The sequence below is a fragment of the Nuphar pumila genome, chromosome 17, assembly GCF_984573655.1.
Source record: "Nuphar pumila chromosome 17, dmNupPumi1.hap1.1, whole genome shotgun sequence".
NCBI classification, from domain to species: Eukaryota; Viridiplantae; Streptophyta; class Magnoliopsida; order Nymphaeales; family Nymphaeaceae; genus Nuphar; species Nuphar pumila.
The window spans coordinates 29,883,863-29,955,951 of NC_143265.1; the positions used below are offsets into that span (position 1 = coordinate 29,883,863).

General features: G+C 38.7%; 1 protein-coding gene across 1 annotated transcript; it reads left to right on the forward strand.

The window, feature by feature from the left end:
- Nucleotides 1–23,565: 23,565 nt before the first annotated feature.
- On the forward strand, nucleotides 23,566–57,059 carry LOC149811850 (Signal recognition particle, SRP9/SRP14 subunit). The gene is made up of 4 exons (XM_089992780.1): nucleotides 23,566–23,729; nucleotides 23,979–24,072; nucleotides 27,797–27,897; nucleotides 56,711–57,059. The coding sequence occupies exons 1-4, from the start codon at nucleotides 23,727–23,729 to the stop codon at nucleotides 56,855–56,857; spliced, it is 345 nt and encodes a 114-aa protein (XP_089848906.1). The 5' UTR covers nucleotides 23,566–23,726; the 3' UTR covers nucleotides 56,858–57,059.
- Nucleotides 57,060–72,089: the final 15,030 nt, after the last annotated feature.

The window sequence follows — 72,089 nt, forward strand, 5'->3', positions numbered from 1 at the left end:
CTTTTATTTTCTGATATCATGTGAACCTAGGAGCCTAGACTTGAACCCAGCTGACATGGATTGCATGTAGACTAGGCATGGTTTGGTAGGACCATATTGAGGAGAATTATTCATGCTCACTTAGAATTAGGTCTGAAATACAACACTCCTCAATCTAGGAATTGTATGAAAACAATGTTTGCTTCTTCAAAAGATTTTGAAATCTCTATCTCTTTAGGTTTTAGAGCCATTTGTTTGTCTGCATGTGCTCATATTTCAAAAACCACCCCACTTATGTCTACCTGGTCTTCATGTTGCTAGGCTTTCTTTCAGAACCATAGTTCGGGACAGAGCTTCACAACTGGGTCACTTATTTGGGCTAACGCCCCCCTGCCACGTACCAAAGGCCATAGTCCAACGTATATCGGCAGGTGCTCAAGGATGTTGGGAAAATACAAGCTTAGAACCGAAGATGAATTTTTATGCCACGTACATCGAGCCTCGGCTCGAATATATCGGCATAGCATGATTGGACACAGTTGATCTCAGCCTAGAGTCAGGATTAGGGTCCTAAAGCTCTTTTCGAAATTGATGCATCTAGAGTCAGCTTCTTAGGGAATGCTATATGTGCATAATTGTTTATGATTGAATGTATGATATTCATTTTCATTTTATTTTTCTATATTTTTCCCAATTTTTCCAGAATACTGGACAATTTTCCAAAATATTTCATTTTCTAAATTATGAAATATTTCTTTGTAAACCCTGGACGATTTTTCCAAATTATCCACTTTTCTTTAAAACTCCAAGTGATTTCCCGTCCTTTCGTTCCACTGGACTTCAAATTTCCAGCTTTTTATCTTATCCTGCCTATAATTTTCAAAAATCTTGTATTTTTCCAAAGTCTAATTCCAATCTTCTTGTCTTTCAGTCAAATGGCATCCAGTCAGCTCGATTCTGTTTTTCCTAAGGGTCACATCTCCTACGAGGTGCGACAAAGTCTTCCTGGGCATCGATCTCTCAGCATCGGACCCTTCTTCCCCCGGTGGTACTACATTTGGTTCAAAAACTTCTCACGTATGTTTCTGAACCACTTGAGTGATTGCGGGTTGGAACTGGCATCTGTAGTGGGAAAGTTGACAGTCAACGGCAATCTGATCCATGCACTGGCAGAGTGGTGGAATCTGTGCACTTGCACATTTTGGTTCCCATGGGGCGAGATGACACTACTAATGGATGAATTTTCAGAAATCATGGGACTGTCTGAGCCAGTCGGTCAGCCTGGAGATCTATTGGAGCAGCATTTTTTTATTAATGTCAAGGGTCTGGACCCTAAAGATGTTGTAGCTCGCATGACAGGACGCAAGTCTTGGCCACTGATTGAAGAAAATGGGAATGAGTACGTGAGCCTGATCGAGATCTATCGATAGTACAAGGCATTCACAGAAGTCAGCTCGTTATCCAGAACAGCTCGAGAGAGAATTTAGTATGCGATGGTTTTGTGCACTGTTGGACTTGCTTTCTTTCCAGACGGACAAAATTGTGTGGATGTCAGAATAGTTTAGCTTTTGAGAAGATGGAGAAGTCGACAGACCAGCCGTCTCTCAGTAGCCATGGCCGCACTTGCTTTTCTATACAGAGGATTGACTCGTTTCAAGCTTGGAGAGTCCATCTTAGTTGAGGGATGTACTTATGCACTTCAGTCTTGATTTCTTCAGCATGTACCGACCAGGGCTAGTTCGTTCAGATACAACGGAAAGGAGCTCCTTTCAGTTGTGCGGTACCGATTCCTGATCGATTATTTGCAAAAAGAAGAAGTGGTATAGGACTACTTTAATCGAGAATTATCGCCTCCCAGATACACCTATGCGTATGGCAAGAGATTCAAGTTGCTTGGTCCATTCTTCTGCGCCTACTATCATCCAAAGCGGTGTTCGACAGTTTTCTCAGAGACAGAAGCACATAGAGATGCGGCTGCTATCAGAAGTCGTGCCAGATTTCGACCTTATATCAGCACAGTGGTCCGGAACATACCATTCTGCCAGATATGGTTGTGACTCTTTTGTTACTCTTCCACTTTTTCCCGGTCCTCGTGTCTCTTCTACTTATAAAGAGTGGTGGCAAATTGTCTGTTTGCCCCCTCTTTCCCAAGTTTAATATTGATGAAATCATATTCTCCTTTCAATAAAGAAAAAACTTGCAAATTCTTCAATTCTTGGTTTGACGACCTCGCCTAGGTAACAAGGCATAATTTTCAGTTGTTTATTTTCTTTGCAAAGGAATGACAACACAATTATCGTAATCCCAGCAATGACTCAATCCCTAGTAATGGGATACTCTTTCAATTGTCTACCAAAATTCTCAGCAAATATTTTATTCCAATCAAAATCTCTTTCAAAAGCCTAACCAGCAATTTTGCCCTGCAAAGAGCATTTATGATATTCAATGGTTCAGACAAGGTCAGGGGAAGAAAATTGCACGAGTCGAAGGCATGGCACATTCAACAGCTTCAGAAGAAGAAATCGATTCCCCGCGTTCAGGTAGAAATCAAGGGCAGCAGGTCGAGGATGACATTGATCCTCAAATGTATGCCATGTTCAAAAGGATGATGACCAAAATGTTGGCAAAGCAAGCTGAAGCCAGTGCAGAGCAGACCCAGGTCAAGCAGAAGGCCAAGGGTCATACAGTCAAGAAAGCCTTGAAGATATCCAAGAAGCCTGCTCAGAATGCCGACACAATCGATGAAGAAGAATCAATGAAGGATTCAGATAAAGAATTTGAGACTCATCAGACATTTCAGAAATCAACTCAGGGGCAAGGGTCAGCCCATAAATTCAAAGATCAGTCTATCAGTGATTCTGATCAACCACAATTCAGAGATATTGTCAGAATAGTTCGAGATCTGCAGACCCGCGACAAGGGCAAGAAAGTCTTCACCAGCGAATACTTCTATGATGGTTTGGATGGGGATGACAATCTGGATAATCTCCCTAGGAAATTCATCAAATTTGATGGTTCTGGCAACCCTAAGGCTCATCTCGCCATGTTTTTTGCTGAATGCTCCAAATTCAAGCGAGATAATTGAGCTCTTTTCCTTTGTTTCCCTCGCAGTATGGAGGGAACCGCAGCTAAGTGGTATTTAGAACATGTCAACCTGATCGAACTGAAAGAATTTGACAAGGTGGTAAACATGTTCGTCGAGCGATTCCTCTTTAATGTTGAGACACTTCCCACCCTCAGTCATCTATGTGGCCTCAAACAGAAAGAAAATGAGAAGGCCCGAGATTTCATTCATCGATGGAGGTCAGCTTGCAACAAAATGAGAGACCCGATATCAGAGGGGCATGCATTGTCACTAATCTTGAATAATTTTTCGCAACCCTTGAGAGGTCTCATTTCCACTGCACCGTCAAAAACCTTCATCGAACTGACAGAACGAGCCGAGTGGCTCGAGCTAAGCATGGAAAATGGAGTTTATGAAGGCTTCATCTTTACAAAGGGTAACAATCAGAATGAGCAAAAGAAGAAGGCGCACTTCACTCTTTCTACCAATGATAGCAAAAGCAATAAGAAAAATCATGATAACTATTCAAAGGGATCCAAGGGTCAAAAAGGAAAGTTCTCCAACAATGATAAGTCTCTTCAATCTAGTCCTCAGCATAAAAAGAAAGATCAAGAAAAACCAAAGCGCAAGGATTGGAGTACGGATCGAAAGTTCACCCCTCTGGACCAGACACTAGAGAGTGTTCTGAAATACATGCTTGCAAAAGATATGATCTGTTTACCTAAAGCAGCTGATCCCGCAACAATTATGGGCAGATTCAAAGAAAAATTCTGCAAATTTCATCGGGCAATAGGGCATTACACTGAGAATTGTTTTGTTTTGAAGAATATTATTCAAGATTGCATCGACAAGAATATCCTTATTGAAGATGAGGAAGACACCAGTCAACCATCTTGAGCAAGTTTTCTAAAAATTGACAATGTCGAGACTATGTCACTTTCATCATTTTGTCATTTTGAAGGGACAATGCAGTCCCAGTTCTTCTATCAATCTATTACTTCCTTCTTTAATGCATTAATAAATTTGTCAATTTTCCTTATGGCTTGGCACCATCTTTTATATTTCTCCTTTGCAAATGTTTAATGTCATCTTACAAGGGGTAACCTTTTTCAGAGTGCCTCTCCGATCAACCAAGAAGCTCATTGTCAGTTTTTACATTGTTATCTTCAAAGAATTCTTATCAAATATCAATTACTTATCCTTTCGTCTAACATCTTATTCCCCAGTTACACTGGGGCATTTTTCTTGAAAATTTATTTTTTTTCAAAATATTCTGTATGCAGGCAGGATCAAATAAATCTCTCATTTTGCATGCATGTGCACCCATTTACATCATTTGCATTCATTTGCATTTGCATGCATGCATTCACATTCATGTGCATCCATATGTATCGAATTCACTTCCCCTCCAGGTTAAGGGATAAACCTGAGTTGCCCATTTAGGATAAGGGATAAATCCTGAGGCCCCAACAGTTGTCCAAATCGTCGTGAGGGTGAAGACTGAAAATCTTCTATCAAAATCAATTAGTAATTCTTCAAAATCTAGTGTTTGTGCTGGTAATTTTTCAAAAACCCAGTGTTCGTGCTGGTAATTTTTCAAAAATCCAGTGTTCGTGTTGGTAAATTTCCAAAACCCAGTGTTCGTGCTGGTAATTTTTCAAAAAAATCTAGTGTTCGTGCTGATAATTTTTTAAAAACTCAGTGTTCGTGCTGGTAATTTTTCAAAAAAATCCAGTGTTCGTGCTGGTAAAATTTCAAAAACTCAGTGTTCGTGCTGGTAAATTTTCCAAAACCCAGTATTCGTACTCGTAATTTTTCAAAACATAATGCTTGTACTGGTTCACTTTCAAAATTTGGTATTCACATTGATACACTTTAAAATTCAGTGTCCACATTGGTGTAGTTTTCCTTCGGGATTCGAGTTCCGACTCGAATCTCCTTTACTTCTTTTTGTCTCGTTTTCCTTCGGGATTCGAGTTCCGACTCGAATTTTCTTTCCTTCTAATTAGTCTAGTTTTCCTTTGGGATTCGAGTTCCGACTCGAATTTTTTTTCCTTCTAACCGATCTACTTTTTCTTTGGGATTCGAGTTCCGACTCGAATTTTCTTTCCTTCTAATTAATCTAGTTTTCCTTTGAGATTCGAGTTTCGACTCAAATTTTCTTTTCTTCTAATTAGTCTAGTTTTCTTCAGGATTTGAGTTCCGACTCGAATTCCTTTTCCTTCCACAATGGATCTAGTTTTCCTTCGAAGATTCGAGTTCCGACCCGAGTTTTCTTTTCCTTCTGAATTGGTCTAGAAAATTAGAGTTTCGACTCGAATTTTCTTCCAAATCCAATTCAAATATTTAAAATCGGTCTAAAAAATTAGAGTTCCGACTCGAATTTTCTCCCAAATCCGATTTGTTTAGCTTTCCTTTAAATGTTTGAACTCCTACTCAAACTTTTCTGCAATTTAGTAATTGGTCTAGAAGATCCAAGTTCCGACTCGAATTTTCTTTCCTTCTAATTGGTCTAGTTTTTCTTCAGGATTCGAGTTCTGACTTGAATTTTCTTTCATTCTAATTAATCTAGTTTTCCTTCGGGATTTGAGTTCCGATTCAAATTTCTTTTCCTTCTAATTGATCTAGTTTTCCTTCAAGATTCGAGTTCCGACTCAAATTTCTTTTCCTTCCAAATTGATCTACTTTTCCTTCAGGATTCGAGTTCTGACTCAAATTTCTTTTTCTTTCACAATGGATCTAGTTTTCCTTCAAAGATTCGAGTTCCGACCCGAGTTTTCTTTTCCTTCTGAATTGGTCTAGAAAATTAGAGTTCTGACTCGAATTTATTCCCAAATCTGATTTGCTTAGCTTTTCTTTAAAGGTTTAAACTCCTACTCAAACTTTTCTGCAATTTAGTAATTGGTCTAGAAGATCCAAGTTCCGACTCGAATTTTCTTTCAAAACCCAATTCATTTAGTTTTCCCTTGAAGATTTGAATTCTGATTCGAATCTTCCTTCAAAACCCAGTTTAGCACCTGGTTCATTCAAAGCTCACAAGTTGAATCCTTCCTTCTTAAACTGTGATCCCTAGGTTAAATCCCTATGGAATTGATAGTTCGCAGGTCAAACCACTGTAGAACCGATGTAATCCCTAGGTTAAATCCTTATGGAATTGATAGTTCGTAGGTCAAACTCCTACGGAACTGATGTGATCCTTAGGTTAAATCCCTATGGAATTGATAGTTCGTAGGTCAAACTCCTGCAGAACCGATGTGATCTTTAGGTTAAATCCCTATGGAATTGATAGTTTGTAGGCCGAACCCCTGCAGAACCGATGTAATCCCTAGGTTAAATCCCTATGGAATTGATAGTTCGTAGGTCAAACCCTTGCGGAACCAATGTGGTCCTTAAGTTAAATCCCTATGGAATTGATAGTTCGTAGGTCGAACCTCTGCGGAACCAATGTGATTTGTAAGTTGAACGCTTGTCAAACCAATACGGCTCATAGGTTGAACCCCTTTGTGAACCAAAAGTCTTTCTCAACCCAGTGGTTCTTAGATTGAACCCCTTTCGAACCAATCTCATTCTCAAAAATTCGATCTGTAGGTTGAATTCCTACTAATCCTCGGTTCTTAGGTTGAACCCCTTCGGAACTAATCCCACTGCCAAAAAATTGATTTGTAGGTTGAAGTCCTCCTGATTCAATATTCTTTACAGTCCTTAGGTCAAACTCCTTTTGGATTGGTATTTTTCAGATATGTGATTTGTAGGTTGAACTCCTCCTGATCCACGTTCTTAGGCTGAATCCCTATTGAACTCATGTCGTTCCCATTGAACCAATGTCGTTCTCAATTGAACCAATGTTGTTCTTAGGCTGAATTTTTATTGAACCCATGTTGTTCCCAGTAAACAATTTCGACCTTTGGGTCAATCAATTTCTAATTTCTAATTTTCAATTTTGACCTTTGGTTCAACCAATTTCAATTTCGACTTTTGGGTCAATCAATTTCCAATTTCCAAATTCCAAATTCCAAATTCCAAATTCCAAATTCCAAATTCCAAATTCCAAATTCCAAATTCCAAATTCCAAATTCCAAATTCCAAATTCCAAATTCCAAATTCCAAATTCCAAATTCCAAATTCCAAATTCCAAATTCCAAATTCCAAATTCCAAATTCCAAATTCCAAATTCCAAATTCCAAATTCCAAATTTCAAATTCCAAATTCCAAATTCCAAATTCCAAATTCCAAATTCCAAATTCCAAATTACAAATTACAAATTCCAAATTACAAATTCCAAATTCCAAATTCCAAATTCCAAATTCCAAATTTCCAATTTCCAATTTCCAATTTCCAATTTCCAATTTCCAATTTCCAATTTCCAATTTCCAATTTCCAATTTCCAATTTCCAATTTCCAATTTCCAATTTCCACCTTTTGGTCACTCAATACCAATTTCAATCATTTCCTCTTGCGAGCGACCCTTTTTATAGGGAGAGTTCAAGGGAGCTTGTTCTTTTCGCATGCTATCTTTTGTTCACCTAACCCCTTTTCAGGGAGAGTTTGAAGGGACTCGTGTCTTTGTAAACCATTTGCAAAACAAAATTTCTAATTTCATACAAAGAACCCTTAGTTCAGGGAGAACTTCGACGAAAGTTCGCTTTCCTCGTGACCACAATTCCATACTAGGCCATTTCATCGTGAAGGACCCTCTTTTCAGGGAGAGTGTGATGGACTCGCTCCTTCATGACCAATTCACCAACCTTACCATTACCGGCCCCCTTTCCATAAGAGAAGCCTAATGTTAGGAAGTTTTGACGAAAGCTTAATTTCTCTTCGAAAGTTTGTTTTGCAAACACCTCCTCTTCAGGGAAGAGAGGAGTAATTTCTATTTCTAATTTCTGAATCTTCTTCTTTGGGGAAATGAGAAGAGAATTTTTGCCATGGATGTGTTGAGTTGTGCTTTAAATGCTCACTTTCACAAAGGATTTCAAGAAAATCTTGCCAATTTGTCATTAAATATTTGTTGATTTCAAAATCTTTATTGCAAAAAATTATTACCTCAGAATACCTTCAGTATTATTTTTGAAAGGACAAAGATTTCGCGAAAAAAGATTCAAAATTCAAAATCTTTCTATTGGCCAACCAAAAGGATGAAGAATAAATCCTCGATATGGCCAGCAAAGAAAATTCAATGTTGTTACAAAGCCATAAGTGATCGGTATTGATCGCAGTCAATGACACATTTTTAAAGATCATTCTTGGAAAATAAGGCAGTCAAAATATCCTGGGTGATACAGAAAAATCCATTTAATTTTCATATCTCCTCTATCACCTAAGCTGCAATTAAATATCTGCATAAGGGATCTCTCAATTGTCGTCAAGATGAAGACGAATTATGTGAGTTAGACCCCTGGGGCCAAAGAAGATTTGAATCATCTTCAAGATGAAGGAGTTTGTGACGGATCCTTCCAGGGAAAGTTCAGATCACCATCAAGATGAAGGCGACTGCAATGAACCTCTTGACAAAACCCAAAGGATATTTAATTTCCGCTATCATCAAGAGATTTCCAAGCAAAGAGCCAACAATCGTCAATATAATCCCTGAGAGAAAAAAAGGATCGAAACATCTCTGAGATGAAGGAGTTTGTGACGTACTCTTCCAAAAAAAAAGAGAGAGAAAAGTCAGGACATCTCCAAAATAAAGGATGATGTAATCCCCCCCAAAAAAACCAAGAGAGCTATAATTCTGCCAAAAAGGAAAAAAAGAAAAAAAAAAGTGGGCAGAAAGATCATCATGAGAAAAGAATCTCAGGATATCAGACTACCAAATCTGTCAAGAATCCTCTTTAAAATTTGTGAAATTTTATTATCAATATTCTTTCACCAATTGCTTTCATAATATCAAGAATACTCTCTTTTCTGTTCATATCAAAGAAATTGATAGCTTCCTTGAAAGAAAGTCAATTGCAAGCAATTTGAATTCGAATCTTAATTCTACGGAGTTAAGTCCAATCGAAGGTAATACTTCAGGTAGAAAAGAGGGAATATTTTCAAAACAATGTGCATCACTTTTAATTATTTTGAATCAACAATAATTTTCAACATTTTGACAATATTTTCTAGCTATCCTAGCGTGAAGTGAGAGCTTGAGGTTCATCTTTGGTGCATTCTGACATCAGTTGTTATCCCTTTTAAGACTTGATAACGAGAGTTTTCAAGATTTCTTCCCTTCTTTCGTATAATCTGAGTGCTTGGGTTCTCAGATTCGCACACTTTCCTGTGTCCCCACTGTCTCACCATAGACAGTCTAGTTTCGGCTTGAGGTCAAGCCATAAATCATTTTCTCGCAAAAGGTCACCAATTTCAAAAGTTATTTAGTCTCAGCAATGAGGCGCCCAAAATCAAACCCCTTTTCAAGCTTTAGAGACCCTCAATTTCATCTTTTTCCAAAACCTTATCGAATTCATTGTGCGGAAGTCTGAAAGTTCCATCATGGGTTCTTCTTTCAAGAATCCCAGCATTTTCATTCCCGATCAGGTTAAGGGTTAAATCTGAGCCTCATTTTGATGAGGTATTTCATTTCCCGATCAGGTTAAGGGTTAAACCTGAGCCTCATTTTGATGAGGTATTTTATTTTCCGGTCAGGTTAAGGGTCAAACCTGAGCTTCGTTTCTACATGAGGTATTTTTTGTCCCATTCAGGTAAAGGGCAAAACCTGAATCTCACTTCTTTTGAAGTAAAATTTTTCTTCTTCATTCTTCATTTCATATCTACCATTCTCATCAGGGCTAATTTCTTCATACCCAGTCAGATCCTTCTAATTGAGGCATTTTTATAGCCCAAATTTGGTGTATTTTTTTTGCCACTAAGCTCGTCTTCAAGACGGCTTAGTAGCAAAGAGGGGCATCTGTAAACACCCCAAATTTTTCACACTCATTTCAGACAACCCTCCTCGTGCAGTGCCAACTTTGTTAGGAAGGTGTAAGAGTCAAACCCCAAGTCAGTTTCAGAAAATCACCATTTTACCAACTTTCATTAGGAAAATTATAATTTTACCCCTAAGTCATCCCGGACCCCAATCAGTCGGAGTCAATCAAGCTCATTGGTCAGTTCAGAACAGTTAGAATATCAGTCATTTCAAGCTCTTCTGAGCTCACAATGAACAAATCATTTTTATTTTTGACCATTCCTGCCAAAATGGGATCATTCCTTCAGAAATGAGCTCATTTCTCACTCAAATCTAAGTCAATTGTCTCTGAGTCAGTCATTCACAGTGAGTCATATTCCCCAAAATCTAACTTGAGCTCACTAGAAGTTTAAGTGCTCCAGTGTCAGTTCAAAACCATTTTCAAGTATCCAGGAGCCTATTTCAGCTCTTTCAGTTGAAATTGAGCTGAGTTCAGTCAATTGAGATAGTGTTTGAGCTTCGATTTTAGTTCATGTCAGTATTACTGACCTTTGTTCTAGCTCAAACCCAGCTCAAATTCGTAATTCACTTCACTCCAGTGACCATTTCGTACCATTTCTCTAAAAATGGCAGTATTTCTTGAAAATTTAGTCTCTGAGTCCAGTTGAGTCAATATCTTGTCAGTTCATTTGAGTTCTGAAACTCTAAAACCCAGCTCAATCCAGCTCATTTCAGTTCATTTCAGCCCAAACCCTGATTTTCAGTGTCACTTTAACCCAGTAGAGTCCAAAAACCATTTCTTCAACCATTTTGCAAATTTTATTAGTTTTAATGCTTTTTAAACTGGTACAGCTGCCAATCAGGGTCTAACATCCAAAATTCTTCATCCAGGGTCTATATTTCGCATGTCATTTCTCATCATTTCATATCATTTCTCAGTATTTCATAACATTTCATCACATTTCATTTCATTTTCGAAGTCCAAAACTCCAGTTTTATAAATTTCAATCCAGATCGAGTTTTAAAAGTTTTCAGAAATCAATTTCAAACCCTGGGTTTCCAAAATTGACATTTTTACCCCTGGGGGTCTAAATTTGGAAATATTTTCTCGAGAAAAACAATTTGGATTTCTTTCAAAATCAAATTTTCAAATTTTACACTGGATTTGCTTCGCAACGGGGTATTGAACTTCAAAATCCGAGCTCGTTTCAAAAACTGCCAAAAATAGCTCGTTTTGTTTGGAATTTTTTTGAAAATACTATTTTACCCCCTCTAATCGTCAAAATGATTTTCAAAAGTGGAATCTGGACCCGCTCTGAGATGGTCCATCCATTTGCATTTTTCGTTTTAATTATATATAAAAAAAATTACCTTTTTCTTTATTTTCTTTATTTTTTATTATTTTATTTTATTTTTTATTTTTTTCGTAAGGTGGGACCCACAAGGGGGTCAACCACCGTAGCCCCTCTCTTCCTCTCCTTTCCCTTTTCCTCCTTCTTTTCTTTCCTTCTTTCTTTCTTCTTTTCCTTCTTTCTTTCTTTCCTTCCTTTCTTCTTCCTTTTTCTTTTCTTTCTTTCTTTCTTTTTCTTCTTTCTTTCCTCCTTTCTTTCCTCTCCCTCCACTCACGTACAGCCCTTCCAGTCCCCTCTTTCTTCTTCTTTCCCTCTCCTTTCTTCTCTTTTCTTTCCTTTTCCTTCTTCCCCTCTTCCTTCCTTTTTCTTCCCTTCCTTCTTCCCCTTTCTTCCTTACTCCCTTTCTATTTCCTTCAAAGCCAAATGGCTACAGCCATTCACGTATGTTCATTCATGAAACATTATTAGAAACTTAGGTTTTGATTTTTATCAAAACCTAAGTTGTCATAAGAGAAAAAAAAATGGCTGCTCCCAATCCAATCTCACGCCTCTCTCTCTCTCTCTCCCTTTAGCTCTCTCTTTCTCTCCCCTTTGCTGCTACAGTCCCAGAGCAACTCCTCCCTTTATATCAGCCATTGCTCCACCTTAAAGCACCAGCCGGCTCCTTCAACGCCACCACTGCCAGCCACCAAAGGGAAGCACCAGCCGGCGCCTTCATCTCCTTGCCTTCTCCCTAGTCAATCTTCTATTAGCCGCATCTCTCAATTGCAGCGCCATCATCGCTTCAGCAACACCTCCAGCCACGCCTCCTTGTAGCAAGGCAGCCTTCTTGGCAACACCACCTTCAACTCCTTCCAGCCGACGCCCCTTGAAGCTTCCATCCTTCAACCAACCTTGGCAGCACCTCGAGTCCAACTTGCAGCTATCTCCGGTTGACTCCAGCAACAACCATCTTGAAGCAATCTCATTGGTCGACCAACACATACCCACTCCAGCGCCTCCCGTGCAGCCCTTTCAAGTTCAGCTCCACTGCCCTCCACTGGTGCTGCCTCAACTTCATTCGTAGTAGCCAAACCCTCCAAAGAGACACCCCTCTAGTCGTTGTTCCAACCTCCATTTCCAAGGTAAGATCAATTTTTATCTCATTAAGTGTTTCATTCGATTTCACTAATGTCATGTGACTAAAAGGGGGCACTCAAATGCTATGTTTGTGAGAATAATGTTGGGTGGCCATTTCAAAAAAAATGGAACCATGGTAACACAAGGATTTCTTTTATTGTTTTGAATGGTAGGAAGTAAGAAAACCTACACCCTATATGTGTGGGCTATGAAAATGAGGAGATCCATCCATTCGATGGATTGGATCTCTCATCATGGGAGCCAATATCAAGATGATTCATGCTTCCTTGTTGGTTTTATTTTTTATCATTTTCCATATAGATTACTAACATATTTAGGTTCATTTCACTATTTAGATAATCGTTTTTATTCATGTAGTATAACTTTCATTAACATTTGATTTAAGATTTACAGGCTTGGATTTGTGCATGTAGTTCAGTTATGATTTCATGTAAAGATTTTCATTCAAAAATCTCAAAAATTTTATGATAGATGTTATTATTTGTCTATGATCTTTTGCCAAAAACTTGATTCAATTCGGTTTCGGAACTCTTCTAAACCACTCAAACCCTAAATCGGGTTTTCTGTCTCTCTGAACTTTCAGTTTGTGCTTTAGTAGACAAAAACCTTCGGATTCACCCTTGTGGGGGATTCGAATCATCCTCTAAAAATCACAGTAGATTCACAATGGAATCTACTAATGATCTGAAAATTTTAAGATCTGTAAAAGTAGATTTACTCTCTGTCAAAAATCAATTTTCCCAGACGTCTGGGAAAACCTCGATTTTCCTTTGTCAGGGTATAGACAGATCCTAATGCACCGAGTCCGCTCAACCCGTAGCTCGTCTGCAAAAACTTTCAACACAAAAGTTGTTTCTAACCCCTTTTCCTGTCATTACCCAAAATTTGGGGATTTTTTGGATTATCCCAGTATTTCTCCCGGATTTTCTTTTCTATCTAACAGATTTCAATATCCTGAAATTCCAGAGATTTGGGTTTCTGATAACAGTGTTCCCTTTTCCAAACCGTAACCCGAATCCCAATTATGTGAAAAGATAAAAAAAATTTATGTTTGTCAGGGACATTTCCCCACAGTTTCAGTCTTTTTCCCATCGGTCTGCTATGTTTCCCATATTTTCTCCCGAAACCTATCTGTTTGCCCTAAATCCTAGAGTCGTTGGATTCTGATCCGACTTGCCGGAGCTGTACAGCTCCGACCATAGGTCAAAACCAGAAAGTGTAAAATCCAAAAATCCTTTCCATACTATCCTCTGTCACCCCATAAAATTTGGGAAATTTTTATAGAAGTTTGATATCCAAAATCTCATTTAGAATCAACATTTTAGGCAAAATTTCAATTTTTTTAGATTTTTAGCTATTTTCCATATTAAGAAAATATAAAAAAATAGATTTTCGAGCTCCATTCTGTTTTTAGGGTTAGTTTAGGTGTCCATGCTAAATTTAGCTCAATTCTAAGTTCATTTGCTTTATATGTTAGTTTATCTTTAAATTCAGAAGCGAAAATCAGGCGAAAATCAAGTTAAATTTGATGTTTTATGATATTTTTGCCATTTTAGGGCTTTATTCATGTAAATAAGCATGGAATATCATATTAGGGTTAATTTCAATCTCATTTGCATTTCAATTTTACATTTTTGCAAAATTTATTTCAAAAAACCCTGGTTTCAAGGCCATAGTCTTGTTATCAGGGGCATTTTGGTCATTTTGACCATAATTTCAAAATTTCAATCTTCAATTCCATAAATTTTTATGCATATCATCATATTTCATCATATTATGTTTGATTTATTTCATTTGATTTTCAAAATTCCAAAATTTACAAAAATTCTTTCAGAAAACCTTGATATCAAGGTCATCAGGGGCATTTTGGTTATTTTGACCCCCAATTTCGAATTTCCAAGCTTATTTTCGAAATTTATTCATTATTTATCATGTTTATATCAAAGGGGGGCTGGATTTGGGTTTATATCTGAATAATATCTGTTAATTTCCAATATTTTTGGATAAATTCAGAAAAACCTACATTTTTGTGCTAACACTGTTTTCTAGTTTTGCAGGAATATTCAAGAAGAAGACTTAGTTTTATTCTTTCATTTCAATTCAATGTAATATCAAATGTAATAATTTGGAATAAGAGTTACATTTTCTGCTTAGAATAGAACTGCATTGCATATAGTTTGATTTCAGCAATTTTCAGTATTTGATGTATCATTCATGCACATTTTCCAAATTTCACTATGGTTGACACGAATGGCACGTGCACGAGCTCTTGTGGAGTTTATAAACTCGGTGGGATTCATATTTATGGCTATAGTCAAAATACGAAGAAAACCAAGATTTATGATCTTCATATTAGCCACATTCAGCCTACACTCTTAGGCTAACTTCAAAAATGCACTGCATTTCTCAAAAACTCAAAAGGATTTCTCAATTTCTCAATGAAATTCCTTTTTCAAATTCATATTCATTCATTCATATCATTCAAATTGCATTATTTTCAAACTCATTTTCCAACTTCAATTTTAGAAAAATCAATTTTCTCAAGAATTTCCCAAGTCTTTCTTAGGATTTGATTTTCCCAGAATTCTAAGTTTTCTAATGACATTTCAAAGCATTTTCCAAGTTCAAATCAATATTTTCCAATGTTTTAAAATTCTCAAATTTCAAAATCCCAAGTTTTCAGAAATCGATTTTCTCATATTTTCCAATTTTCTTGAGAATTCATTTTCCATTTCAACAGTCATTTTCCAATGAATTTCCTGATTTTCCCAGAATTCTCAAATCCATTTCCTCAGAAAAGCAATTCAAAGCTCAAAATCAATTTTTCAAAGTTAAAGTTTTCCTAAGAAATCACTTTCCAATGCAAATTTCTGATTTCCAATAAAATTCGATGATATTCCCAGGAATTCCATTTTCCCAAGTATTTTCCAACCATTTTTCTAAGCATAATTCAATTTTCCAAAGCAAACATCATGTTTTTCAAACTTGCATTATTTTCAAAATCTCATAGCACAAGCCTGATTATTTGTGCATTCTAGAAAAATAGAGCATAATTTAGATATTTGAGTCAATGTTAAAGCACATAATTGATCCTTGGTTCAATTACCCCTGGTAAAGGCGCCAGGAACGGTTGAACCTCGTACCGACAGGCGGATCCCATTCCACGAAATTTTCCCGCAAATTTTCAAAACGGAGGCGAGTAATTTCAAAAAACCATTTTCAAAACTTTGGTCGAGTTTGACTCGCAGGATCGTTTCTTTCTCGCAAGAGAGGGGGGAAATTTTGCGATGATAACATTTGGACATATTCGGCGAAGGCCTAATGATGCTCCAGTTAGAAGGATGGAGAAATGGGAAAATATATTAGTTAAAAGAGGTCGGGGTAGGCCTAGGAAGACATGGATGGAGGTGATAGGAAAGGATATGAATGCTTTGAACCTCACCGAGGACATGGCATTGGATAGAAATGATTGGAGGAGAAGGATTCATGTGAAAGACCCAGAATGATTTTCTTTTTTGGTTCATATCGCAGACCCCAATTGTTTTGGGATGAAGGCGTAGTTGTTGTTGTTGTTGTTGTTGTTGTTGTTGTAAAGAGGCATGCCAACTAACTTTATGGTAAGACTTAAACAGAATTCACACGTGATTCATGTGTTCCATAGCTCACTTTCGAATTGATCTGAGCCTGTCAAGAAATAGAACAATATAAGACACTATATTAAGTTTCACAAGAAATGCAAACATCCTCCCAACATTGATTACATATCAAAAGACTTGTAAAACTAAAACTATCATTCCTAAATAACTAGTTGGGAGGTTTGAAGGTTATAACGTTGGAAATTACGTTCGTAGGGTATTGATGCATATTGAAAATTACGTCTGTAGGGTATTACTGCATGTTGAAAATTACACAAGTTAGATATTGCTTCACGTAATGCAATTTACATGGGAAGCAATATAATGTCTTACATACCTGTTCATCCAAAGGGCTTGATTGCTTTTGCTTAGAGGTTCGTTGTTTCTTAAACCTTTTCTTGTGAACCAATTCCAGTCCACCCTTTGTCCTACGACGACTGCAATCAGAGGCAGATTTTCTTTTGATACCCTTCGCTAGATAAATTTTTCTATCATAATCTACAATGTTCACTCCTGACTTGTTGAAGATGATGTTTACGCTTTGGCGCAACTTCTCAGGAGTGTCAAGGGAAGCATGATTTTTACCTCCATTGTTCGCTGCCATTTTCTTCGACTAGTCTTCATGAGCTGCAATGGACTAATTGTGAATTAACTACACTTTTCAAGTAACTCCCTTGATGCTTATCTCATGCATACGTAGGCTTCTTTACTTTTCGATGCCAAATCTGTAACATGCATAAATGACCTACACAGTTATTGGTAATGGGAGGATGTGTGACACTTCTCATCAACACTAGATTGACTGACATTATCTGTATCCAACAGTTTAATCTTTGCTTGTCTCCTCCATCTTTGCATTAAATATGACTTAAGTATTTCTCGTATCTTCTCTTCATTAAGTACCTTTAATGCATGACGACATAAAATACCTTTGAATTTATACTTTTTGCACGTACATTCAACTGTTTTGTTGTCAACATTATACATGACATGTGCTTCTTGTCTTTTCTGATGCTCTTCGTCCTCCCATACAATATGGTATTTGTGCATATTCTCAGTTTGCATGCGTCCTTATATGTTGCAATTCATGACTTGTATAACCTTTTTCTTAATCCATTCAAATACAGTTAGTGTATACAGATTTGCATGTCGCATCAATATTTTCATGCCCAAAGTTACAGGGCGTGTATTGAAGCATTTCACATCTTGTTCAAGCTCATTTTGTATAAGACCGTCTACAAATAATTCATATTGTTCAATGAAGCAAGACATTGTTAAACATGAATACAGGGTTTTCTTTAGTGTGGCATGCATAAATTCCGCTCTTTGTGTGCTTATCATACCTACACAAAAGTATTGTCTTTCATATGCCAATGCCCACTTCTCTTTTCTACATATAAATTTTGTAACCACAGACAGTCTTCAAGGTCGTATATCTGAATCATTTTCTCCCAATCAAACATAAAGGTGATCTCGTCTACGCTCTCAAGTACACACATAGTAAACTTTTTGTCAAACCCTGTCTTCTGATTAAATATGTATCATATATTCTTTGCTGCATTTTGAAAGATATGCCACAAACATAGGCGATGATGTGCATCTGGCCACACATGAGACACTCCAGCCGCAATTGCGTGATCACCATCTGTAAGTACAACTTCAAGTTGCTTCTCATTCATTGCCTGTATAAATACTCTGAACAACCACTCAAAGCTTTCATTGGTCTGGTCGTACAAAAAAGTGTTGCCTAATATACAACTTTGTGAGTGATGGTTCACTCTGACAAACTACGCAAATGACCATTGTTCAGTATTAATCTTCACTGTTGTATAAAAAACAAGCACATCATTGAACCATTCATAATCTACTCTTGACTTTGAATTTGCCCAAAACATATTCACAGCATATCCATCTTCATCCAGTTGCATTGCACTAAAGAAACCAGGGTCAATGCTTGATTTCTTCTATAAGTAATCAACCAAAGAACATATTTCTCCATTCTTCATGTTATATGTCATCTTCCTTCTCAAGTGGTTTCTTAGATCCATAGGTGTGAATGACACATTCTCACGACCACCATCTATGTGCTCGAACAAATTGTATGTCTTTCTTGGTGCAATGCCGGCGATATCAGTTATTTCAACAATTGCAACACGTGCTTTAGTTACTTTACAATGTGACCTTAACATAGGAGTCATAAATGAAGCAGATAAATCATGGTTATGATCATTGATTAAAGTACAAACTACATATTTCCCATTTGGAAGTCTTCTTAACACCATTCTCGTTGGACATCCACATCTTGATTCTAGCATGCTTCTTGTTGGATTTCCACTTGACTTCTTTCAACCTTCCTTAGAACAAACATATGCCTTTCTCACCATGACACCCTATGCATTTTTTGACCAAGAATACCTTCTAACACTGAAGTCAAATTTTAAGGCATAATCATTGTAAAATTTATATGCAACATCCTCATTATTAAATTGTATTTCTTCTACTGGAACAGAGTCAGTTGCACTATCATGTACATTCTCAGTGCTTGCACCTTTATCAAGTGTACTGTCACAATCGTCTACCTTATTATCGAATTGCATTTTTTCCTGGAACATTCAAGTCAAGAGTGAATCCAATGCCTGCACCCTTGTTATCATATGCATCATTAGTGCACATGTTCACTTCTTGAGGTGCGTCATTAGTACAAATGTTCACTTCTCCATATCTTTCAAATGATTGAGATAGATCATCTTCATTACAATCAGATGATAAGCTCACCACTGTTATAAGCAAGATATCAATTTGTGTTAGCAAACACATATGTTTACTACGATTTATTCAAGATGCATATAACAACAGATACTGATAAGGTTAAGCAAGTCAAAGAAACGATTGAATGAATCACAACATAAAAGCAACGACGATTTGTTATTTGCTTATACTATGCTTCAAGTTGTTACTTATCATGCCAACAAAAGAAATGATTTATCGTATATGTGTGTTGACGATAGCGATTTAATTATATTTATGATGTTGTGAAGTGATTTCAATAGAAAACGCTAAATGAGAAGCGATTTGAATACGAAAATCGCCACCGCAAGCACGTAACAATGTATTTCTGTACACACACATTTTAAGTCTTTTTATAAATATCTTATAAATCGATACTAGAAAATACATAATATCTTATAAATTGATATACATATCGCATAATATATTATAAATCAATATGACAATTCAACATAATAGCTTACAAACAGACACTACAAAACACATAATATCTTATAAATCGATATACATATCGCAAAATATATTACAAATCAATACAAAAATTCAGCATAATATCTTATAAATCGATATTAACAAACAAAACAATATCTCACAAATCGGTAGTATGTTACTACAACCGTGATTTGCGATACATTGCATATACTAAGTGAATGAAGGATACCGGATGGGGTAGAGGCCCTTCCTCGCATCTGTAAACAAACATTCTTGTCAACAGGTCCCAGCGTCTTACAAATATTGTTAAGTTTCCAACCATCGAAAGGACAAGATCCACCTGCAATAACAAAATAATGTTTTAATGGCACTCACGACAACATACGTTCTTCAATGATAGCATGATGACATGGAAATGTACTCACGACGCCTTAATGACACTTGTTGGAATGTTTGTGTGTCATTGCTTTCTTCCATAATGCCTAACGACAACGAAAAAGAAGAGAAGACTGTAAAAAGAGATGGCCAACAAATGCCCTATGATGCCCACCAATGATCGAACCAGTCGATCGCGAACCCGAGAATGTTTTGTAACGCAAGACAGGAACGAGAAGGCTACAATGTGTTGTAACACAAGCTAAAAACCAAGGCGGAAACCTCGACTTAAGACAATGACAAAGGCTGCTATTCCGGTCGTAAAGTTTGTATTGTCAAAGGGAGCTACTGTTACAGCAGATGGTGCAAAAGTTTACTGCTTAGGGCGAAAATGGAACGTTTGGACTTTGAAGAGTTAACATCATCCTTGATTTTCTAGATGGAGGACATTTTTGTCATTTTCTTGAACCATCATTTTCTTTTTTTTGAATGGAGGACATGTTTGTCATTTTCTCAAACCATTGTTTCATGGAGAGAATAGCAGGAAAGGGACTTAAGTCTTTGCAACCACATCAGACTCTGATGCTGACACACATGGGAATACGAGCCCCATGTGCTTATATATGTGGCGCTCATTGGGACCCCCGAACACGCACTGTGGCTAACGGTCGTCTTCAGGGGAGAACACACACCACCCTCTCCCCGTTGGTTCATTAAAGTCTTATACCTAATCCAGCACCTCCAAACACATGGCTTTTACCACCACCACCACCACAACGCAACCAAACAAAGGTCCATCCCCACCATGTTCCACCTCCCCATTACTTTCCACCGCCATCACTTTTACCTAAAGGGAAGAGTGAGCACCACCATGCTCCACCATCAGCGATGTTACCACCACTTGAGACCTACCACCTTGCAGCAACACTACCACCATCGTGGCTGGTTTATTCACCATCACCACCAACATTATCAATATCCACCCCGTTGGTTCACTGCCACCTTTTGTTTCAATCCCCTCCACCACTACCACCTCTATCATCGCTAGTGCCCATTGGATGGGCTCCCAAACATCTAGTTAGAATTGGCAATACCATGATTCTAAAATCCATGTTTTTGCAAAGCATGGAAACCATGGTTCCGTTTCAATGCAAGGCTTTCCCCAAACATAGCCTCACATCTCAGCCCACTGTTACATATAATTTTAAATCACATTCTCCACCTTGTGACATTAAGCGAAACAGGTTATATGTTCCCCCCCCGAAGATGCACTATTTGCTATAGTGCGTGTTTGGGGGTCCCAATGAGCGCCATGTATGTAAGCACATGCAACTCGTATCCCCATGTCTGTCAGCATCAGTTAGCATCAGAGTCCGGTGTGGTTGCAAAGACTTAAGTACCCTTTCTGCCATTGGTGCCATAAAATGACAATTCTAGAAAAGGAGCGGTTCCAATGACTTAAGTACCCCAAAGATGGTTATTTAAGACCCAGTCCCTGCACTGCAGGATTATCCGAGAAAGGAATCTCCCCTGAAGGCCATGAACATCAACCCTCTCTCTCTCTCCCTTCTCTTTTTGCCTCTGTGCACATCCAGCAGACGATCCTACACTGCTCCATCAAGCACCGACTGACCTGCACACTGACTGTAGCATGGTTCAACTCGATGAGTTATGGAGCCTGATTCAAAGTTTTTGCTCTTATAAAAGGGGGGTCCGGGGGCTCTCCCCGGCGCAGGTCTTGTTGCGCGTTCAGCGGGCGGGGGTCCAGGGGGGGCCACCTCTGGCAGGGTCTCTGGGGGGGCAGCAACCCCCCCCCCCCCCCTAGAAGATTTTTTTTTTTTTGGGGGGGGGGGGTGGGGGGCTTGTATAAATTCTTTCTTTTCTTTCCCTCTTGTAACTGTCTAAAAAGAGCAATAAAGTTTTTCCTCTGGGTAGCCATGATTTTTTACTCCCTCTCGGATTTGAGGGGAGGTTTTTCCACGTAAATCTATGTGTCGTTGTGTTTTGTTTGATCATTCTTATTTATTGTTTCTTCGGTTGTTTCTTGCTCGCGGTTTTTGTAACACCCTTTCCCGCCATTGGTGTCATGAAATGATGATTCTAGAAAAGGACAAAATTTCTTTTCTTTTTTTTTCGCTATGCGATTTATGGAAATCACGTTGCGATTTGCCTTTTTTTTTGCAATGCGATTTAGCGATTTACAAACATCGCGTAGCGATTTGCAGTTTTTTTTTCCTGCTACGCGATTTTCATAAATCACTACTCGATTTAGCGATTTTCCATTTTTTTTGCTACACGATTTTTGTAAATCGCTACTCGATTTAGCGATTTTCCAATTTTTTTTCGCTACCCAATTTTCGTAAATCGCTACTCGATATAGCGATTTACGAAAATCACGTAGCGATTTGCCATTTTTTTTTGCTACGCAATTTTCATAAATCACTACTGTGTGTAAATCGTAAATTGCAATGCCAAACTCTGCCCCCTTGAGCACGATCTTCGCCGTGATCAGGTTGTAGTTGCCAGCCATCTCGATGGCAGTCTTGAGGTCGGTGACGGGAAAACCGGAGAGGCACATTCCTGATGTTGGCGGGGAGGTGGGTCCTGTCGGAGAACACGGTGCCAGAGGTCGAGATGAGGACCTTGCGGTGCCAAAACCTGACGAATGCCCACCAGGACTTGAGGGTGCGAACACCCATGTTGAGCAGTGTCAGGGTGGCCTAGAAGGCATAACCTTGATCGAAAGTATTGCTGACGCAGGGGTAGACAAATTGTACTTTAAAAGACTCCGTTGTAGGTGTACTGGAGGAAGATTTCATTGTAGGTGTCCCTCGAAAGAGGCGGAGGGGCCGCCACAGTCAGTTGCCTGCTGAACGAGGGCAACATTCTAGACACTGCTAGCAGGAAGAGGACGATGATCGCCATCGGATCGCCGACTCTTTGCCTCCCTTAATTTCTTCTCCAGAGAGAGAGAGAGAGGGTTTTACAATGTTTCACGAATAAGGAAAAAGAAGAAGATGACGACGAAAAGTTCAAACATAAAAGAAAGAGAGAGCACTTCAGGTTCATTTCGCTGTTTGGACTTTGAAGAGTTAACATCATCCTCGACTTTCTGGATGAAGGACATTTTTGTCCTTTTCTCAAACTATCGTTTCCCTTTTTTTGAATAGAGGGCATTTTTATCATTTTCTCGAACCGTCGTTTCATGGTGAGAATAGCAAGAAAGGATGCTTAAGTCTTTGCAACCGCACCAGACTCCAATGCTAAGTGATGCCGACACCACGGGAATACGAGCCCCACGTGCTTATATACATGGCGCTCATTCAGACCCCCGAACATGCACCGTAGCAAACAGTGCATCTTCGGGGGAGAACACACAACACCCTCTCGACATTGAGGGATGGTGTCACATGTGATTTCAAGTCAAGATTTTAGGGGCGCAAACGTCAGGCTGAATCCTGTCAGATCGGAATCCCAAAATCAAACAATAGATCTGAATCCTAATTTGAATAAGATATGGGGAGGTTAGATTGAATCCAAATATGAGTACATGTGGCTGGATCCAGAAAAAAAAGAACAAAACATGCTATTTACATGTAAAATAAAAATGCATTCGGGTTGGATTTTGATTCGAATGAACTTCAGACTTTAAATGAAATCCAACCCGAATCCAAAAATGATCCGATTAAACGGATCCAAATCCGATCCAAATACATATCCGGAATTTACTTCAAGGATCCATATCAAAAAATGTGTCAGACTCGGATCGAATATCTGACAATATCCGATCTATTTGCAGCCCTAGTCAAGACGCAGGTAAACATGACCTAAAAATCTCCCTTGTTAGAGATTTCGCAAAAACGATATTTGTGATATGGGTTCTCACCCGCTTTGGCCCGGTCCGAGTCCGGGTAGTCGACACCCTCGGTGGACTCGTTGTGAGAGAGAGAGAGAGAGAGAGCAGCGGCACCAGCACCATCCCCAGCGCTAAATCCTCGATTGCTTTGATCAGTCGATTTCTCTCGAGCGACGATCTCCTTCATGCTTGTTCAACTCGTGCACTCGTAGCCATGGTAACGTCAACTTCCTTCTCCTCTTTGATCGGTTTTTTCTTGTTTATGATTTCAACAGAAAGGAAGGAAATTTCCATCTTGGGGAGGACGAAATCTGCTTGCTTGGTTCTCTTTTTTATCACCCATTACCGTTTAAGCAGAATTTGCTTCCTTCTTTCTCTTCTGATGCGTACTTCCTGTTTGTTTCTCGATGGACAAACCTTTTGTTGGTGGTTTCCTTTTCTCAATGCTTCTGCTGCGGAATCTCAGGTTCTCCTTCAGCCCGATCCCTTCCTCAACGAGCTCACCAGCATGTACGAGCGTAATAGAGACAACGGTTCCGTGTGGGTTACTCTCAAACGATGTACGAATCTCTCTCTCTCTCTCTCTCTCTCTCTCTCTTTGTGACTATGGTGTTTGATTTTCTTTTGTGAATTTGGTTTTCTCTTACCAAAATTTTAGCATTACATGTATAGATTCGTATGCCTTATGATGGTCGATTCAATGAGATTTCGGCGTTTTTAACAGTTATGTTGGCAATAATAAGATTAGGGAATTGAGTTTTGCTTTTTCTTATGAAATCTTGTTTTTGTTGTTATGGTATTCTATTGACTCCTTTCCCTTTCCTTTTTTCCTTTTTTATGAGTGAATTCTGGTTTTCATCTTGTTGGTGGTCTTTCCTTCTTTGTGAACTTGGGTTCCGAGGCTATGATTTCCTCCCTTCTGGTAATCACAGATCCTGGATTCTGCCTATATCTTTGAGAACTAGCAGATTGGTACAGGCCTTTTGTTTTACGTTTCACATATTTGTTCTCTTTTTTCTCCTCCAAGTCATGATTGCAAGCGGAATTTTTAGTTCCTGTATGTAGATTCTTATAATGTGGAAGAATCGGTGTAGCAAGTCGTGCTTTTTCTTCTTCTCGTTGTTGATGTGTTTGTTTTCTTCCCGCCTTGAGAAGAGATAAATACACTATGAACTCCAGAGAGCTATAAAGAGAAACTGATAAATGTGATAGAAGATTAACAATATTGAATTCTCACAATCAGCTGCACCCCATGCAAGCCAATAGAAACTGCTTGGGGCATTCTAAACTATTCAGACTTTGTGGTGCTCTTAGTGTGATTTTTATAAAGAATGAACTCTTGCTGGATTTTAGGTAATTTTCAATTAATCCTTAATCTCTCTAAATGATGTGGTTGTTGTAGTTTTGTTTTCTGCAATGAATTATGGAAGATGCATGATGCTTTTCAATGTTTTCATGCATACCCTAAATCTCCAATAGTTCTTAAGGTTTAGGTTTATGTTCATATGTATACATGCATATAAGCATTATGGCATTCTAAATGTCATCCATCACTACCTTTTTTTTTTCTTGGTTTCCTTGTGGTGTTGATCTTTGAAGCATTTTGCTGATGCTAAAATGTTGTTTTGAGATCCAAATTTTCTCAAAACAATTTTTTGGGTGCTTGGATAGTTAAGTTCCTAAAATGGCTTAAAAAAAGGGCAATGTGATTTTATCAATTTGTTTGCAAATAGTTGCAAATCAGTGTCCCTCTAACTTTTTTTATTTTGTCACCATCTCTCTTCTCACCATGGCACTCTCCCTACAACTCTCACTACTTTCCTGCCTCCCTCAACCCAACACTCCACCACCAAGCCCATCACCATCAAGAGCATTCACCCATGCGATGTTACCACTGTCAACAACCCCCAATTGTTGTCGGACTGGGAAAAAGAATGAGATGAGGAAATCTGGAAAATTTGGAGGTAGTTTTTCCTTTAAAAAGGGATTTTCCTTCCTACATTTCCCTTTAAGGAGGCCATCTCCAGCAGGCACAAGGTGGAAGTTCACTCCATGCATTGAGCTGCTAAATAGCCAGCTGGTATTACTAAGCCCAGCAGCCCTGGTGTTGGTTGAATTGGATTGTGGAAGAGCCGCCTAGGATACCTGCCAGCCTTTGTGCTTACCTTGTAGGTTTACAGTAGGGATGTCAATGGTTAGGGTTTGGGTTGGATATCCGACCATCCCAAATCCGTTTAGCGAGGTTTGGTACAAAAATGCACATCCAAATATATAATCGGGTTGGGTTTGGTACCACGTAACCTGATTCAGTTTTGCTTATCGATCTGATTGGATGTTTATGGGTAATAGCATGCTTTGGAAATTTCATGCAGCCCATTTAAAAAAGTTTGCTTAAAATGTGTCACACCCACTTTGACCTGCCATAAATGCAGCAAAAAGGCATTAAAAGTTGTTTTTGGCCATGCGTAAAGGTAGAAAGAGTCAGTGTAGCTGTCCTCGGCGATGAATCACACATCACCAAGGAACCACAATCCTCACTCAACACGATTAATTAATACCAATTTTTGAAAAATCGGTACTCGCCAAAGTCACAATGAAAAGAAAATGAGAAATCGCGTAGATCATATATTTTCCTTTTCATCAATTTTATTTTTTTCTTCACATGGATTTTTCATTATGGGTTTATTAAAGGTAGTTTAATGTATCTAGACATTAACTTTGTTTTTAGCAAAAAACTTTGCATTATATATACATTTTTATATAAAACATCATAATTATTTAGTTGATTAATCATGATTTACTGCATAATTGATTAATCATGATTAATCAAAGAATTGATCTATTAAAACAGATTTTTTAGCTATTAATCATGATTTTTATTTTACTGATTAATCACGATTTACCAAGTAATCCAAATGCAGAGGTTGACCAATTTTTTTGCCGATTAATCATGATTTGAAGATGAGGACAGTTCCCAAGGAATTGCCGAGGACGAATTTGGTTACTATGGTAAGAGTGTACTGCAACCTGTCACACTTTTATAAGCTACAATTAATGTCAGCAAAATTCCCTCTTAAATCACTTTTAACCACAAACCCTCTCTACTTTTAGTGTAATAAATGAGCAGACCATTGCATTTTCAAACCCTAACACCAATAAATCTAATGAGATGTGATTTTTTAAATAGAATTTCAGTTAGGATTCTGATTTTATTATAATAATCAAATTCAGATTCGATTGGAGTGATTTTCCATCTGACTCCGAATCCAATTAAGTAAAACCTGATTAGTCGGATTCAGTAATGCTCAGTTCCGACCCGAGTCCGACCCCTTTACATCCCTAGTTTACACTGTTGCCATTGCTTTAGTTTGTATATCAAATTTGAGAACCAAAGGGTCAATGGTGCATGTATGGAAGAGGCCAACTGCTGCAGTGCCTAAATCTGCTCCTCTAACTGCTGCATTGTTATCCCTTGAGCAGAGGTCTGTATAAGATTTTAATTAAATACTATAGAATTAATTGCAGAAAGCAAATGTATCATCAAAATAAACTTTTAAACTGGACATTGTTTTAGAATATAAAATTTTAAATAAATCAATGTTGAAAGAGAATTTTATCAAAACTGTTTTTTCAAAAATGGCATCGAAACTGGGTCTTTATTTGAATTCTTTTGGGTTTCAAGGTGCTGTTATAGATCATGAACTTTGCAATGCTGGAACTTTTAATGCCTTTCTTTTTACTGCAAATTTTGTGGTCTATTTCTGTGTGAGGCTTTCAGCATTCTACCTGTACTCAAATGGGATATTAGGGCTTTTGGATTTCGTTCTACTCTATTGGATTTTAGTTTTTTTTTTCAGCTTATTGAAATCTAGTCGCTTTCTTAATCGTGGCTGTTATACATGGTTTTCTCCATGTTTCCAGATTCTTACTCTTGAAATATCTGTTTTAACTCCTTTCCATTAATAGCTATTTATTTTTATTTCTTTTGAGAGAATAATAATTTCTTTTTGGTAGTGCTTATTTGCATTCTATGATATAGGCATGTTAATTTTTACTTTTTCATCTCATTAATCTGTTGGGGCTTTTTGTCATGCTATATGTAAATCCATTAAAACTGGGAACTTAACAGAAAGAGATTTTTCTTTTTAGTTTTGATCTTTTGCTGTTCTATTTATAATTCATTCTATGTTTTCCAGCATCTTTGTAGATTCCCCATCTAAAAATTTGTCTTGATTCTGTGCTGACATATGGGTTTTCCCGTTGTAAATTATGGTGGCTATGAAGCATCCCTAAGGCCTAAGGCAAAGAGGAAGCTGGATATTGATGCTTCAGAATATAAATGCCTTATACGGGCAACTGATGGTAAAAAGACAATCTCTACAGTGGTATGTTTTGGTCAGCCTAAATGCTTTTACAGTTTTTTTTTCTTTAGGTTATTAAAATTGTTTCTACTGTTAATTGCCTTATCATCTCTTGTAACTTATTGATTGACCAGCAAAGGAATTAAATTTGTTTTAAAATTCTCATGGTAAACTTGAATGTATTTTCAGAAAATCTTCTATATCAGGGTACTGAAGAAATTCTTACTCATTCTCATATGTTGCCTGATGATAGGCATACCTGAACTAGATAATACAACTTGTTACGTGCTACTTTGTTGGGTATGCACTTGGGGTAGCATTATTTGCCATGGATGACTGATATTTGTCTAACCTTATAGAGGTACATACCAAGGTTGCCAGATTGGGAATCAGAATTGGGAAATGACTTAGGAAGCAGAAGGAGAAGCTAAACATTTTAAAATTTGTAAAAAGTGAGAAATGGAGAATCTATTTCGAAGTGAAACAGGGATCGAAGAACAAGAGAAACAAGAATCCAATGGAAAGTGAAACGGGAGTCAAACAACAAAAAAGGAAATTGAATGACAAACAAAATAAAAATTGAACCAGAAAAAGAAAGGAACTGGGAATAAAAATGAAATCAAATTAGAAAGCATGCTTCTTTAACCAATTAAAATATGTGATCTATGTTATTCTTATGATATGAAATTTAAAAAATTGTGATTTTAAAAGTAAAAACTAAATAATACATACAACTATTTTACCATATAACTTTAGCATGTGACTTTTGAATGATTTTTTTGTCTCTTGATGAATGCATTGGCAATCCTAAAATATTTTGTTATCATACTAAGTAGACCACTAGCATTCATGAAGTTGCTAGAGTTTTATGTTAAAGAATGAACTCATGAATCACTGGATGCCCAATGTAAAACCATATATTAATTTTTCTCTCTAATACGTTTAACTTTTAAATCAGGATTAGTGTTTTACCTTTTTTCTGAACATATTATAATACTTGTTTTAATTTTTAAAAACTAAACATGAAAAGGTCTGTTCTTAAATATCATGATGTTTTGGTGTAAGAATTAAAGTTTTTTAAAAATTTAGATATCATAGTTGGCCAATTTGGGGAAAGTGCATGGGAAGCATGTGAGAAATGTGTGAGGTAGTGCAGAAGAAGCATATTAGAAGCACATGAAAAGATTGAGAGGAAGCACAGGAGAAATGCATGTGAAGCATTGGAGAAGTGTAGGTAAAGTGAGATTTTTACCACGTTTCAAAAGTGAGGCATCTCACAATATCAAAATGAGCTTCTAGAGAAGCACACTTCTCACCTATATAAGGCGCTTTTGATGACTCTGGTACATATAGCACATATAATAATATTTGTAACCATAATTTGTAAACATGTCTTAGATGACCTCTTTGATTTTTGACTCATGTTTTAACTAGTTGACTCAGTAACTTGAATGTGGAATGATAACTTTTGCCTAATTAACTAGTGATTGTGATGCCATTTTGCTGATGATGGGATAATCACATGTAAGCTCAGTAGTCCCTGAATGACATAAGAATCATAATCTTTAATCAGCTTCCTTCTTTTGTCTAAAGCAATCTACACAGTTTTCAAGTCCAAGTCCAGACATTTAGCAAGACTGGATTGTGCCAGACAATGTTGTGAGCGACACACACACACATTTGTCTGCTTTACTAGGCCTATCTCACCACATATTAGATGAGTAATCTGTCTTGGTTGACACATTTGTGTTCAACTCCAGATGGGTATGGCAAGTCACAGGTCAATCTCATAGGTTTACTAGACATGGTTGTGTTTGCATTTGGTTAGAAGCCAAGACCAACACAAAGCAACATAAATGATATTCATTTTTTTCATTTAGTTAGAAGCCAATATCAGGCAAAGCCTTTTGTAACTTGCGAGTTAGTACTGTTCAAAGCAGTAATATTTGATATGTGAATACTAAATTCAATTGATGATGCTTGTTATCAAATGGACTCATCACTTCTGCACTAAATTGGTTTATCTCGTACTCTCATGAAACTCTGAATGAGAACTTTAGTGAGGGGTTGATATAATATCATGTTGTAGGAAATCTTCTTAAGTTCATGAAACTTAATGTGAGGGACACTGCACTAGGTGATCACAGGCATTACATGACTTTATCATGATTTGAAACAGCAAGCATATAGGGGCGAGATGATTTATCATGTGTTTGAATTTGTTGTGACCAGTGTTGTGAAAAGCGTTGAGGCGTAGCGAGGCGCTCCACCAAAATCTGAGGCGAGGCGTAAAGCGTAAGCCTCAAAGTTTTTTTTTTTAAACTTAAAAAAACTATAAAAAATATCTAAAATTATAAATAAATAAAAAAATCTTTATTGATGAAGCAACAACCAACAAGAAATAAAAAATCTCAAATAAATACTGAAAAAAATATGAGATTAACATGTAAAAGTAACATTAATGCAACAACTTAATCTATGTAAAACAACAACGACAACAACTACGCCTTCATCCCAAAACAATTGGGGTCGGCGATATGAACCAACAAAGAAAATCATTCTGGGTCTTCCACATGAATCCTTCTCCTCCATTCATTTCTATCCAATGCTATGTCCTCGGTGAGGTTCAAAGCATTCATATCCTTTCCTATCACCTCCATCCATGTCCTCCTAGGCCTACCCCGACCTCTTTTAACTAATATATTTTCCCATTTCTCCATCCTTCTAACTGGAGCATCATTAGGCCTTCGTTGAATATGTCCAAACCACCGTAAACGATTCTCTCTCATCTTATTTTCAATGGGTGCAACGCCTACCTTCTTACGTATCTCCTCGTTCCGAATCTTATCCTTTATTGTATTTCCACACATCCATCTCAGCATACGCATCTCAACTACACTCATTTTTTGAATATGATGTCTCTTGGCAGCCCAACATTCCGTACCATATAGTAAAGCGGGCCTAATAGTCGTCCTATAAAACTTTCCCTTCAACCGCAATGACATTCTACGATCGCACAACACTCCAGTTGCACTCTTCCATTTCATCCACCCAACCTTTATCCTATGATTTACATCTTCATCAATTTCTCCATACTTTTGAATGATAGATCCCAAATATTTGAAAGAATCATCCACCGGTATTTCTTGCTCACCAAGCTTCACTACATTCCCATCTCTATTTCGTTGCTTACTAAATCGACATTCCATGTATTCTGTCTTACTCTTACTCAACTTAAAACCTCTTGCTTCCAATGTCTGTCTCCATAATTCTAACTTAGCATTAACCCCAGCTCTAGACTCATCAATCAAAACAATATCATCAACAAACAACATACACCACGGCACGTTTTCTTGAATTGATCTCGTAAGCTCATCCATCACTACAGCAAATAGGAAAGGGCTTAAAGCAGATCCTTGATGTAACCCAACCGTTATAGGAAAATTGGTTGTCACCCCTCCACAAGTGCGGACATTGGTTACTACTCCTTCATACATATCTTTAATTATACTAATGTACTTAGAGAAACACCTTTCTTCATCATTGTCCACCAGAGAACGTCCCTAGGTACTCTATCGTAAGCCTTCTCCAAATCAATAAAAACCATATGCAAATCTTTGTTCCTCTCTCTATTTCTCTCAATAAGTTGTCTAAGAAGATGTATAGCTTCCATAGTAGATCTTCCAGGCATAAAACCAAATTGATTCTCCGATATCATGACAACCTTCCTCAACCTAGACTCAATCACCCTCTCCCAAAGTTTCATAGTATGACTCATGAGTTTTATACCACGATAGTTTGTGCAATCTTGTATATCACCCTTATTCTTATATAGAGGCACCAAAGTACTCTTCCTCCACTCATTAGGCATCTTATTTGTCCGCCAAATCTTGTTAAAAAGATTTGTCAACCATTCTAAACCTTTCTCTCCCAAGCATTTCCAAGCCTCGATAAGTATACCATCTGGGCCAACTGCCCTTCTTGATTTCATTTTCTTCAAAGCCTCTGCAATTTCTTTCTTTTGAATCTTGCGCATGAAGTCACGATTCATCTCATGAAAAGGAATGGAAAAGTCTCCAAGATCCTGAGCATGACTTTCATTAAATAGCTTATCAAAATAATCTTTCCATCTCTCCTTAATCTCCTCATCTTTGACTAAAACCCTTTGCGTTTCATCTTTGATACATCTAACCATACCCAGATCCCTCGATTTTCTATCTCTCATTTTCGCAATCCTATAAATATCCTTCTCACCCTCTTTGGTATCCAACTTGTCATAAACCTCCTTATATACTTTATCCCTCGCGTTCCGAACTACTTTTTTAGCTTCCTTCTTTGCTATCATATACTTCTCCAAATTCTCATTATCACGACTTTTACTTAGATTTCTATAACACTCTCTTTTAACCTTAATAGCTAATTTGACATCCTCGTTCCACCACGATGTATCCTTACCTAGCGGTGCACCGCCTTTAGACTCACCCAATACCTCCTTAGCCACCTTTCTCATGTCACCCGCTATCTTATTCCACATAGATTCTGAATCCTCCTCGAGACACCAATCAACTTAATCTATGTAAGTATCTAAAAAATAAAACATGGGCATTCATTAAATTAAAAATCGTTTTACTTTCTACCGCTGCATGCTTTCTTGAATTAAAAAAAAATAGAAATAAAAAAAAAAAGATAAACATCGTACATCTGCGCATGAACTGCAGCATAGAATATCAGTAAGCATCCTTGTGGACAAAAAACAAACGAATTATTCTTTTCTAAAAAGAATCAAAACTGCCCTGGAACTTAACACATAGATCACTTTCTATCAATGTGCTTAACACAGAAATTCAAAACTGTCATTAGGCTTAATACATCTATATCCTGTCATGGAACTTAACATAAATAAATTTCTGTCAATATCCTTAATACAAAAATTCATCAAAACCGAAAACATGCAATCAATCAAATTATTCTAAGTTAAAAAATGAAATCCTATGTAATCAACATAGAACACTTTGTTTGCTGGGACCCAAGAATGCCAAAAATAAGAATGCACGAGAACTGTTTGTTAAAGTGTGCTACTCTTGGTTCTTTCTTATACCGGGTCTTTCTGACCTAGTTTAAACAAATTAAAATATTATGACTTGTATTTTGAGCTGCTGTTACTTCAGAAATAAGTCTGACACATTAGAGGAAGTTGAGAGAGCAATGATGGCGACATATTGTGAGAGAGAAGATGTAAAAAATGGGCAGGCAATTCTGGATATTGGGTGTGGCTGGGGATCTCTTTCTATATACATTGCTCAGAAATACAATAATACCCATGTCACTAGAATTTGTAATTCTGAATTGATGCAGGCCTTCATTTGGTATGGTGTTACTGAAACCTGGAAAGGCAGATAGTTGAATGAGCACTGGTCACCTCCCCAATAGACAGAGGTTGACTAGGCATCACCAGGTTAGATGTCTTGAACAGAGCCTTGCTAGCAGACTGGGTGTGGGTGTGATGCACTGAAGACAAGATCTGGCATTGGGTGGTTTCCAAACATGCTTTATTAAGTGCTGAGACTTCCCCTAGAGCTCGCATGTTTTCATGGTTGGTCTCTCTTGACAACCCAGTTTAACCTTAAAAAGAGAGACATTCATGTGGCCAGCAAATGCATTATGTGTGAACACGAGGAAGAAGACTATGCAGACATCCTACCTTAACCGACGTTTGGGGCTATTGTTGTTGCGAGAAGGAGGTCGCCGACGATGGTGGTCCTGCTGTCGTGCACGAAAACGAGAGGGAGATGGGAGGCAGAGGGAGATAGGAGGTGAGAAAAAAATAAAAACACATAAAAGGGGTCGGTAGGGCTTTGTTTAAGCCCTACCAAATAAATTGAGGCGTGTGCGCCTCAGTCCGAGGCTCGCCTCGCCTCAAGGAGTGTGCCTCAAGGCCTATGAGGCGCACGCCTCAAGGGTATTGCGCCTTATGCCTGCGCCAAGGCACAAAGCCCCTTGCCTTGAGGCGAGGCGCGCTTTTTGCGCCTTGAGGCGCATTTTTAATTACACTGGTCGAGACATTTGGAAGTAGATGTCTTATTTTTCACACTTTTGGAGCTTAGAACAAAAATAAACAATCATATAAAGGCACTGGTACACAATAAATCTAGAAAATTGTAGAAGTTTTAATGTTTTTAGATTGCCATAATTTCCCAAAGAGAAAACACAAGATATTTTATGCCTCTTTTGCATGGGGTATTTCAGTAAAATTATAAAATTCCCTTATTGATATCTTTCTTTATGCATAAGAGGCATAAGTTATGATGGTAAAAGGAGGTATCTTATTGTGATGAAACAACCTTCAAAAAAGGTGCAAAAGATCACAATGGGCACTAAGGCCAAATACAAGCCACTAAGGGCACACCCAAATGCACTAAGGCACAATCTCACAATCAAGAGAGAGAGCACACATAAAAATATAATTTTATTAATAAAATGCTATTAAACAAGCATGGCATACAAAGGGGCATAAAGCCCTTATATATACACAAATGAGAAGAGGGCTAGTCGTTAGGAATGCCTAACGTCTAGTATGACAGCTAGTTAGAAAAATAGAAAAAGAAAGAATAATAAAAGAAATATTACATTAAGAAGAGAAAAAGGAAAATATATGTGATATATGTATATATATAATATACTATGTCACAGGGATTCGGCTAGGAGGGTGCCGCACCCGCGTCGACGCGACTCGACGCGGGTGCGGGTGCGGCACCGGGTGCGGTCAACCCGATCCTGGGTGCGTTGACCGCACCCAGGATCATTAAGGTCCATTTTTTTTTTTAAATTTGCCCAAATGGGCTACGAAATTTTTTTTTTTTTTAAATTATGCTTACAGTCTGTCAGCTGCTGACAACAGCTGTCTGTCAGCTGCTGACAGCAGCTGACATCTGCAAAATTTGAAAAAAAAAACCGCCTATTCCCCGACCCCCTTTATATATATATATATATTACATTTTTGCCCCTGCCGCACCCCCGCACCCGGGTTTTTTGGAAGTGCCGAATCCCCGCACCCGCGCCCGCACCCGCACCCGCACCCGCACCCATGTGACATAGATAATATAGTATATACACATATACTTATATATATCTATATATCTATATATATAATATAGTATATACACATATACTTATATATATATATATACATACTTTAACACTCTCCTTCAAACTTACAATGTAGTAACTGACAATTTGTCAATGAGAAAAAGAAAATGAGGTGATGACAACGCTTTAGTGAAAAAGTTCGAAAGTTGATATTTTGATGAAACATAGAGTAACTATATAGTTCCGTTTAAATACTCCTAGTTGACATAGTGACCGTCCATCTTGATATACTTTGTACGCTCATGGAAGGTGTGGTTGTTAGCAATAAATAACACTTTTATTATCTAACACATCTTCGAGGGTTCTGAGATATTGACTCCCATGTCCTTCAAAAGACTTCTCAACTATACATTTTCAATAGTCATTGTGGTCATGGTACAATATTCAACTTCGGTTGATGATAACGACATTTTTTGTTGCTTATTGCATCTCCAAGAAATAAATGTCACTTAAAAACACGTAATAACCAATAGTTGAGATTATACCATTAGGATTTTCTCCCTCATCATAATCAGTATATGTAGTTAAATCTAAGAAAGTCGAAGATGATAAGAAAAGACTTTTTAATAGTGCTCTTTATGTATATGACAATTCTTGATACAATACTCATAAGCATAGTTGTAGGAATATGTTGAAGCTGGCTTGCCGTGTGCTCCATATGAGCTATATCTGGTAGAGTAATTGATAAATATGTGATTGAGTCAATCAACTGATAATAGGGTGTTGGATTTTCTAATGGAGTTTTGTCTTTGGTTCTCATTTTAGCATTGATAATTTCAGGAATGTCAATCCTTTTGTCGTCCACAATTCTTAATTGAGCAACAATAACGGCTACCAATTTCATTTGATAGAAAACATATCCTCTTGGAGAGTAAGCTACCTCAATACCTAGGAAACATATGAAAAAACCAAGTTTAGACATATCAAAACTTTCTTTAAGTATGTTTTAATATATACCACTCCCTTTTTGTCAATGCTAATATTAATCATATCATCCACGTATAAATGCAAAATAACTATATCCATACTTGTAGACTTGACAAAAAGAACAATGTTAATATAACAAGATATGAAACCAAGATCAATCTTAACCTTACTAAATCTATCATACTAAGCCTTTGGAGCCTGTTTAAGACCATATAAAGCCTTACAAAGGCGAAACACTTTTTTTTCTCAATCTCAAGAGTAAGAAGGGGATCCATATACACTTCTTCACTAAGATCTCCATTAAAGAAAGTATTCTTAACATCTAGTTGGTAAACAGGCCATTTTTTATTGGAAACTACAACTATACGAGTCCTAACACTAGTCATTCTAGCTACCGCGGGAAAAGTTTTTTCATAGTCAATCTCGTACTTCTGAGAACTTTTTTTGGCAATCAACTTAGCTTTGTACCTCTCTAGGGTGTCATCACTCTTAGTTTTGACTTTAAAGATCCATCTATAACCTTTAGTCTTTTTGCTTAGTGGTAAAATCATAACTTCTCAAGTTTTGGCTTTGTGAAGATCATCTAGTTCAACTTTCATGGCTTCTACCCATTAAGGGTGGCCTTTGGCATCTTTATAGCTAGATGGTTCATGAAGGGAGTAAATAGCAATGAGACATGCTTTTATAGTTGGGGTAGAAAAAGATTCATAAGATACAAACCTACTGAGTGGTCTAGAAATACGTTCAGTTCTTCTAAGATTAGGTGCTTCTATAGTTTGATTTTGTAAGTATTTGTCTAGTGTACATGAATGATTTTATAATATTTAAGTTCATGAGAAGATTCATTATTGATATCATGATCATCAAAAGAATCATCTCTAGAGGAGGTATTAGGAATTTTACCATTTTCAATATGTTCAACATCATCAATACTTTCATCAAAAATATCCAATCTAGATGTCACATTATTATTTTTAGGCAGTAGATCAATTAGAAAAGAATATTTGGTATCTTCCTTAGACTTAATTTTATCAAGACCATGTTCTTTTCAAGAAAAGTCACATTTCTAGACACAAAGTTTATATCATTTTTAAAAATCTTAACTTTTATATCCTTTTTAATTCTCAACATAGCCAAGAAAAGTACATTCAATTGCTTTTGGTAAAAGTTTGTTATTTCCTTAGAAAAGGACAAAGCATTTGCAACCAAAAACTCTTCATCTTTTAAAATCAAAATTTATGTTAAAAAGTTTTTCTATGAGACATTTTGCAAAGATGATGAAGTCATTCTATTTATCAAATATATGGGGGTAAGCATGGCTTTAGTTCAAAAAAATTTAGAAACATTTTTTTAAGAAAATTCTAGTGGTTTCAATAATGTCTATGTTTTCTTTTGTTAAGGCCATTTTGTTGGGGTATTTTCTGTAATATCGTGTATTTTTTCATGATTTTTAAAATAAAAAAATATAATTTTTAAATTGTATATTTATTTAAATTGATAAAATCGGGAAAATATATTAATTTATAGGTTATGTCAACTGGGTCTGGGCGTGCCCCAGAGTCCACTAACAAGACCTAGTTGAGCTAATTATAATTTGAGAAAATTTTGGTTTTTAATCTTTAAATTCGAGTGAAATTGAGGTTAACAACAACAACAACAACAACTACGCCTTCATCCCAAAACAATTGGGGTCGGCGATATGAACCAACAAAGAAAATCATTCTGGGTCTTCCACATGAATCCTTCTCTTCCATTCATTTCTATCCAATGCCATGTCCTCGGTGAGGTTCAAAGCATTCATATCCTTTCCTATCACCTCCATCCATGTCTTCCTAGGCCTACCCTGACCTCTTTTAACTAATATATTTTCCCATTTCTCCATCCTTCTAACTGGAGCATCATTAGGCCTTCGTCGAATATGTCCAAACCACCGTAAACGATTCTCTCTCATCTTATTTTCAATGGGTGCAACGCCTACCTTCTTACGTATCTCCTCGTTCCGAATCTTATCCTTTATTGTATTTCCACACATCCATCTCAGCATACGCATCTCAACTACACTCATTTTTTGAATATGATGTCTCTTGGCAGCCCAACATTCCGTACCATATAGTAAAGCGGGCCTAATAGTCGTCCTATAAAACTTTCCCTTCAACCGCAATGGCATTCTACGATCGCACAACACTCCAGTTGCACTCTTCCATTTCATCCACCCAACCTTTATCCTATGATTTACATCTTCATCAATTTCTCCATACTTTTGAATGATAGATCCCAAATATTTGAAAGAATCATCCACCGGTATTTCTTGCTCACCAAGCTTCACTACATTCCCATCTCTATTTCGTTGCTTACTAAATCGACATTCCATGTATTCTGTCTTACTCTTACTCAACTTAAAACCTCTTGCTTCCAATGTCTGTCTCCATAATTCTAACTTAGCATTAACCCCAGCTCTAGACTCATCAATCAAAACAATATCATCAACAAACAACATACACCACGGCACATTTTCTTGAATTGATCTCGTAAGCTCATCCATCACTACAGCAAATAGGAAAGGGCTTAAAGCAGATCCTTGATGTAACCCAACCGTTATAGGAAAATTGGTTGTCACCCCTCCACAAGTGCGGACATTGGTTACTACTCCTTCATACATATCTTTAATTATACTAATGTACTTGAGAGAAACACCTTTCTTCATCATTGTCCACCAGAGAACGTCCCTAGGTACTCTATCATAAGCCTTCTCCAAATCAATAAAAACCATATGCAAATCTTTGTTCCTCTCTCTATTTCTCTCAATAAGTTGTCTAAGAAGATGTATAGCTTCCATAGTAGATCTTCCAGGCATAAAACCAAATTAATTCTCCGATATCATGACAACCTTCCTCAACCTAGACTCAATCACCCTCTCCCAAAGTTTCATAGTATGACTCATGAGTTTTATACCACGATAGTTTGTGCAATCTTGTATATCACCCTTATTCTTATATAGAGGCACCAAAGTACTCTTCCTCCACTCATTAGGCATCTTATTTGTCCGCCAAATCTTGTTAAAAAGATTTGTCAACCATTCTAAACCTTTCTCTCCCAAGCATTTCCAAGCCTCGATAAGTATACCATCTGGGCCAACTGCCCTTCTTGATTTCATTTTCTTCAAAGCCTCTGCAATTTCTTTCTTTTGAATCTTGCGCATGAAGTCACGATTCATCTCATGAAAAGGAATGGAAAAGTCTCCAAGATCCTGAGCATGACTTTCATTAAATAGCTTATCAAAATAATCTTTCCATCTCTCCTTAATCTCCTCATCTTTGACTAAAACCCTTTGCGTTTCATCTTTGATACATCTAACCATACCCAGATCCCTCGATTTTCTATCTCTCATTTTCGCAATCCTATAAATATCCTTCTCACCCTCTTTGGTATCCAACTTGTCATAAACCTCCTTATATACTTTATCCCTCGCGTTCCGAACTACTTTTTTAGCTTCCTTCTTTGCTATCATATACTTCTCCAAATTCTCATTATCACGACTTTTACTTAGATTTCTATAACACTCTCTTTTAACCTTAATAGCTAATTTGACATCCTCGTTCCACCACGATGTATCCTTACCTAGCGGTGCACCGCCTTTAGACTCACCCAATACCTCCTTAGCCACCTTTCTCATGTCACCCGCTATCTTATTCCACATAGATTCTGAATCCTCCTCGAGACACCAATCAACTTCCTTAACTACCCGCTCTATAAACATTCCTTGTTTAGCTCATTTCAGTGCCCACCACTTAATTCTAGGATCTATCCTATGTCTATCCCTTTTGCGGCATTGTCTAATTCTAAGATCTAAAATTAAGACTCTATGTTGTGTAGCTACACTTTCTCCCGGTATAACCTTACAATCGATGCAACAACCCCTATCTCTCTTTCTAAGTAGGAAAAAATCTATCTGACTCGTATTAACCCCACTTTTAAATGTTACTAGGTGAGACTCCCTCTTCCTAAACCAAGTGTTTGCTAAGATCATATCATAGGACAAACAAAAATCTAAAATCCTTTCTCCACTATCGTTTCTTTCTCCTATACCATAGCCTCCATGGATACTCTCAAATCCATCTCTACTAATGTCTACATGCCCATTAAGGTCACCGCCGATGAAAAGCCTTTCTCCATAAGATATCCCTTGTACTACTCCATCTAAATCTTCCCAAAATTGACGCTTAGTGGAATCATCTAAACCTACTTGAGGTGCATAAACACTAATAATATTAATAATATCCGTACCTAATACTAATTTAATAAGTAAAATCCTATCACCCTTCCTACGGACCTCAACTACATTATCTATAAACTCACGACTCATAACAATCCCTACTCCATTCCTATTCCTATTTATTCCTGTATATCAAATCTTATATCCCCAAGGTTCTATCACTTTTGCTTTCTCACCTACCCATTTGGTCTCTTGTAGACATAAAATATCAATATTTCTCCTACACATAACATCTACTAACTCTACCAACTTACCAGTTAAAGACCCTATGTTCCAAGTGGCTAACCTAATTTTATGGTCTTGGACTAACTTCTTTACCCCCACCCGTCCAACAAAGTGAGGGAACCCTTGCCTATTTGACACCACACCCGGGCATTGGTGTGACGCGTCGCTTCTGGGCGACAACCTAGCAACCCTTGCCCATTTATCACTGCCTCCGAGCCTATAGAGTACAACGCGTCGCTCAGTAGGGAACGCCCCAACGAAATTCTCATATTGGTTCATATTCATAGGGTATGACTAAGTTTTTATGCGGGCTGTCACAGGCCTACCACAACCCTCCTCCTTTATCCGGGCTTGGGACCGGCAGTGTATAATTAAACAGTTATACACAGGCGGAGTATAACTAAACAGTTATACACATGCGAAATTGAGGTTAAATTCAGGCAAAATTCAGAAGCGAAATTCAGGTATGACCACCGTTAGATCCGCCTTGGAATGTAGATCGCATTGGCGACCTTTTTTTCTGAAATCGGATTACGGTTGGCCCGAAAAATGCATTTTAAAAAAATAACCGGCCTCTATTTTTAACATTTTTTTGGATCAGATCGGATCAGACTGAATCCGTTACATTTAGTCCAGGATCCATATTGACTAGGATCTGGTATAGGTAGGATTTGGATCTTGGATCCAGATCTGAATCCAAAATCCATCCATGGCTATTTTAAAACTTTAAAATCAACTTTTAAATTAAAGATAGGATGAGGTAGAGTTCTACCTGGGGTAAAACTCTAGCCCATAAAGAGTCTTCCAAAGTGGGTGTCACCCTCTGGAATATTCTTTAGAATATTAATTAAAATGAATAATTAATAAAATAATTAAAACAATTTTTTATTAAAATATCTAGAAGGTAGGATAGAGTAGAGTTCTACATATAGTAATGTTAGAATCTCCTTTTGAGCCTGTGTTAAGAAAAGAGAAAGGAATAGAAGAAGAAGGGGCTGCAGCTGTCACGATTTCAATAATGAAATCGTGACCTAAAGACTGTATTAATATGTTTGAGTGTACATTGTGGGTTTGGGTTTGGTATAATATCCAGACCCGGAATGAAAAAGAAGTATACAAAGCTATACATAAATGGAATCGGGTCTGGTATAAGATCCAGACCCGAAACACACACACTTTTTCACCCCCTCTTAAGTTGATCCTGGTTCTGAACCATGAACTTGCCTTTAAGCATCCAAAAGTGATCTTTTGTCAAGCCCTTGGTAAAAATGTCTGCAACTTGTCTTTCGGTGTTAACAAATTCAGGCTCAATCTCTTTTTCTTCAACCTTTTGTCTCACAAAATGTTGCTCGATCTCAATATGCTTAGCGCGACTGTGGTGTACTAGATTGAATGACATATTGAGAGCACTTTGATTGTCACATAGCAAGGTAGGCAGAGAGATCGTTTCTCCCACCTCAGTTAGTAAATGCCTGGCCCATGTGACTTCAGCAGTAGCGGCAACCATGGATCTATACTCAGCTTCAATGCTTGATCTAGCAACAACCTTTTGTTTTCTACTACTCCAAGAGACTAAGTTTCTCCCAATAAAAACACAATATCCCGACGTAGACCTTTACTCATCAGGATTTCCTGTCCAGTCTGAATCACCATATACAGTAAGTTCACACACATTCTTACCAAACGACTGTGGAGAATATATCAAGCCATCTCCAATGGTCCCCTTCAGATATCTGAGTATTCTCTTAACTGCCTCCATATGTCCGGTACGTGGTTCATGCATAAATTGAGACACTTGATTGACTGAATAAACAATATCAGGTCGAGTAAATGTGAGATATTGCAACATTCCTATTAGACTGCGGTACCTGGTAGGATCCTCATACAGGTCTCCGTCATGAATACTTAGTTTTTGGTGGAGCACACTAGGAGTTGCTAAAGGTTTGCAGCCTTTCATACCTGCCTTCCTGAGAACATCTATCATATACTTGTGCTGAGTGAGGGTCAAGCCATGAGCCTGGCTATCGAATCTTACGCCAAGAAAATAGCGCAAGGCTCCGAGATCTTTCATTTTGAACCTCTGTCCTAATAGGTCTTTTACTTCTTTGATATTATCTTCAGAGCTGTGATAACTATATCATCAACATAAATTAACAATAGAGTGATCACATTCTGACTTCTAAAGATAAATAATGAATGATCCAGTAGGGAACGTGAGAATCCATGCTTCTGAATCTCAAGTGAGAAGCTGTCAAACCAAGAGCGAGATGCTTGTTTTATGCCATAGATAGCTCTTTTTAGCCTGCACACGTGTTTTACAGTTTTGCTCTTGATATCCAGGGGGTTGTTCCATGTAGACTTCCTCCTTCAAATCCCCATGCAAAAAGGCATTCTTAACATCAAGCTGACTCAACTTCCATCCATGTTCAACGGCCAGTGAAAGAATAATTCGAATTGTTCCCATTCTCACCACTGGACTGAATGTCTCATCATAGTCTTGTCCTGCTTCTTGAGTGAATCCTTTTGTAACCAGTCTCGCCTTGTATCGTTCAATGGTTTCATCTGGTTTATACTTTATTTTGTAGACCCATTTACATCCAACAACATTTTTGTCAGGTGGTCTGGGGACGATTTCTTAGGTTCCACATTTATGTAAAGCTTGCATTTCATCATTCATGGCTTCTACCCATTTGGTAGAAGTAGCTGCCTGATAGTACATGATAGGTTCATCCTCCTTATTCAGAGCAGTTAAGAAGAGTTGAAAGTCTAAGGAGAAATTGTTATAACTGACTCACCTATCAATAGGATGTCACATGCGATTGAATCTTCTGACCTCAAGAGTATGAGAGGAAGTAGGTGCAGCTGCTGAGATGTGATTTGAAAGATTTGGCGCTATCGTTCTCTGTCTAGTATAGCAAATGCTCTTGTATCTGCCTGGTACTGATGGTATTTCTTTCCCGTTCTGTAATCCCGATATGCCAATAGTCTCAGACATTTCTTCTTCCTGCTGCCCACAATCTGGAGAACAAACTTCATTGGAACTAGCAAAAAGTTCTGAATTCAGCCAAGGATGATAAACTTCGGTGGTGGTAGAGGGCATATCCATTGTGCCAGCTTTGTGATCAAAATTGTGTTCATTAAAGATGACGTTTCTTGAGATTCTGATACGTCTGTTGACGGGATCGTAACACCTATATCCTTTGTAGTCTTCGGTATATCCCACAAATCTACACTTTTGAGCCTTATCCTGAAACTTGTTTCTTAGTGACCGATCAATATGCACATAACAAACACATCCGAAAGCACGCAAATCATGATAACTAGGATGAGCTCCAAAAAGGCAGTAATAGGGAGACTTATTTTCTAGAACAACCATAGGCAGTCTATTTATCACATGTACGGCGGAATGAAAAGCTTATGTCCACAGATTAATGGAAAAATTATTATCATGGAGCATACTCATGGCACTTTCAACGATATGCCTGTGTTTTCGCTCAACAATTCCATTTTGTTGAGGGGTGTGTGGGCATGACACCCTTCTTCCTATCCCATTATTTTGAAGAAAAGAAATAAAGTCACTAGACGAGAACTCCCCATCTCCATCATATTGGAAGAATTGGATGGACTCAGAGAATTGATTTTTTACTAAGGAAAGAAAGTTTTGGAACAAAAGGAAAACTTCCGACTTATTTTTTATGCAATATATTCAGGTGTATCGAGACTAGCTATCAATAAAGATTAGTAGGTAGTATCTGCTCCTAGATCCAGAGGCAGCTGGGGCAGGTCCCCATACATCAGAACATATTACCTCAAAAGGCTTTGAAGTTCTCTTATTAATAGAATGGAAAGGCAATACATGACTTTTGCATAAAAGACAACTGAAACACTTCTGACTTTTCTCATCCACATTGAGACTTTCTTTTGGAATGAGATTATTAAAAACAAGTTTTTCAATAAAATGACTCCCACAATGTCCTAATCGACTATGCCATAAGGAAGGCTTATTACATTCAGAAATACTAAAAACATTTGCTGAAGAGAAGAAACATGATTCTAATGAAGGCTTCGAATCCAGATGAATAGGGCTGATGGGATGACATGGAGCTTCTTCAAAGACATACATATTGCCTCGTCTCTTTCCTTCAACGAATGTTTTCCTCGTGCGAAGGTCCTTGACCTGCACAGAGAAGGGAGTGAATTCGACTGAAGCATGATTATCATCAACAAGCTTAGAAACAGAGACAATATTTTTCTTGATATTTGGAGCATGAAGGACATCAATAAGTTCAAGAGTAGAATGTGACATGGGAATAACAGATTTTCCAACATGAGAAACAGGATGATAGGATCCATCTCCAGTGATAATTTTACTTTTGCCAAAATAAGGGATAGGTTTAGAAAGTTTATCTGCATCACTAGTCACGTGAGTTGCGACCCTTGAATCAACGAACCATGTGCCTTGATCATTCTGCTTTAATTTCAATTCTGACAGGGCAAATATTAACAGATCTCTAATCTCTTCATTGTCTCTGATATTAGTGGGCTTTCTTTTTTGTTCTGTCTGTAGAGTCTTTCCTTTATTTTCAGGGTTGTGCCAACAATTCACCTTGATATGCCCCCTTTTGTTGCAAAGGAAGCAAGTGGGGATTGACCTTTGTCCCTGAGTGTGAGTCAAGATATTTGGAGTGATAAGCAATTCACGTCCTCCGTGTCCATTTCGCCCTTGTCCCCCTCGCCCTCGTCTTCGACCATAAGTCACTCCTGTGGCAAAAACTTCTTAGGAATTTGCATGAGCATGTGTTTCTTCAGAAAATCCCTTCAAAGTCATTTCATACTGAATCAATTTAGCTCGCAACTCATCAAAAGTAGGAAGAGTAGGCAGACACAATAGTGAAGTGACGATCATATTATAGTCGGGTCCCAATCCACTGAAAGTTTGTTGCACCATATCATTGTCACTCACGACACATCCTATAACTGCAAGTTGGTCTATGATAGTCTTCATCTTGTTGAGATATTCCATGATGGTCATGAAATCTTTTTTCAACTGCTGAAATTCCCTCTTGAGAAAAACCATCCTCGCCTGTGAAACTTGTGAATACGTCTGAACCATCCTCTCCCAAAGTTGCAGGGTTGTACAATTGTCGGGGATTGCAACAAGAACCTCAAGGTAGAAGTGATGTATGCAACTACTGTTTGATTTTTCCTTTCCCAGTTGAGATATTCTGCATTTTTGACATACACAATTGAACTCGCCCGTGGTTCCATTCAGGTGACCTAAGAGACCTTGGCTTCTTATAAAAGGTATGATTTGTCTCTTCCAAATCAAGAAGTTTGAGGTGGTTAACTTTTCAGAAACAAGTTGATTGAGGAAACTTGAAGAAAGACTCGATTGAGAAGAATGAGAATCCATGGAGAAAAAGGAATTGAACAAGGATATATCAAAGATATTCGGGTGTTCACGGAGTGCCCAGTCTACTGTAAAAAAGGTTAGCTCGTCGCACCTCTTTTTTTTTTTTTTTTGAGCTGAGCAACCTTCGAGAAACTAGCGATTAGAGATTTTTAGATTCAAAAGGAGATCAGATCTGAATTTTTCCTTCTCTTTTTTTATAAAATTGAGATTGACGCAATAGGAAATTCTCACACGTTGAACAAAAGTTGAAACTAATTGTGTTTTCAGGTCTGGACAAAAACAGATGAAGATAACATTGACAGGAAACTGTTAATTGAGTACCAGTTGTGACAGCGAGAAGAAAATAGGTTGAGAGGAGACACTTGGTAGAAATGAAAGCAAATTAAAAAAAAAAAAATCTGCTGTCAAATATCAGATCTGAACAACAAAAGTTTGATTCCAGTCCAGGTGGCAGAAGGATGCGCAGGGAGAAATGCTCCAGATCTGGTGCAAAAGCAATCAGATCTGAATATGCTAGACGAATAAGAAAATGGGTTGACTTTAGGGTTTCACGCGAAACAATAGATTCACGTGAGACGAGATTTTTTTTTTGAGATTCACGATTCAAGTATTCACGCGAAACAATAGATTCTCGTGAGACGAGTTTTTTTTTTGAGATTCACGATTCACGTGATGACTTAGAGATTCACGTTAGGGATTCACGTGAGATGTGAATCCTTCAGGAAAGAAACGAAAAGAGAGATAAAGAGAGATGAGGAAGATCGAAAGTGAAGAAAACAAGAGAAATGGAGAGATCTCAAACCTTGGTCGCACCTTTTGGAAGCCCCCTTCAAGCCCTAAGTGGATCTTTGCTCTGATACCATGTTAGAATCTCCTTTTGAGCCTGTGTTGAGAAAAGACAAAGGAATAGAAGAAGAATGGGCTGCGGCTGTCACGATTTCAATAATGAAATCGTGACCTAAAGATTGTATTAATATGTTTGAGTGTACATTGTGGGTTCGAGTCTGGTATAATATCCAGATCCGGAATGAAAAAGAAGTATACAAAACTATACATAAATGGACTCGGGTCTGGTATAAGATCCAGACCCAAAACACACACTTTTTCAAGTAGAACTCTACCCACTTAGTGATAGATCTGGAGGGGACGTCACCCCCTTCTAGCCTAAAACATAAAATGTAAAAAGGGACTAGGATTTCCTGCTCTCTAGAATTCGTATTCTAGAGAGAGAGAGTGAAATAGAAAAAAAATTGTATAGTGTGAGAGAAAAAAAGTGAGAAAACAAGAAAACTCGTGTGAGGGTTAGAGAAGAAAAAAGAAAAAAAAAGAAGGAAAAGAAGAAGAAAAAAAATATTTTTTTTCATACATCGATCGATTTTTTCGAGTTTTTCACGCTATGAATCAAGGTACGGGTTTCTCTCTAATTTCTCACGGGAAGGAATACATATAAATCGATTTGGGCATAGGTTGAGGAGAAAAGGGAAATCTGATCTCAAATATATATATATTGGATTGTCGATTTCCCTTGTGTATCAAATTCTGAAAATATGCATGATTTTGATTTCATATATGTCAATTTCTTGATTTAAAACTGAATATGCATGTAATACAGGCTAACAAATTTCCCTGTTTATGCATACTATATATATATATATATATATTCAGTTTGCCGATTTTTCTTTGTTTTTGCATAATGAATATATATGTATATATATACAGACCGATTTTGTTGAGTTTACATGCTCACACAAGTCCCAATATATATATATATATATATATATATATATATATATATATATATATATATATATATATATCAGGTTGTCGGGCTTCGTGATTAATGATTATGTAATCAGATTGTCTATTCATATAAATATTTTCAGATCTGTTTATTTTCCTGTTCCTGCATCTAAATATACATATTTGTTTCAGATCTGTCTATTATTCATGCATCTAAACATATTTTGTCGATTTCGATTTACCGTGTGACATAACCATGTATCGGAAAATATGCGTATCGAGTCTGGTATACATGCATTTGAATGTATTTTATTTGATTCAGATCTGCCGAGTATATGCTCATGCAGATCTGGTTCAGATCTGCCAAGTACATGCTCGTTTTGTCTTGGACCGGATCTGCCGAGCACATGCTCATATTGGCTTGGTTCAAATCTGCCGAGTACCTGTTCATATTGTTGGGTTCAGATCTGCTGAGTTTCATGTGCCTGAAATACTGCTTTCATAAAAATTAAGTCTGCTGGATTACTTGTTGCACATATACACAGATCAGACTGTACAGGTCTGTTGTGCACACGCACAGGCATTCCTATACAGGTCTGCTATGCATAAATGTTTGTAAACCTGAACAGGTCTGCTGTGCACACGCACAGGCACACATGTACAGGTTTGCTGGCACATGTTAACAAGTATGTTGTGCACTGGCACAGGGCATACTTGAGTAGTGCAAGGGGCATACTTGAGTAGGCATGCTTTGCACATACGAATATGCATGCCGAGCACAAACATTAGGCATACCTGGTTGTGCAAGTTGTACATATATACTTGAAGTACCTCTGAGTGTGTTAAGTAAATACACATGTTATATTGGAATTGATTGTTGTGCACACAAACATCATGAACTATATATATTTTCTTTTCTATGCATACACGGATCAGCCAGCAGGGGTTGGTACACGTTTTATTGTAGTCTGGCCGACTCATGTACATGTTTGTGAACATGTACATGGATCAACCAATCGGCTGGTACATGTTTGATTGTAGTCTGGCCGACCCATGTACATGATTATGATCATGTACATTGATCATCCAGCATGCTGAAAATATGTATTTTTCAGCTTAGTCGATCCATGTACATAATTTTGATCATGTACATGGATCAGCCCCAACTGTGGCTTGTTAATCAGACCAACAAAAGTAAAATATCTGCATAGTTGATTTGAATACATGAAACCGGTCATGTACATAACCTCCAGCTGAACTGATTTGGGCGGCATTGATGGCTTTGATACCACCATTGTTGCGGCACTTTTACAATGCACATAACACTCCCAGGATCACAATGCCAGTCACTCCACACGATGCGCACAACCTTGCACACCGTGGAAAGGTAATGCACCTATCTGAACAGGAGATTAATGATGAATGAGAGCTCTAGAGGAGCTCTAGCACATGCTAGAGCTTGATTAGGCAATCCGGCGGTCAGATCTGCCAAATTCACCGATGAAGTGGATCTCCAAAGGTTGCAGATCACGATCAACGATGTAGGATGATGCTCAGCTGCAGATACAACAGATCTGGACCATGCACAACTGCTCCTCCACTTGGTACTATGATCGGACGGCTTGGAAGGGTTGGATGACAACCGAACGGTGGATCTTTAATCAGTTGAACGATCCTCACTCTCAATCGTTAGATCTAGCCATTAGGACCTAAACGAATGGTTTACATCGAGAGGATAAGGGAGATGAAAGGTTGAGAAAGGTGGAAGGGATCTCTAAGATCAACCTAGGCTAATCCTAGAGCCAAATCCTCACTAGGAGATCAATCTCTCAAACGGAGAGACAATGTTATTGAGAAGTTCTCAAAGATTACCAAAGATACAAGAAATGGAGCTTGAGGTCCTATTTATAGGCATTAGCCCTCTACAAGAGGAGTCGACTTCTCAAAGTCAACCTGGCTGAGCTGGCGCTGCTGTGGTCAGTCAACTTTGGCATCCCAAGTAGCGCCCAATCGGTGTGCCCCTACTGGCACCTGTGACGTGATAGGTGCTGAGTCACTTGCCACGCTAGACGTAGCTCCCTCAGCTGCTGTTGTGCTGGACGACAGTGAGTGCCTCTGATCCTCCTGAGCACACACGACACGCGCTGGCCTGTGTGTCATGCGACTGTGGTGTGCAGTCAGTTGTGGCTGTGCGTGTAGGTGCAGCTTTGGACCTAGCTAGCTCGCAACACTAGTGTTGTGCTCCTAGACTCGCGCCTCCCAGATTCACACGCTGCGCTAGGACTTTGATAAGCTCACGACTCTACTCATCACACAGCAGACTGGTGCACGCATGTGCGATTGCTGTGCAGCAGTGTTGTGAAAAGCGTTGAGGCATAGCGAGGCGCTCCACCAAAAACTGAGGCGAGGTGTAAAGCGTAAGCCTCAATTTTTTTTCGAAAACTTTTAAAAAATTATAAAAAAAAATCTAAAAATACAAATAAATAAAGAAATGCTGTATTGCTGAAGTAACAATCAATAAGAAATAGAAAATCTTAAATAAGTACTAAAAAATATAAGATTAAGACAAGGTTACCGGAAGCGCCCTTAGTAGTGGGGAAGCATGCTTCCCCAAAATGCGTTTCGGAACCGCGAAATGTCGCACTTCCGAAATGTGCTGGGAAGCGCACCCAAAAAATGGGAAGCGCACTTCCCCTAAATGGGAAGCTCGCTTCTCCCTTTTTTTGTATTTTTATTTTTTATTTTTTTTCTTTTTTTGCTTCCCCCTCACTTCCGGTTCGCTTCCTAGGTTGGTTCCGAGACAACTTGTGGTTCACTTCTAAGTTGTCCCATGCTTCCCACTTCCTAAAATTTTGAAAGTGCCTCGCTTTCTGCTTTTGCTTCCTGTATCGCTTCCCGCTCCCGCTTCCTTGACTGACAACTCTTGAGTAACATATAAAAGTAACTAAGAAACTGATTACATAACTAGAAAACTAATTATATAATTGAAAAATATAATGTCCTATAAAGCAACAACCATTAAGCAATAGAAAATCTCAAATAAGTACTAAAAAAATATGAGATTAACCTATAAAAGTTAAAACATATGAGATTAACATATAAAAAGTAAAGAAACTAATTAAAAACTTCTTCTTCTTCTTTTCACGCCTCAAGTTGGCGCATTGAGGCCTCGCCTCAAGGTGAGGCGTGCCTTTTGCGCTTCAAGGCGCGTTTTTAATAACACTGTTGTGCAGTGTAACAGTAGGGGGATACAGGCGCACACGCGGTGTGCAGGTGACTGTAGCGCACGCAACACCTCTGCAAGGTGTTGCACACGCAGGCACTAGTTGGCTTCAACGCACGTAAGCACAGGTATGCCTCAACGCACGCAGGTGAAGGTATGCTTTAGCACATGCAGGCGCAGGTATGCCTCAACGCACACAGGCGCAAATCTGCCTTAGCGCACGCAAGCACAAATCTGCCTTAGCGCACGTAGGCACTGTAAAATTGTCTATGAAAAGACAATACGCATACAAGCACAAATAATATAGAAAAGATGTGCACGAAGGCACTCTCACAACACTTGAACAAAGTACGCAAAAGCGTAAAAATAATAAACATGCACAATGGCATGTATTTTATAGAAAGAACCAAATGCTCGAAACTCTCAAGCTTAGGGAAAACAAGGGGGGAACACCCCTATTTATACAAGAAAGAGGAGGTGCAAGGGGGCTCCCAAAGGAGTCGTTGGGGAGCCCCCAACGACTCTATTGGGGGACCCCCAATGCACCTTTTATGAAAATGAAAAAATAAAAAGAATAAAAATACAAAAAATAAAAAGAAAGAAAAGTACAACATATTCCAAATGGAATATGCGCAAGAAGGGAAATTACAATTATACCCTTATTGGGTAAACATAAAAATAAAATAAAAAATATATATAAATATATATATTTATATATATAGAGATACATATACATATATATATATTATATGTATATGTATCTCTATGTATATAAGTATATATATTTATATTTACATCAACGATTTTGGGAGATACATTTTAACAGGCACAAGTCCCTGATGTAGCGCACACAGGCACACCAGGTGAAAATCACACACGTAGGAGCAATGAGATGAATTAGTACATGCAAACGCATTGTTGTACACACAGGCACACCAGATCTGAGCTGCGGGCTTCACTCCAGCATGATCACAACAAAGCGCACGCGGTGCGGTGCTGCACAGGAGTGCTAACAGGCACACAGGTTCAACAAGACGTCGGTGGATGCAAAACACGTCCAATCTGCATAGAAATGCAAGACAAATGCACAAATGATATGTGCTTAGGAAAACCAGAGGTAAGAGTGTGTGATTGCACTCATCTGAACCGTAAATGAGATGATCTAGAGCAATTCGCTCTAAAGACCACCAGAGCTTGGGATCAAATGGAGTGCACAGCCAGAGGACTCCACGATCGGCTTGCGATGATCGTAGACGCACGCTACAGCCATATCTCAGGCTCAAACTAGTATTCCTTGAGTAGATCTAAGCTCGGTGAGCTAGATCGGATCTAACTAAGTCTAACTGGGCTAATCTACTTAGAAACTAATTCTCAAAAAATGGATTCAATTCTTCAATTTCATATATATCAAAATTATAAAGACTCAACCTATTTATATGCTTTACATGAAAGTGTGCCAACTTGCTTTGGGCAACCCATGCTTCAAGTCCCCTTGGCAACACACTTTTGCGCGCAGTTGGAACCGTGTTGGCTATGGTGCACAAGCAAACTGGTGTGCGTGTGGTGCCTAGGCGAGTGGCGGGTGTGTGGTCCTCAACGTGCGGCTGGTTGTGCGCGTGTGCTCCTTGCCGGTTGGGTGCGCGTAGTAGGCTGGATCGCATCATTCCCTACCTCTTGAAAACTTCATACTCCTCTAGGAAGGTAGCCTTGCAACTTCGTGCAAACCTCTTTGTGACCTCTTTCCTTTGTATTTTAGAGGTGCTCTATGATCTCCTAGAGTATGGGTGAGTTCTCATATTGAGCTTGATTTGTTTGTTCCCCTGATTGACATGTAACCCTTGCAATGACCATAAGTGTATCTTCCTCTAACCTTCTAGACAATGCATCATCCACTTTGTTATCCATTCCCCTCTTGTATCTAATTTCAAAATCATATCCCAGTAGCTTGGTCACCCATTTTTGTTGAAGTGGTGTTGATATCCTTTGTTGAAGAATGTATTTTAAACTTTGGTGGTCTGTTTGAATAATGAAATGTCACCCAAGCAAATAGGGTCTCCACTTCTCAAGAGCTAGGATTATGGCTAGTAGTTCTTTCTCATAAGTAGAGAAAGCTCTACTCTTCCTCGAAAGAGCCTTCCTAAGATAGGCTAAGAGATGCCTTTCTTGCAGTAAAATTGCCCCAATTCTAATGTCACTTGCATCTGTCTCAAGTACGAATTCCTTATTGAAATAAGGAAGACTGAGGACGCGGGCTTCTACCATAGCTCTCTTAAGTTTTTGAAAGGCGTGTTCGGCACTCTCATTCCACCCTCATGCATTCTTTTTCAACAATAGAGTGAGTGTGAATCTTCTATAGTAACCCATGAGACCCAAGAAGTCTCTCAAAATCTTTATGGAACGTGGTGTTGGCCAAATTGTCATGGCCTCAATTTTTTCTAGGTCGGCACTAACCCTTTGATTGCTCACGATGTGTCCAAGGTATGATACACTCTCTTGCCTAAAACTATATTTGCTTTGCTTGGCAAACAAAGTGTGATCCCTTAGAACTTCAAGACTTGTTGCAAGTGCTCTAGGTGTTCCTTCCATGTAGGGCTATAGACCAAGATGTCATCGAAAAATACAAGAACAAACTTCCTCAACATCGGTCTAAAAATGTCATTCATGGTGCGTTGGAAGGTGGATGAAGCTTTTGTTAACCTGAATGACATCACTAGAAACTCATAGTGGCCATCATGAGTGGGAAAGGCTGTCTTGGCTATATCATCCTTGGCCATTCTGATTTGATGGTAGATCACCCTTAGATGAAGCTTAGAAAAGTATCTTGCCTCGAATAATTCATTCAATAACTTATCTATCATCAGTATTTGATGTTTGTCTTTGAGAGTCACTTCATTTAGTGCCCTATAATCAATGTAAAACCGCATGTATTATCTTTCTTGTACATAAGAACCGACGAAGAATAGGCACTTGAACTCGGTAGGATGATGCCACTCTCAAGCATCTCTTGCACAAGTTTTTTAATTTCAGCTTTTTGTGTAAAAGCATACCGGTATGGTCTTACACTAACCGGCCCTTGTCTTGGCAATAGTGGAATGTGGTGATCTTGAGTTCGTGTTGGAGGTAACCCCTTTGGTTCCTTGAAAACATCTTCACGTGTGTCTAGTAAAGAGCCCATATCCGGAGGTGGTTCACTCAAGGGATTAGGTTCCTCACTTGGAGTCACCTCATGTGCCACACATATCATGGCCACGTGAGTAGTTCTAAATATTTTGAGAGCTTCTTCCCCATCTACTACTTCTCCACTTGGCGTATTGTTGACTTTTAGAACCATGGATTTCTCGTCTTTGGTGAAAGACATTTTCAACTTAAAGAAATCCCAAGTCACACTCCCTAAAGACCTCAACCAACACATTCCCAACACTGTTTGTCCCATGCATCGGAAGAACAAATAAATCGAGAGTGAATTGTGACCCTTGTAAACTTAGCTCTACATCCCTGCAAAACTGGCCACACTTGAGATGACTTCTCCTACCATAACATCGAATTGTGGATGCGAATGTGGGTTGTACTTGAGTCTTGGCACTAGATCTTCTCGCCCAAAGTTGTGAGTAGATCTCGTATCAATTAGGACCTCTACTCTCTTTCCCGAGATTGTGCCGGACACCCTCATAGAATTAGACACGGCTTTACATCCCAATGCATAACACTGTCCACTCATTTCTTGGATGAATTTGGATTCCTCTAAGTCAAGCTCTTCCTCTTCACCCGAATCTTCACCCAATTCGTCCTCTACGATAATGAGACATTTAAGTGCCTTCATCTTGCACTTATGTCCTACTCTCCACTCTTCTTTGCAAACAAAGCAAAGTCCCTTGCTCTTTAGTTCTTCGATTTGAGCTTGAGAGAGTCGTTCGGTTCTTGTATTTGGACTGTCCCGAAACTTCACCCCTTTGTTAGGCATTGGCTTTGCATGTTGCTTGACCCCAAAATTGCGAATTGAAAAATTCTTGCGAACTCTTCCTATTCTCTTTAGCTTTTCCTCAATAACCCTCACTTGCATGTAGCATTCCTTAAGCGAGTGAGGGTTTTGAGCTAGCAACTCATTGTGAATGTCATCTCTTAGGCCCCCAAGAAATGCACTCAAAAGCGCATCATTCTAAGCTTCGCACAAGAAACAAAGATCCTCAAATTGTGCTTGGTAGTCTTAGACCGACCCCGTTTGGCGTAATTGCTTCATTTCCACTCCATGATTTGTGTAGGGTATAGGTCGAAAGCGCTTGAGCAGTTCACGCTCTAGCACTTCCCAAGTAGGTTGATCATGCCTTCGGTCATACCACCGGAACCATCGTAATGCCTCACCTTCCATGTTCATAACCACACATCTCTCACTTGGTTCTCATGGCCCACATTATGACTGATAAAATAATGTCTAACCTTGTAGACCCAATCCAAAGGTTCCTTACCTGAAAATATAGGGAATTGGACCTTAACTGATCTCGGCAAAGTCGGTGCGCAATCATACATTTCATTCGGCACATACGGATAGTCCACACCATAAAGAGTTTGTCCATGAACCGTACTTGGACCTCTATCATCATAAGCATCAAGGGTTTGAGCATTGGGCTCAATGTCGTAATCATCTGACTGATTGGACCCTGGCCTCATGATCGAGTGTTGGTCATGCTCTTCATAAACCGACTTGGCAGGTGCGGGCACACCCTACCCTGCGGCGTGGTGTGTGTGCTCGTTGTGCTGGTAAACATTTGGAGCAGAGTTATGTTGTGCATATGCTCCCTGCGTCCAACCAAATGGCACATTCGTGCGCTGATACTGCTGTGCATATGAGTGTACTGGTGCGCGTGGAGGAGGACATGCAGTTTGCTAGAAGTGACCCTGAGCATACGCAGTGCGCATGTGCGAGCATGCGTCATAGGCGTTGTGCGCCTGCGCATCATGCGAAAATGCTCTGCGCTCAGTCACTTGTGTGCCAGGCGCATGCGCGACCTGGGCGTAAGTGAGAGGTTGTGGTGCTCTGCGCACTGGCTCGGGTTCAGCCTCCTGAACCGACTGTTTGCCTTTCACCTTCAACTCATTTAGCAGTTGTGCAAGCTGTTGCTGCACGCCTGAAATTTGCGACTCAATGCCGCACATCCGACCATCAAATGTAGCGCACGGCTAGAGGACTCCACGATCGGCTTGTGATGATCATAGACGCATGCTACAGCCGGATCCCGAAAGATCAACACTGCTCAAACTAGTCTTCCTTGAGTAGATCTAAGCTAGGTGAGCTAGATCGGATCTAACTAAGTCTAACTAAGCTAAGCTACTTAGAAACTAATTCTCAAAAAAATGGATTCAATTCTTCAATTTCATGTCAAAATTACAAAGACAGCCTATTTATAGGCTTTACATGAAAGTGCGCCAACTTGCTTTGGGCGGCCAATGCTTCAAGTCCTCTTGGCAGCATACTTTTGCGTGCAGTTGGGACCGTGCTGGCTGTGGTGCGCAAGCAAACTGGTGCACGTGTGGTGCCTAGGCGGGCAGAGGATGTGCTGTCCTCAGCATGTGCGCATATGCTGGATTACATCACTAGTGCTGCCCATCCTCTTTGCAATGCTTGTAAAGTGAATACATTATAATTCTCTTAGATCAGTGGACACTATTAAACTAGTGCACCACAACCTTCTCTAGCTTCTTGAGCAGTTCTCGGTTACAGGAAAAAAGGAAACGTCTGTAGTTCAATAAGAGGATTAAGTTATTGAACAAAAATGTACTGTTGTGTATTTTTTAATGGAATCATTGCTGATGAACAGCTTTGATATGTTAACAATCTTATAGTGATTTTGAGCTAGACTTTCCAAGTTATTTGACACCGAATTATTCTGCACAGGTATCTGCCAAGGATCATCTACGTTTCCAGGCATCTTATTCCACGGTTCTCAAGGCCCACATGGATGCATTGAAGAAGAGGGAGAGGAAAGACAAGAAAAAAGTTGCCGAGGCAGATAAACAGAAGCAGACTTCCAAGACAACTTAAGGCGAATGTCTGATCGTCTCTTGCAGAAACATAGCTAAATTTTGGCATTTGGTTTTCCTTTTTTTTTATTTCGGCACTGGTTTTCCTCTACCAATGTTATCTCGATGAGTGTTAACGAAAACCATATATTGGATCTGGCTCATCATAGTTCAAACAATTGATTTCATTACTCAAAGAATACCATAATTTATTTCTTAGGTTATGCAGCTGGCTCTTCGACATGTTTTGGTATCTTTAATATCATCTGGTTGATAATGCCTTCCCGCAACTGCCTATGAGCAGACATTACGAAAGGAATGCCATTATTGCAGAAAAATTTAGTTTGGCACCTGGTATTTATTATAGAAAGGTTGTGTTCAATGATATATTTCTCATACATGTTTCATGGAAATGCTATTTTCATTGCCATGGATGAGCTCAGAAACAGGAGCTGGATGGTCGTTTACTATTGTGCACCACCCATTTATGGAATCGAAGATTCCCCAAAAAATCGAGGGTGCTTTATGTCGTTTTATCATCAATCTGATTCAAACAGGCACATTAATTTTAGAATTGGTTTCACTATCTTTGAGAATAGACGTGATAGATAGACCATAATGGTAAGGTCGCTCTATCATAACTAAGGGTCTTGGGTTCGAATCTCACAGGGACACCTCCCCATTTTGTGCGGGGGCGGGGTGCGGAACTGCTACCATATCTTTAACCAACACTTAGAAGGTTGGAACGTAATTGAAAGTGGTCTTGTTAAATATAGCTGGCATAGGACAAAAACTGCTCTAATGTTAAAGCCATGGCGCAGAAAGAAGTGGTTTCTGAAGAAAGCGGCATATTAACAAGCGCATAACTTGTTTTTGACATTTTTTTTGCACATGACCGTCCATCAAGCGCGCGATTGGCAGTCCACTTGATTATGTGCTCAAGCACCAACTCATCAAGCAGTTAAGCTCTACTCTCTATATATATAGTCACTAGAATATGAGAACTAAAAATATAGGCATTTTCAACACCTTTTTTGCAAATCCAGCCATGTCGATGTGCTTGGCATGGTGAATTTGCTAGAAATCAACCATTGGATCATGTATTTTCGATGAAAAAATGTGATTTTTGAATGCTTGAATATTTATGAAGATTATGAGTCATTGATTTTAAAGCTTTAAAAAAATATTGTTTATGCATCAAAATCGGATGATTCAAGAGCGGGTTCTTATAAAACCAAGCATGCATATCGCATCTGTATGGCTAGATTCAAGAGAAAAGAACAAAAAATTCATGAAAATGGTGGTTCACACATTAGTTCTCATATTTCTAGTTCTTATATATATATATATATAGTAATGGGTCCATGCTAAATAAAACATGCTAAATGAGTTTTTAAGGGTTTTTTCGTTTTATTTTTAAATTCTGACCGTACAGTGATCTATGTATTTGATTTTATAGGGATCAGCTCTTGAAGTGTGGGTTTTTATAATGTTGAAAAATCACCAGTACAAATCTTTGTAAAATTTTTAGGCTCCAAATATCATTTTTTCATCAAAAACACATGATCCAGGTTTGGATTCCTCGTAAATTGACCATGCCCAATGCATTTATGGGGTCAGAACTGCAAAAAAATAGCAGAAGAGCAGAAAAACCCATTTAACACATTTTATTTAGCATATTTCATTTAGCACGGATCCGTTTTTTTTTCTCTCTATATTTATATATATCTGAAAATATGTGGATGATTTAGGAATCTGGATACCCGATCATTGAATTTTTCCTCTAATGGATATCTACATTTAAAAAGATGTCGCGGCTACTAGCATAAGGGATTTTTGCCATGTCCACTAATTAAGAAAAAGATGTGAGCTTTATCAAGCTCTCAACCATGTATGAGCTCGAGAAAGCTTAAGTAAGCTTATTACACAGCGTGAAGATAGTTTGTTTACTAAATATACGACCCTAAGTAAAACCTTAACCGAACCAAGTGCACATTCGAGCAACTTGCCTCATTGCATTGTATCGCTAGGGGCCCAAGTTGTTCTCGATCAACTGGATTTCCATTGGATTGCAACAAGTCTTTTATCTACTCTGAATCCAAAGGTATAATCATATCAGATTCAAACTTATCAGACATTACCCATATACAAATATGAGTCCAGACCAAGGGGGGCTCCGCTTGTCTGGTAGGAGCAGCTAGTGCACGTCACCTTGTGTTGGGGTATTGCAGATTCAAAACCCAATGTTATAGTTGTATAACTAGTAGGGGTCCGCCTAACCCCAGCATGCCTTTCGAAAAAAAAAAGGAAAAAGTCCAGACTAGCATTTTAAGCTGTTTTGGTAAGAGTCAAATTCGACCTGATTGTGTATTTGCATGTAAAATCCTATTTTTCATTGGATGTGTTATTATCATATAAAACAAGGATCCGAAATGCAACTAAATTAAAATTCTGATTTGTCAAAAGTAGGACTCATATTTGCATTCTGTAACACCGTCCCCAATCGTGGGGCGGTTACGGTAGAAGGGGAAACTATCGCCCCTTCCTCTCCCACGAACTTGATCATGGGAGAGGAAAGGGGGAGGGGACCTTTTCATACAGTTTCTGAAAGGGAGTTATGTCTTTAAGTACTCTAGAAGGCATGCGATTTATCTGATAAATGCTAAGCTGAATTGCATCTACCCAAAGAACTTTGGGTACTTCTCCATCAAAGAGAAGATCTCTTTTTGTTTTCAAGATATGCCTGCTTTTCCTCTCAACTTTACTATTTTGCTCGGGAGTGTAAGGATAAAATTTTTGGTGATGACAATGGGGGTAGTACTCGACTCCCCATGGCTATAAAAGCCACGGGGGGCTCATTCCCTTTTCCGCTCGACTACTCAGAGAGAGGGAGAGAAGAGAGAGAACAGGAGAAAGAGAGGAGGAGCAAACCGCCGGTCGACAGGTAAGTCCCCATCTCTCATTATTTTTTCTTTTTTTTATGTATGGCATTTATAGGAAGTCGTCGACAACTCCATAGTTACTGACGAATTTCGGTGGTACAGGGATACGAAAAACCCTATCCCTGCATTTTTTCACCGGTGGTCTCCCTTTGTTGCCACCACCGGAAGGGGGGAGATGGAGCGGCATCCGCCAGCGATCAGAGATCGCCAGCAGTGCTGCACCTTTTCAAGGGACCTAGCGACAGTTCAGCAACAGGCGTTGCCGAAACTGTCGAAGGATTCTTCTGAGGCACACTTGGTCTGTGGCTTTGTAGACTGAATCGACCTCCGGTCTAGGCGAACCAGACTGAGCCTGGTCAACCTGACCAAGTAGACTCAGTCTGGGTGTGCCCAAACCAAGCCAAATGAAAAAAAAATGTTTGACTGACCGACTCGGTCTACACAGACTGAGTCGAGTCTGTGTAAATAGACAAACCGACTCGGCCTGGACAGACCGACTTAGTCTGAACAGACTGAGTCATATCTATGTTATGAGACAGACCGACTCAGTCTGGACGGACCGAGTCAGGTCTGTGTTATTAGACAGACATACTCAGTCTGGACAAACTGAGTCGGGTCTGTATTTTTCGAAAGACCAACTCGGTTTGGATAGACCGAGTCAGGGTCTATGTATTGTGACAGGCTGTCTCAGTCTGTTCGGGTCGAGTCAAGTTCAAATTAGTTAGCAGACTGACTCGGTCTGGGCAGACCAAGTCGAGTTTGTATTTGTGGATTGATTCTTTCGAGATGAAAGTCAGGCCCAATATGGGTTAGACCGACTCAGTCTAGACCAAGACAAATTGAACTTTTGATGTATATGACGTCCTCCATACAGGCACGTCAGGAGAGGATCATTGGCAAATCGAGGTGGTAGGGAAGTTGCGGCTTGTTGTTCGGGTTGCGGCAGGCCTCACATCGGCCAAAATGGGACAGAGCCAAGTAATGTTATACCTACCAATAGTGGGAGAAGTCAAGAACAACCCGGTACATCCTATCACAAGGGTGTTCAAAGGTCGATGGTGCAACAAAGCATGGGCACTAATGTCATAGAAGATGAACAAATAAGAGAATCTGCACAACTTATTCGAGGGATGGCCCTACTGAGAAGAGGCAGCTGGCATATGAATAGGCACGCATACTTACGTGCTTTTAACATGGAAGTGCCAACACCGGTTAAGGTTCCTTTAGACTCTGAGGAAGAAGAAGATCCTATTTACACCTCTAGTACCCCTATACCTTAGTATTTTTATGATATTTTTGTTCAAGTCTTGTAATAAAGACCTATGGTGGCCTAGTATTCGTAGTAAGTAACAGGTTGTATTACAGAAGAACCCGTGAAAAGTTGTAAAAATATTGTTTTTCTTAATAAATAGTAAATTTCTTATAACGAATGCATAAACTGCGAGAATGTGAATGAGTAAGCAAATGTAATTTTTTAGTAATCACTCTACTCATATTGCAGTATGAGGACTTGTCAGGGAACATCGTGCCAGTCAAGAGGTTTTCAAGTAAGCAGGAGACAAGCAAGTCCTTCTCAAGTGAGACATGTGAATGAGGGTTCTGCAAGGAGAAGTGTTGCAAGCCCCATTGGTCCTATGTCTCCACAGACATCAGAAAACCTGCCTACAAGGAGCATGGGAGCAGAAGGTGAAGGTGCTTCACCAGTTTCACCTCGGCACAAACATGCTACAGTTGGTAGTGGTGTGCCTTCCGGTTATACCATAGAAAGAATTTTGTATGAGCTATTACAAAATTCACTGCATCAAAACTAAAACCAAGTAGCGTCAGAAAGTAGTTTTTGAGCCGAGAAGTTCAAGAATATGAGAGTACCCACCTTTAACAAAACTCCTGGAGGAGTAGCAGCCGAAAAATGAATGATGCAAGCAGAAAAAACACTAGATGCAATATAGTGTCCAGAGGACCATAAAGCATGGGTTGCGGCATCCAACTTAGTTGGGGATGCAGAGTACTGGTGACGATCCATCAGAGATGTCCTGAGTAGAGAAAAGTTTGTTCCTTGGATTACCTTCAGGAACAAGTTCTATAAACAATTATTTCCCAAGATTAAGAGGTTGGAGAAAGAAGAAGAGTTTAAGAAGCTCAGGCAGGGAAGCACGACTGTGGCTGCCTACACCGCCAAGTTTAATTCACTATCCAGATTTGTAAAGGCTTTGGTATCTATAGAAAAGCAAAAATGCAAGTTATACAAGAGTGAATTAGAGCTTGAGATTCTGATGATGGTGGGACCTCTATAAATTTGGAGGTTCAACAGATTAGTGGAGATGGCATCACGTTACAAGTTTTGGGATGCCCTAACAGCAAAATTGAAGGCATAGAAGAAACCCAAGCAAGTACAACAGAGACAAACCAACTCGTCGTCTCGAAGGTTTTTCAAGAAAAGGCAAGAAAATAGCAGATTTTCGAAGGCACGGGAGGGAAACAATGTAGGAAACAACAATAAGCAGTAGGGGAAGAACCCTGAACAACCAGAAGCTAAGAAACCTTGATATCGAGGACCACCTTTCAAGGGCAACAACCGTTGTAGGACTTGCAGCTTTAGGCACAAGGGTCGTTGTGACAAAAAGAATATCAAATGCTATAATTGTAGATAGATGAAATACATTGTGAGAAAATGTTCCCAGCCAGTGCAGGGAGAAGAAGCAAAACCCAAGGAGAAACTAGCTGCTCTAGACCGAGTTTATGCAGTGACTCTGCAGGAAGCCTTGGCTAGCCCAAACGTGGTGGAAGGTATACTCCAAATTTCTGGTGTTAGTGCACATGTTCTCTTTAATTCAGGTGCTATACATAGCTTCACCACCCCTACTTTTGCGACACTTTTACCTGTTTCACCTATACCTCTAGAAACAAAACATAAAGTAGAGACACCAGTAGGAAAGTCAGTATATGTAGATGAAGTCATCCAAGGATGCATGGTACAAGTCATAGAACGTCTATTGTCGGTAGACATTTTGATATTGAAATTTAAGGGAGTGGACGTTATCTTGGGCACGGATTGGTTATTTAACCATCATGTGATGATTAATTGTCGAAAGAAAAAGCATCAGTTTTCAACACCTTGAAGCCCCTACTTTTACCTTTTAGGGTGTTAGAAAACTTGTAAAACTGACAGTCATTTCATGTCTTCAAGCCAACCGTTACCTACAGAAGGGATGTATTGGATATTTGACTTATATGAAGACCAAAGTCGATGATAAACACTCAGTCATAGAGGTAGAAATTATGCAAGAATTCATGGATGTTTCCCTGAAAAACTTTCAGGACTTCCACCTGATAGGAAAGTCGAGTTCCAGATAGATTTAGCTCCATGGACGACACCCATCTATACTCTACCATATAGGATGGGACCTAATGATCTTAAAGAACTCAAGGATCAATTGCAGAAGTTATTGGATATCAGATTTATTCGACCATCGGTGTCACCTTATGGTTCACCGATCTTGTTCGTGAAAAAGAAAGACGGGTCACTGGGTATGTGTATCGACTACATGAAATTAAATGCAGTGACAATGAAGAACAAGTATCCTCTGCCAAGCACATATGATTTATTTGATCAACTACAAAGTGCAACTTATTTTTTTAAGTTGGATCTACGTTCTGGGTATCATCAACTAAAGATCTGAGAAAGGATGTTGCCAAGACAACGTTTCGTTCAAGATATGATCATTATGAATTCTTGGTCATGCCCTTCAGGCAGACAAATGCCCCTGCTGCATTCATAGATTTAATGAACCGAGTGTTCAAACCATTCTTAGACAAGTTTGTGGTGGTATTCGTGGACGACATCCTCATATATTCGGTCAGTAAGGAATAGCACACAGAACACTTAAAAATCGTTTTGCAAATACTTAGAGATCATAAGCTATATGCTAAGTTCTCTAAGTGTGCATTCTTGCTTGATCAAGTCTCATTTTTGGAACATATCATTAGTAAAAAAGGAGTGATGGTGGACCCAACAAAAGTTGAAGCGGTGACCAACAAGTCTACACCCAAAAATACCACAAAAATTCAAAGTTTCTTGGGGTTAGTTTGTTATTACAGACGCTTTGTGGAAGGATTTTCAATATTGGCAACTCCCATGACGAAGCTGGCAAAGAAAGATGTGAAGTTTGAATAAAATGAAAAGTACGAAAAAAGCTTCCAAGAGATCAAGAAGCGATTAACCACTGCACCAATGTTAGTTTTGCCTTCTAGCACTGAAGGTTTTACCGTTTATAGGAATGCATCACATAAAGGATTGACTTGTGTCTTAATGCAACATGGTAGGGTTATCACATATGCATCTCGACAACTAAAGGTGCATGAGATAAATTATCCAACTTATGACCTAGAATTGGCGGCGGTAGTGTTTGCACTCAAAATACGATGACACTACTTATATGGAGAACAATTTGAGGTATTCACTGACCATCAAAGTTTAAAATATTTATTCTCTACAAAAAAAATATGAGACAGAAATGGTGGTTGGAGCTACTCAAAGATTATGACTTAGAACTGAAGTATCACCTAGGAAAAGCTAATGTAGTAGCTGATGTACTCAGTCAAAAAGCATAATCAGTCATGAGACTATCCATATCAAATCTGCTGGTGAGCATTGTAGAACAAAAAGCAGAAGTGCAATGTCTTCCAGGTCAGCCGATGTTTGTCCAAACGACCTTAGGGTCAGAAATTGGAGACAAAATCAAAGAAAAGCAACTCTTAAATCAAGAGTTAAAAGGAATCAGATCAACAATAATTAATGATGAAGATCCAAATTTCAAGGTAGACGACCAAGGTATACTAAGATTTCAGGATCGTGTATGTGTATTCCTAAGGACAAGAAACTTAAGAAACAATTGCTTGCCGAGTCACATCATTCCAGGTATTCCATTCACCCTGGAAGTACAAAGATGCATAGAGATTTGAAGAATAATTTCTGGTGGAATAGAATGAAGAGAGATTTTGTTGAGTTTGTCAGTAGGTACCTAATATGTAAGTAAAGATTAAGCATTAGAGGCCGGGTAGACTATTGCAACCGCTATCTATCTCTGCATGGAAGTGGGCGGATATAACAATGGATTTTGTTACAGGATTTCCCAAGACTAAAAAAGGATTAAATGTAATTTGGGTGATTATCGATAGACTGACCAAGTTTGCACATTTTCTCACGTGCAAGACAATGAGTTCCTTCAAACATTTGTCTCATCTCTTCATTAGAGAGATAGTGAGATTGCATGAAGTGTCAGACTCCATTATTTCTGATAAAGATTCGAAATTCACCTCGAAGTTTTGGCAAAGCTTTCAAAAAGCAATGGGAACTCAGTTAAAAATGAGCATAACTTTCCACCCACTAACAGACAGGCGGTCAAAAAGAACCATCCAGACAATGAAGGATATGTTGCAAGCTTGTACACTAGAGTATTGCAACTCATGACACAAAATTCTGCTGCTAATTGAATTTGCTTATAACAATAGTTTCCAAGACAGTATTGGGATGACTCCCTACGAAGCCTTATATGGGAGACGTTGTAGAACGTCTCTAAGCTAGGACCAAGTAGATGAAAGAAAAACCTTAGGACCTGAGTTGGTGCGATAAATGAAAGAGCAAATCAGATTCATCTGTGAAAGACTCCAAGCAGCTCAGAGTCATCAAAAAAGTTATGCAGATAAGAGGCGACGTGAGTTGGAGTTTGAGTTAGGTGATCACGTCTTCTTGAAGATATCACCGTTTAAAGGGGTAATGAGGTTCAGAAAGAAGAGCAAACTAAGTCCGAAATATATCGAGACGTTTGAAATTTTGAAAAGGATAGGATCTACAGCCTATCAATTGGCATTACCCCCATCGCTCTCCAGGATACATAATGTATTTCATGTATCCTTATTAAGAAAGTATATGTCAAATCCTTCATATATACTGGATACAGTGGAATCGGTATTGGACATCCAAAAAGATTTAAGTATTCGGAAAGAACCAATTGAGGTATTTGAATTTAAGAAGCACAAGCATAGAAACAAGGTTGTTTCGATGGTCTTGGTGAGATGAAAGCATCATAGTAATGATGAGGCTATATGGGAGAATGAGACAGATATGCACACACAGTTTTCTCAGTTGTTTTTTACAAAGGTTCAGGACAAATCTTTTTATAAGGGAGGTGGAATTGTAAAATTCTGATTTGTCAAAAGTAGGACTCATATTTGCATTCTGTAACACCATCCCCATCGTGGGGCGATTACAGTAGAAAGGAGAACTGCCGCCTCTTCCTCTCCCACGAAGTTGATCATGGGAGAGGAAAGGGGGAGGGAAATAGTTTCCCTTATTAATTTGAAAATGAGCGACAATGGAGGCAGTAACTGACTCCCCATGGCTATAAAAGCCATGGGGGGCTCATTCCCTTTTCCATTCAACTACTCAGAGAGAGGGAGAGAAGAGCGAGAACAGGAGAAAGAGAGGAGGAGGAGCAAACCGCCGGTCGACAGGTAAGTCCCCATCTCTCATTTTTTTTCCTTTTTTTTATGTATGGCATTTATAGGAAGTCATCGACAACTCCATAGTTACCGACGAATTTCGGTGGTATAGGGACACGGGAAACCCTGTCTCTGCATTTTTTCACCGGTGGTTTCCCTTTGCTACCACCACCGGAAGGGGGGAGATGGAGCGACATCCGCCGGCGATCAGAGATCGCCAGCGGTGCCACCCCTTTTCAAGGGACCTAACGACAGTTCAACAACAGACATTGCCAAAACTGTTGAAGAATTCTTTTGAGGCACACTCAGTTTGTGGTTTTGCAGAGTGAATCGACCTTCGGTCTAGGCGAACCAGACTAAGCCTGGTAGCCTGACCAAGTAGGCTCAATCTGGATGTGCTCAGACTAAGCCAAACGAAAAAAAAATGTTCGACTGACTGACTCGGTCTGCATAGACCAAGTCGGGTCTATGTAAATGGACAGGGAAAATCCTATCCCTGCATTTTTTCATCGGTGGAGTAGCATAGGGTCTCTCTCTGCTATCGCCACCGGAAGGGGGGAGATAGAGCGACATCCACTGGTGATCGAAGTTTGCCAGCAGTGTTGCACCTTTTCAAGGGACCTAACGATAGTCTGGCAATAGGCATTGCGAGAACTGTCGAAGGATTCATTTGAGGCAACTCGATCTGTGATTCTACAGACCGAGTCAACCAATAGACTCAGTTTGTGCTTCTGCACACCGAATCGGCCTCCGGTCCAAGCGAACCAGATTGAGCCTGACGAAGTAGGCTCAGTCTGTGTGTGCCCAGACCAAGCCAAATGAAGCAAAAAAAATGTTCGATAGACCAACTTAGTCTGCACAGACCAAGTCAGGTCTGTGTAAATCGACAGACTGACTCGGTCTGGATAGACTGAGTCAGATCTGTGTTATGAGACAGACTGACTCAGTCTGGATGGACTAAGTCAGGTTTGTGTTATTAGACAGACCGACTCAGCTTGGATGAACCAAGTTGGGTCTGTGTTTTTCGATAGACCATGTAAAACCCAAGAATTCTAAGAAATTTTTAATGAATAAAAATGAGTATTTGCATGAAATAATAGGATTTTGGGTAATATTTAATGTATTTTCGATGCTCACGGGTTAGTTAGAGTGAACCCGATAACGAATACTAGAAAGGGTACTTGGATCTGGACCTTAATGGGATCCGATGATCCGACCCGATTTGCAAGGCAAATGTAGGAATGCGATGGTTCCAGAATGATAGCGTGAGATCCGAAGCACATTTAAGATGAGAGAGTGCAAGATTGGAGCAAACAGAAGAAAAATCCACGTATGTAACAGACGTGACCCACCAACGGAGGAAAACATTTCAATAAGACATAAAGAGAATTTATTTGCAAAAGTAAACAACAAGTGGTGTTATGGTGTTGTGGTAGGACGCATGGGTGTGGGAAGCCACGTCTCAAGTTCAAAACCTATGGTGTGCCCACGTACAAATGAAAAATATTTGTTTTTTCATGAAATTCGAAACAAAACAGAAACGGTTAAATATAATTTAATTTCTACACTTTGCAATGAAAACAAAGATAGCACATGTGGTAGGTTTTGTTGCTTCTTTGGTGGAAGTCCTTGGTTCAAAGTCCCTTGTGCACAAATTATCTTTTTGCATAGAAAAGTGATGATTTTACTTAAGTGAAAAAAAATAAGAATGGTAAAAACGTGGGAGTTGGGTCAAGCCTACAATTTTGGCTATTTTTTTTTTCATTTTTCCTAAAAGTAAAGGGGAATCCTATGTGACATGGAAGATGGGTACCCATAAAACAAATAGTGAGGGAAGTTAGAGAAAATCTTGCCAAAAGAGGAAGGGGGCGAATTTGGAATTTGTTAAGCACCCACCAAAATTGTGGGCTGGAGGTTAGGATTAAGTTTTTAAAAAATCAAAATTGACACTACGTGGGGAAGGGAGATTAGAATAGTAGAGAAGGGAGAAAAACGTGTAGCATCTCTCTCTCTCTCTCTCACACTGTGAGTGTAGACTCCATTGCTGGACGTGTGGACTCCATTGTTGAGGTGGTGTGTTGCTCCGCGAAGAAGAAGCATCGCCTTGGTCGCTCGGAACTCCAACAAGATGTAAGGGGCATTAGATTCTTATGTTTGTGCATGGTGCCATAGTGTACTCATATGCTGCATACCATCGGAATATGTATGAAAATACATATATTCCGTCCTCACATAAACTTTTGAAACCAGACCTAGTGAATCTTTACATTGATCTATACAAAAAAAAATATGAAGGAAAGTGTAGTTGGGAACCATGGTGTATATAAGATATGTGGATCAAGGTGTGAGGGTCTGCATATTTATAAACATGGTTTAAACATGAACCTGCGTATTCATGTATAGCTGATTTCAAATCAGGTATATACGTGTAAAAAAAAAAAGTGGTGAAATCAATCCGCCAATATTCTTGAAAAAAAAATCTAGAATTAATGATGTGCACATACATATACTCATGAATAAATAATTTGTATATGTTGGCACCCTTACAATTTATTTCCAGTCATACACTCAAGTGATGAATCTGCATATGCTAGTATGCTAAAAACTTGTTACAACATGTAACTGCAACATATACTTATTTTGGAGACTGTATAGGAAGCACGCTAATTTTTTTTTTGTAATAAAGGAACACATTCACACATATTGAAGAGGTTCATACAAAACAATATGAATCTTTTGTTTTAGGGATGAAGCTAGACGTCATTCTTACTGATTTGGTGCACATAGTAAATTTCCTTAAATAGGTCTGGACGGACAGATGTATTTAGATGTCACTGATTTGCTTATATGGTTTGCAAACATGCAACGAGATTATGTTATGAAACATGTTATTTTCTAGGTATGAAAGTATGTACACGATTAATATTTTTGCAAGACCGTGCTTGATAAAACCGTGACTCAAGTGAAGAGGTAGTTCCCTATGCTACATTAACCTTTGTTCTAATCTGGACGTTGTTCTAGGAAATGCATAAATTTTTTTTTTTTCTGACAGTTAAGCATGGGTCTATGCGGTTTACTCAATGTCTTTGTTGCATTGTTCTCAATATATATATATATATATATATATATATAATGCTGCCTTGATTCAATCTCCTGACTAATTCTATCTAACCTATTCAAATAGGTTTTTCAATTATCTTATCTATAAGAACTGCGTTCACACATATAGATTTGTGCAAATAGAAATATTGATTAGGTTTTAACAGGCTGATTGACATTAGGGGGCTCGCATAGTGAATGGTTCATATTAGAAAGCACTTTACTGTCTTTTTGAAAAAAAAAATTGCAACGTGAACATAATAGAAAATATGTCAGCTAGTGCATGTCTCATTATGTTCAGATGTTGCAAGTTCAATTTTCATGTTATCGTTGTATAACGGGCAGGGGTCTGCCGAACCCCAACTTGCGGTTCAAATATATATATATATATATATATATATATATATATATATATATATATATATATATATATATATATATAATGTGATTGGGCACAGGTCGGTTTGACCCCAGCCTCATTTCGGTTACACCCATGACCGCGAACCCGGTCAACCCTATTGGTCGACTTCCTCCAGGCCAGTTGTAGGTTATCTCACAACCCCCGGTTGATCATCATCAATCAGGAAGCTTGTCGCATGCTTTGATAGGCGGCAACAGTGGCGCAAGCCACTGTGGTGTTGATCGGTCGACCCATAGAGGTCTATCGCGATCTGCTGAACCGAAGGTGGCGCTACACCTTTGACTTGGGTGCAGCAAGGTTGAAAAAAAAAAGAAAAAACCTCTTCAGGTGCTCGTTGGGCCTGCACACATAGGTGGCAGATGGGCTCCTCAACGAACGCTAGCGTCGGTTAGCACGTCTCGTTGATGGCGTCACTTGGTGGTGGCAGTCACATGGCCATCGACTATCGACTTGTCTATGACTCAAGGCAACCCAAATACAGCCTAAAGAGTATATATATATATATATATGATAAATTATTTTGAGAAACAAACGGTTCCTTACGGACTTATAAACGATAAAAGCTTGAATTTGTGAAACCTCAAGTGTATATGTATTCTTGTCTATTTGTCAATCTAAAAGAAATATTGGAAGTTGGATGGTTTTGGCCAACATAGTGTATGCAAACACACTTTTGCGAAAGTTGCGTATTTCACTATTTGTCTCTAAAATGTATGTTTATCTCATTCTTGAGTTTGAGAGGTATAGAGAATGATAATTGAATCCGTTACATCCGCTGTAACTAAAATATATATTACATCAGAGATTCACTATTATGCACATACACAGAGTAGGGCTAAAATGCATGGATGCACATATACAATGGTAATGACAAAAGCTCACTTTAGTGCACAAGTTTAAATAGCACGATGATTTTATTATATGCTTATGAAAACAATGTTATGTATCGATGAATGTGGCAAATGATTTAGATATCCATGATGTATTCATGTTGCACATGGTTTTATATGAAGTTGATATATGAGTGTTGCGACCAATGTTTCAATGCATGAACCGCCTGTTGTTAAATGCATATTTTTGTTATAATTGCACAAAGAAGAAATATTACAAAGGCACGATAGTACAAATTGAAACTGAGCATGTCAAATCCTTGTGGTGCCATATGGGCACATATGATACTAAGTGAATTGCATATAATTGAATCATGATTGCATGTAAATGTTATGACATGTCTTGTGTCGATTGATATATATTTGTTCTGCAAATATTTGCCTAATAAAGGGCATTTGTCTTTTCATGACCATGTGAAAGCTCAAAACGGAGCTTGCGGTCTTGCGAGACCAATGTAGTGCCATACGAGCACTTATGAAAAGTTGTACTTGAGACATGCCTTATGTGTGCATGGTCAGTGGGGGTACGAAACGTACACCCAAGCTCATAAATAAAACTTTAAAATGCTTAAGTATAAGTACTCGCTCATAGTTGAGCCAAAATCCTGAGAAATTATGGTGGATGCCTATGAGGCATTCGATGGGTAATGTGCATACACGGAGATCACCTCGAGTGTGGGTTGGGATTTTGGAAATCCTCTGTGGTGCAATGACTTGCACATAAGAATAAATAAAATGAAAAATATGCACACATCAAATAAATGTGGGATTCTGGGTATACCTGAAAGACAGTATATGTTACCGGTTTCTTGGGATAATTGGTATACCTGAAAATGATATATGTTACTGGTTTCCTAGGGCTCTGTGTACACCTGAAAGACGGTGTATGTTACCAGACCCATGGTCTACCTTGGAGAGGGTAGGTGGTACAAGCTTCGTAGACATTCTTGTTTTTTTTTTTGTGAGAGCTAGGCGTCTCACCCGGTCCCCAGTCCACAGAGTTAGGGGGTTGGGACTACCAATGCATCTTAGGTGGTAGATCCAAGTCTTCTGCAGAAGTACAAAGTGCATCCTAATTCTAGTTCTAGCCATTGGGGAATATTCTCTCGATCACGGACCGTGCCCTTTGGACCTCCGTACGGCTAGTTATACGGGTTATTAAATAATAGACCCCCGTATGGTTTCGGTCCGCTACGATGTCTATGCCTGTGCGTACCCACAGGGTAATTAACAAGAGAAACATAAAGTCAGTATACTATTGAAAGTCTTCAAGTATACACATATTGCTTGATGTTACATTTGTTATAGTATGATCGTGATTTACTCACATGATGCATAGCTTAACAATGCTTTACTTTACATTCAAATGTGAGAATCTAAATGTGATTCATTAATATGATA

Bases quoted from the DNA above. Each gene is read 5' to 3' on its own strand.
- LOC149811850 (XM_089992780.1), top strand. The intron at 24,073-27,796 runs GTACGAATCTCT...GTGGCTATGAAG, and splicing joins GTGGGTTACTCTCAAACGAT to CATCCCTAAGGCCTAAGGCA. The intron at 27,898-56,710 runs GTATGTTTTGGT...TATTCTGCACAG, and splicing joins AAAAGACAATCTCTACAGTG to GTATCTGCCAAGGATCATCT.